Source organism: Manis pentadactyla, chromosome 7, assembly GCF_030020395.1.
Source record: "Manis pentadactyla isolate mManPen7 chromosome 7, mManPen7.hap1, whole genome shotgun sequence".
NCBI lineage: Eukaryota > Metazoa > Chordata > Mammalia > Pholidota > Manidae > Manis > Manis pentadactyla.
Window position 1 is genome coordinate 22,232,955 of NC_080025.1, and position 72,089 is coordinate 22,305,043.

Here is a 72,089-nt window from a genome sequence, read left to right on the forward strand (position 1 = left end):
TGAACAGGCACATGAAAATATACTCCACATCGCTAATCATCAGGGAAATGCAAATTAAAACTGCAATGAGATATCACTTCACACCAGTTAGGATAGCCAACATCGAAAAGACCAGGAACAACAAATGTTGGCAAGGATGCAGAGAAAGGGGAACCCTACTATACTGTTCATGGGAACTGTAAACTAGTTCAAACATTGTGGAAAGCAGTATGGAGGTTCCTCAGAACTAAAAATAGAAATACCATTTGACCCAGGAATTCCACTCCTAGCAATTTACCCAAAGAAAACAAGATCCCAGATTCAAAAACAAACATGCACCCCTATGTTTATCGCAGCACTATTTACAATAACCAAGATACAGAAGCAACCTAAGTGTCCATCAGTAGATGAATGGATAAAGAAGAGGTGGTACAAAAATACAATGGAATATTATTCAGCCATTAGGAGAAATCAAGTCCTACCATTTGCAACAACATGGATGGAGCTAGAGGGTATTATGCTCAGTGAAATAAGCCAGGCAGAGAAAGACAAGTACCAAATGATTTCCCTGATTTGTGGAGTATAACAACAAAGCAAAACTGAAGGAACAAAACAGCAGCAGACTTACAGACTCCAAGAAGGGACTAGTGGTTACCAAAGGTGAGGGGTGGGGGAGGGCGGGTGGGGAAGCAGGGAGAAGGGGATTGAGGCACATTGTGATTGGCACACATGGTGTGTGTGGGGGTCATGGAGAAGACACGTAGTGACTCTATGGCATCTTCGTACGCTGATGGACAGTGACTGCAATGGGGTGTGTGGGGGGGACTTGATAATATGGTTGAATGTAGTAACGACAATGTTGATCATGTGAATCCTTCATAAGAGTGTATATCAATGATATGTTAAAAAAAAAAGAACGACTTGCTGCCAGATTTAAAATCAGATTTGAGAGAATCTCTTAAGAACTGGTGGAGGTTTATGACCAATATGAGGGGATAAGGAACTGCAAAAAGATATTCTTTTAAAATTGAACTGTACAAAATGCTCTGAATAGCTGCACTGACGGCAAACCCAAGTTTTTAGTCCTCTGCTGTCCTCTTGTGGTCATATGTGGGAACGACCGTTCAAGATTTGGCTTGCAGCATCCGTGTGACATATAATTTGGGAAAAACCCGTGAGAACGGTGGAAGCATAAAAGCTATTGGGGTATTATGACCAATAGGAGGGAGCCAGGAACTGTAAAAATATATTATTTTCAAGGAATTAAAATACATAAAACGATCTCTGAACAGCTGCACTTAGTACCAGCAAACCTGCAGTTTTTGGTGCTCTGCTGCCCTCCTGTGGACATATCTGGAAATGACAGTTCTAGATAGGGCTTGCCGCTCCAGTGTGAAATTGAGTTTGAGAAAAACCTGACTTGAGAATTAGTGAAGGCTTAACAGCTAGTGGGGCTGATGACATCCAAGTAGTCAGGAACTGTCTCTCTTTATCATTTTTAAGTAATATTTTAAAATATGCCTTCTGTGCGGCTGTACCAAGTGGCTGCAAACCTGGTTTCTGCTACTTTGCTGTCCTCCTTTGGATATGGGAGGAAATGACAGTTCAACATTTGTCTTGAAACCCCAGTGTGAAGTGGGATTTTTTGAGACACATCCCCTAAAAACTGGTGGAGGTTTAAAGGCTGCTGGAGGCTTATGACCACACCAGGTAGTCAGGAACTGTGTGTGCATATTATTTTGAAGTGTATACCTGCCGTCTGACCAGCTGTCCCAGTCTCCTAAGAACTGGTGGAGGCTTAAAGGCAGCTGGAGGCTCATGATCAGTCATAGGGAGTCAGGAATGTATATATATGTATGTACTTTTAAAAAATAATAAAAGCATATAATCTACCCTCTGACCAGTTGTACCAAATAGCTACAAACCTGAAGTTTTTGGGTCCTCTGCTGCCCTCCTGTGGACATAGGAGGAAATGAATGTTAAAGATGTGGCTTGCAGCCCAAGGGTGAAATTGGATTGGGGAAAAATCTGCCCTAAGAACTCATGGATGCTTAAAGGCTAGTGGAAGCTTATGACTAATACCAGGTAGTCAGGAACTGTAAAGACATTATTTAAAAATAATTTAAAAATATAAAATACCCTCTGAGCAGCTGCACTAAATGACTGCACACCCTAAGTTTTTGGTCCTCTGCTGCCCTCTTGTAGACACAGCAGCATATGACAGTTCAAGATTTGGCTTGCAGCCCAAGGGGGAAATCTAATTTGGGAGAAACCTCACCTTAGGACTCTTGGATGCTTAAAGGCTGGTGGAAGCTTGTGACCAATACCAGGTAGTCCGGAACTGTATATATATATATATATATATTTATTTATTTATTTATTTATTTATTTATTTATTTATTTATTTATTTATTTATTTATTTTTAATATATATTTATTTTTAAATAATTGAAAAAGATATCTGCCCTCTGACCGGCTGTACCAAGTGGCTGCAAACCTGAAGTTTTTGGTCTTTTGCTGCCCTCCTGTGGACATAATGGGGAATGGCATTTCAATATATAGAGAGCAGCCCAAGTTGAAATATCTGAAATTTCTCCTAAGAACCGGTGGAGATTTATGACCAATTAGAACGAGTCAGGAACTAAAAAATAATATTATTTCTTAATAATTAAAATATATAAAATGCCCTCTGACCGGCTGCACTAAGTGGCTGCAAACCTGCAATTTCTGGTCCTCTGCTGCCTTCCTGTGAACATAAGAGGAAATGACAATTCAAGTTTGGATTCCAGCCCCAGTGTAAAATCTGATTTGGGAGAAACTTCCCCCAAGAACTGGTGGAGGTTTAAATGCTGGTGGAGGATTTGACCAATGAGAAGGATTCAGGAACTGTAACAATATATTATTTCTTAACAAATGAATAAAATGTCCCCTGGGCACCGCAAACCTGAAGTTTTGGGTCCTCTGCTCCCCTCCTGTGGACACAGCAGGGAATGACGGTTCATGATTGGATTGCAGTCCCAGTGGGAAATTTAATTTGGGAGAAACCAGCCCTAAGAACTGGTGGAAGATTATGACCAATATGGAAGAATCAGGAACTGTAAAAATATATTATTTCTTTTCTTTTTTTTCCTCATTATCAGCTTATATTGTGATGTATTATTTCTAAATAATAAAAAATACATAATCTGGGAGCCTGTCCTTTGCTCAAATTTTCTTTGGTAGTTACACTTCCCTACTAGAAGTTAAAATTAAATTATCAAGTTATTCAATTTGAATATGTCTAGGGAGTTTATCTCAGGCACATCCGGATTGCAGAAATAAGGCTGTGGCTATAGGACATGTAGATAGTAATAAGCTTACTAGATTAGAACAAAGGAGCTGATAGTTCTACTGTGTTCTGGGCTGGTCAGAGATCCTGTCAATCCCTCTAAAAGCCTGAGTTATTTTGGTCTTTTGAACTTAATTTCTATTGCTCATGGGTCTGACAGGGAATTTATTCATTTTAATTAGAATCAACATCCCTAATGAAAGCCTCACTCTGTCCTTTAAATAAATGTGTCCCTTAACAGTAATAAAAACTTGAGGTCCCAATCAAGAGATCTTGCTTACCTCTCTTATAGGTCTGCTTGAAACACTGGGACCAGTTCTAGTTGCCATCATTAGAGATGCCAATCCTGGCAAGAATGGGGAGGAATCTTGAGACATGACAAATGCAGGCTCTTGGAGACAATCAGTGCATTAGGATGAAAGTAAGAGGACACAGGAGAGGCATGAGAGCCGGCTTCAATCCATGGGAAGGGCCATCATGGACCTTGGGAAAGATGGACCAAGAGAAAGAACACAGTCACTCCTGACTGTGCTCGGAGCTTTGTGTTTCATATCTAACTAGGTGTCCATAACAATCCCCTGGAAGTAGACAGACTATTGCAAGAAACTAAGTGGGGAGGCAGCACAGGGACTTGCCCACATGGCCTACCTGCTGTGTGCTACAGCTGGGCCAGGGCTCCTAGGCTAGAAGACCGTCTGGCCTCATCTCACTACCACTGGAACATAATTTCATGACGCATGTGTAATATTAGAGCTTTCTAGATTTACAGCCCATAAAATGGTGTGGGAGTTATGTAGTAATTTCTGACCATCAGACATATCCAAGCAAAGGCTTAATGACTATTGTTGAAGATAATGAAAAGGTGATTTATTTATGCCTTGAGGGACTCATCTATGAAGGCACCTTCCAGCTTTGAGATTCTGGGCTTCTGTGCTTTGGGTAGGATATACAATTTAGGTATAAAATGGTATTTCCCCCTGTATTTTCCATTTCCTCTTCCATCCCATGCCCCTCTCTCCTTCAGGTGGGTATTCCGTTCTGGGAACATTCCTTTTTAAAGGAAGGGCTGTGGAGGTTGGCAGGCTGGCAGTTGGGCAGTTGGGATAAGAGAAAGTCCATACTCTTCTCTCTGGTTGTTAAGCCTAGTTTTTGACTAAGTTTTTTTCACTAAGTTTTTTGACTAGTTTACTAAGGAGATTGTTACACAACTCTGAGGCCAACCTGGAAATATTAGAGAAGGAAGCGATCGCATCCCCTCTCCTGCAGTCCCTCCAGTTCCTTGGTGCCCTGGATGGGGCAAATTCCAAACCCCTGGATGTAGAATTTAGGGCTGGGATTGATTTAAGATGAATACTCTGCTATCCCATCAGAATGGGAACTTGATACAGAAATCAGGTTGACTTTGGAACAATAAAGTTATATTTCTTACACACCTGGACTTGTGAGTAGAGACCTGTTTTGACCTTGGGAGGTGGAGGTGTCCCCTCTGAGCAGCTGGCGAGCAGTGGCGCCCTGAGCAGCAGCAAATATGGTTCTTGGTCCTCTGCTGCCCTCGTGTGGACATAGTGGGAAATAACAGTGCAAGATTTCACCTGCCCCAAGAATACTGTACTTGGGACTTGGGGGAAAACTGCCTGAGGAACCCGAGGAGGCTTATGACCAATAGGAGGGAGTCAGGACCTGTTTCCGTGGGGTTCCAGGAGAGAGGTGCGGAACTCATACAAGCTGCCAATGACTTCAGGAGCCTCTCTTTTTGTTCATGATGTTTATTTTTCCTGGAGACACCTGGATCCAGAAAGCGAGCCATCATCGGAAGACCCCCAGGCAGGCACCTCTGCGGTTTCTGGCCACGATTGGCAGCCATGGGCACAGTGCCAACTCCCCCACACCTCCTCCTCCTGTGCCTGGAGTAACAAGTCTGTGGGTTTCTCTGATTTTGCAGCTTTTCACACTCTCTGTTCACCGTCTGTCTCTACGCCACCATCTCGACACACATCTCCCCGTCACCCTCAGCTCTGCCCACACAGGCAGGACAGAGATGGCCCTTCTGTTTGGATGAATGGGAGAGGGGACACTGGGCACAAAGCAGGGAAGGGGGCTGCCAATCACTAGGAGCGCCTGGCTGGAACCAATGGCTTCTGAATCCCCGGGCTGGCTTCTGTCGACGGCCTAGTGGCTTTCTTCCCTGGTCAGCTCCCTCCTGGGCACCCACCACACTGCCCAAACTCGCCCCCAAGGCCTCTCGCTCTGCTGCCCACTGGACAGGATGTGTCATCTGGGCCCCCTGCTGCCTGCCCCCTGCGCCTCGTCCCCAGCGGAGAGCCAGGGCCCCGCGCACCTGGCCTGACCTCCCAGGCCCTCCCCTCACGCCTCCAGACCCTGCCGCAGCCTGCGGTCCAGGGCCAGGAGCTGCCTCAGGAACCCCCGGTTGGGGATGATGCCTCGGTGGTCCTTGACCTTCTTGATGGCCTCCACCAGGGTGAGGTGGTGGTACAACATGAGGTAGGCCAGTACCAGGGTGGCAGACCGGCTCACTCCCACAGCACAGTGCACCAGGATCCTCCCTGTGGGCACAGATGCAAGAGGCAGCGTGGGCGTGTCTGTGGTGGGCTGCAGGAGGGCTCAGGGACAGGCGAGGAGCAAGAAGGGCGAGCGAGGCGCATGGAGACAGGGCGGGGGGTGGACTAGTGGTGGTGACAGTGTGGCTCCCCGGCAAGTGGGCGAGGGCTGGACAGAATGAGGCAGAGAACACGCAGCGGCTCAGTGCCCATAAACCCGAAGAGGGCACAGAGGGAGAGGCTCATCACTGATGTAAAACCCAGCCTCGGGCCCGTAGGGACTTGGCTGATATCTGCTAAGTGCATCCAACAGGCCCTTCCCTGGCCTCCCACCCTTCTAGTTTGCTCTTTCTAGCAACCATTTTGAAGGGGTATTTAATATATTCCTCATTTATACAGGTAGATATATTGTTCTGATCACTAAAGGTAAAAATAATTGGAAACCACAGAGATAGGTAAAGAAGCAAACTGCCTCTCCACATTCCGGGTTATTTCCTCCTCATCTTAGAATGTATTGCCCTTTAAAAACAGGGATTGAGGGGTACAAACTTGCAATGATAAATAAGTCTAAGGGGTGAAAAGCACAGCACAGGGCATACATCCGCAACATCGTCATCACTGCGGTGACAGCCCCTAACTGCACTTCTGCAGTGAGCATTCCGTAATGGATGCAGTAGTTGAGTTGCTATGTTGTAGACCTGAACTTGATATAAAAAATGGCTCGGAGAGTATTTTTCTTCCTTTAACCCTGTGTCCTGGCGTTGTGTCATGTCCCTGAGACCTGTGTCCAGGCGGGGGCCTCCGTGCCTCCCCTCCTCCCCGCCTTCCCTCCTACCTCCTGGCTGGCGCAGCGCCCGGTGGATGAAGTCTGCGGCCACCTGGAAGTGGGTGCTCATGTCGAAGGCCGGCGAGTCGTGGGCCTCGACCCCCAGGTAGCGGATGCCCAGCGCCTCGTAGGCGTCGGGCGGGCCCCGCCACCGGCTGTGAGAGGCGTTGAGGACGTGGGTGATCCCCAGGCGGCGGAGCTCCCGCCGGTTGTTCGCTATGTCCCTGCGCGGAGGAGAGGTTACTGGGCGGCGGCGGCGGGCTGCGTGGCAGGAGCCCTCGTGGGTGGCCCGTCTGCTGCCGGGAGCTAATGCCGCTGGTGCCACGGTCCTTCCTGAGAATCCAGAGGGAGCGCCAGGGCGGGCCGGGCCCCGTGGGGGTTGAGAGTACTGGGGGGTTTTGCCCAGGAAGAGACTAAGGAGCTGGGTGAACAGCAGCCCTGATAAAATCCCGAGAGCCTGCCCCGGGGCAGCGGATCTTATTTGACCTGCCCCAGGGGCTTGTGGGATTGGCACCGCGTGCAGGGCGCTCCACGCAAACAGTGGGGTCTAGCTGGAGGATGACTGGAGCACCCTGGCGGAGAGTCGCTGTCCTGTCGCCGGGTGCTCTAGCCGAGAGGAGAGGTCACATCCCAGCTGGGACGGCAGAGGGGATTCAGACATCAGGTGGGCTGCTGGCCCAGCCACCTCTACTACCCCTGTCACCCTGAGACCGCATGCTGCTGACCTTGCTCCCCTCTGTAGCTGCCCTGGTGCCTTACACTGTCTTGGACGCCCCAAATCATCTTATGTTTTGCCAGTTTCGCCATGCTCGCCTTTGACGCCACCCTGTGTCATGATGTCACCTTCAGGCGTTCACCCGGCCCACCGCCCTGGGCTTAGTGGGAGATGCCTCTTGGGTCACATGGTCACATCTCCAGGCAAGTGCCCTGTCCAGTGCAAACCCCTCAAGTAGAAAGGTCACTGAACTTGAGCCTCCAGGTCCTGGCTCTGCTATTTATGACCTGTGTGACCTTGGGTCAGTCACGGCTTCTCTAAGCTTCAGTTTCCTCATCTGTGACCTGGGGATGGCGGTACCTACCTCACAAGACTGTTGTGAAGAGAGAAATCACATGTGAAAACTCCTCACCAACTTCGAAGCCCTTGAGAGAGGGGGGTGGGTACTCCTCCCCCGATGGCCTTGCCTCCAAGGCCCCCATCCTGCAAACCTCTGCACATACCATGGCTTTGCCTGGTCATCCTTTGGCTGACTACCCACTGGTCCTGGATCCCAGTGCCCGCCTTTGCCCAGAGCCATATGCCAGCAGACAGAAGGTCAGAGAAGTCTCTGTTATGTCTAGCACATAGCTCTGGCACTCGTAATAAATTTTGCTAAATGAATGAACCTACTGAACAGCGTCTTTCTGTTCAGAACTGGGTGTTATCAATAACTCTGCTCAAACTCTCCCAAACTCTCCAGCCTCCACTCTGCCCATGGACCCCGCCCCTCAATCCTCAACCTGGAGGAGCAACATAACTCAGTGCCTCTCTCTGCCACTTTTCCTTTCTCATGTGCATGCACGTGCACACACACACACACACACACACACACACACACACACACACACTCTCTCTCAGCTGTGGCCCCAGGTACCTACTGGTCTCCGAGGTAGAGGCCTGGCCAGACCTCATCGGCATGGTTACAAGCCGTCTTGCCCGTGTACAGGAGCCTCTCCAACTCGAAGACATTGAGGAAAGGGTGTTGAATGGGTGGCATCTCCTCCAGGGCTCTCCTAGTGCGAACAGGAGACCTGGAGCTGCTCCGGGAGAAGCGGGCCATGAAAGTCAGGGAGGCCCAGAGCCAGTTCCCAGGACACATCTTAGGGGCGGCAGGACCCCTGGCTGCCCTGAGGGCGGCTCCGTCTCTAGGCAGCTGCTGGAAGAGGAAGGGATGTGAGACACACCTGAGCGAGGCCAGAGCTACTGCTTCCCTTTCTGCCAACTGGGCTGGGCCCCTGGGGGCAGGAGACTCTCAAGGGAGGGCTGGGAAAGGGGGCCCTGTCACGGCCTCCAGTCTCTCCTTCAAGCTGCCGTAGCTCCTCTCCCTGCTCTTGGGCTCTGCCACTCAACGAGGTGGGAGAGTCACATGTCCTTGTTTACGAGGAGAGGGAGCCGCCCAGCTGCTGGCTTCTGCTCCCTCACTCCCCAGCACGAGTGCATAAACACACACACACCCATCTGGTATTTGGGGGGCAATGCCTACTGCTGCAGCTCTTGCCAGCCTGCATCTGGGTCTCAGCTGCCCGGGGCTATGTGCAGAGAGGTCAGGGAGCTGGGGCCAGGCTGGGGGTGGCTTTGGACCCATCAGAGAGCATGAGCAGTAAGACAGCAGCAGCTGGGGCCGTGACATATGCCCAGCCCGCCTCTTCAGCGCAGAAAGATGGACTGCTTTAACCCATTCGGGCCCACTGCTGCCTCAGAGAGAAGCCTGCTAGGGAAGTGTGTGTTGGGGGATGGGTTGAGTCGGGAATAGTAATAAAGAGGAAGTGTGTTTAAAAAATACTTGCAGAACTCATGAGCTAATGGAAGAGGATGCCAACCTGTGTGCACAAAGGGCCGACAATCCTCCTTTGGTCAGCACACAGAAATCACTGATTAAAACCCATCTCTAAGGTGAGCATTTCTGAGTTGAAGCAGGGCTGGAGTATTGTGTCTGCGTGTGAGGGAGAGGCGGAGGGTCTGGGGGCTGGAAAGGGGAGGAGAGGGCAGGATGGGGATCCTGCTAGGCCCAGGGGCTCAGAGCCTGCGGTTAGAGTCATGCTGTTGGAGCCAAGGGACCCTACACAGCACATGCGGTCAGCAGTGAGGCGGTTAGCTGTGGGCCTCTGTGGACAGCGGGCCCTTTGGAGGGTGCAACAAGGTGCTGAGCTGCAGAGCTGGGGGGGGCTAGTCCTGGGACCTTCAAACAGCACACTGTGGCAGGACTCCCCCACATACACATGCACACACACACACACACACACAGTCACTCCCGGCCTGCACATCTGAGAAGGTGGGCTGGCCCAGGAAACCCCCGCCCACTCCTGTCCCTGTTCTGCCCATGGGCCTCACCTGAAAGCCCAGCAGTGAGAGGCCATCTTTGTCCTGCCCACACTCTGCCCTCACCCTCATGCTCTGCACCCCCACCCCACACTATCCCCCCACACCCTGTGCTCCCCACCCCACCCTCTGTATCCCACCCCACACTGTGCACCCCCACCCCACACTATCCCCCCAGACTCTGCGCTACCCACCCCACACTCCCCCCCAGACCCTGCACTCCCTACCCCACACTCTGAGGCAGGGCCCAGCTCCCCATTTCCCCCAGGCCAGGGGAGACCAGGCACTTACAGGGCTCAGGAGCAGAGGCTTAGGATCAGGACTGGTTAGCGGAGACTGGGTCTTGGGGTGTTTAGGGAGAGATGTTTCCTCCAGGTCTGGGTCGGAAGCAGCACGGGAACAGCGCCACAGCCACCCCCACCTCCACCCCCAGCGCCATGCCCCTGTCTCCTCAGGCCCCGAGACCTCGTCCCTCTGTTCCCCGCGGCCCTTGCTGGAAGTAGATCCTGCTGCGGGCGACGCCGGGTGGCACCAGGCAGCGGGCTGGCGGGCAGGCGCGGGAGAGGCGCGGAGGACTCCCGCCGCTCGGGCGGAGCGGCCACCCGGTGCCCGGCACCCCCCGGGGCGCTCCAGGGCCCGGAGCGGCCGGGTCCCCCGCGCTGCGCGGCTGTAACAGGTCCGCGGCGGTGGCCCGGCCCCTGCTGCCCAGCGGCGCGCGCAGCGCAGGCAGCCCGGGGGGCCCAGCGGCTCGGCGGCCGCCCCGCAGCCCCGGCCCCGCAGCCCCGCAGCTCCCCGCGCCGCCGCCCCCGCGCCGCCGCCCCTCACCTGCGCGCGGCCTCAGGCGTCCCTGCCGGTGGCAGGTGCGGGCAGCCCCGCCGCCATGAGCGTTTCCCGCGCCGCCGCCAGGCCGGCTGACGGATCAGCATCTATTTTTAAGCCATGACACGCACGTCGAAGCAGGGCTCCTAACGGAGTGTGTGTGTGTATGCGGTGTGTGTGTGTGTGTGGTGTGTGTGGTGTGTGTGTGTGTGTGTGTGTGTGTGTGTGTGTGTGTGTGTGTGTGTGCGCTCCGGTGACACACAGGGACGCAGCTCACAGCCGGCGGCCCGCGCGGACACGCAGCGGGGCTCGGCCGTGCGCAGACACACGCCCGCGGGCACGGGCACTTTCGGAGCCACGCCAGTTACAGATGACATTATACACATCGTCCCAGACGGTGCCTTAAACGCCTGGGGTTCCTTCCCAGAGAGCGTTAATTAACTACATAGACACAGGACGCACGCACACTCGTGTGTTTCTCTTTCCCAGCACCACCAATGCCATACATAATGGTTGGCAACCTAGTTAGTATTTCCCACAGTCCATGTGTTGTTTCCCATACCTTAACTCCTTTTATACTCACTACAAGCGTCTGAGGTAGGTAGCATTATTGTCCCCATTTTCCGGGGGAGACTAAGGCACAGAGGAGCTGAGTGATTTGCGCAGGTCCTGGGCTGAGCTGAGCTTCAGCTGGCAGTCTGGCCCCCAAGTTCATGTTCTTAACTGCTCTCTAAACCAGGGACCCAGGCAATGGGTTTCTAGAAAGCTCTTTCCACCAGCTCAGCTCACAGTGAACGCCACTTTCCCGGGACTCTGGAAGAAATTCGTGTGGGTACCCCTTCACCTCTGCTGACTTGTAAGTGATGCTTCCCTTCACTTGCTTTTCTGCTGTAGTCACCTCGACAGCGCCAAGACTGCAAACACTTTGAAGGCGAACACTGCGTGGCTGTCCCAAGTGCCTAGCAAATTGTGTGATGGGGAGGTGGGAAGAAATGAATGTTACTGGACCATGCTGTTGAGAACCAGGCCCACTTGCACTCCAGGGCATCTGTCTGGCAGGAGGAAGGCAGGAAAGAGATAAGGTCAGGCTGGACCTGGTTTAGGATGCGAAGCTGTTATCAACTGTTAATTGGCTTCATTCCCAGCGGGGGTGGTAGATCAGGCTTTGATCTGTGGGTCAGAGAAGGTACTGGCCATAGTGATACAATCCCCAGGTCAGTTCTGTGCTGAAAAGGAGGGCCATCACAGGCTGCCACCCGAGATCAGTTTTCCTCCTCCTGGCCTTTTCCTCTCTGGAGAAGCAAACTCAATTCCTTTTCTTTCTGCCTCCTTGGTGTGGCAGTTTACATGAAGAAAGAAAAGCCTCATCATTGAAAATAAAGTCTAGACCTGGGAAATTTGCAATTTCAATTTGTAGTTCCAGGAAAATTCAGGTAAAAAAAACTGTCACAAGTCAAATGGTGAAGGAGCACCTATTATCAGACTAACCTCATTTTAAGTGACAGAGTCTTTTAGGGTTGGTTGGTTGAGATGATGTTGTAGATGGACTTGAACTCAATCTTTATTTAGCAAGACTTCTGTTACAGTCCTGGATTCCACTCTTCTCAAAAAAGCTGGGTAAATAGTCTTTAAAGCATACTGTGGACAAACTGGGCAGAAATCTATGGGTAACCTTACGAGTTGTCAGTGGATCCATATGTTCATGAGGACCATTATTTACCAGGGCTTAGTTTAGTGGCTTTATGTTTTTCTTTGTAACTAGGAGGTCTGTTATATTTCCAGGTGACACCAAACTTAGCCAGGATGGAGAGGGGAAAGGAGAATGGACGGAAGAGCAGGAAGAAGGTAAGACAGGATGGGGGAGCCAGGAAAGGGGAAAGGCAAGTAGCATGTACTGAAGTGGATTACCTGGCAAGTCTGGCGTTCGCGTTTATCAGCTCATTTAATCCCACCCAGTTTTTTAGGGAGGTGTTATTTTCATGGAATACAGGAGGCAACTGACAGTTGGCCAGATGAGTTAACTCACCTGCAGCTAGTAAGTGGTGGAGCATAGGTCCAAACCCAGGGTTATCTGATTCCAAACTTGTGTATTTCAAGATGAGTCTGGAGAGTCACTTCCTCTATAATAAGGCCGTTCCAGATCTACTTTTATTCGTCCATTCCCTTCTTTGTGCTTGCATAGACTTCTGTCAAAGGACCTATAAGCTGTATTTCACTTCACTTTTTGGTCAATTTACTGAATTCTCTGTTCCCAATGCTAGAAGTCATGAATGGATCGCTACACTGGGGTCAACAGAGATGGAAAAGTAAGGCTACTTGAAAGCTGGAAACAGATTTCCTAGTGGTCTCAAAAGCCTGCCCCCACCCCATATTTAAATAAATAGAGTGGGAGGAGAAGTAGAGTGGGGGAAAAACCAAAGAAAGAACAATAAATACCTGTTCAAGGGTAATTCTAACTGCTGCCATTAATTATGGGCTGTGCACCGTGCTAAGTGCCTTACGGTGTATCAACTAATTCTATCCCATTAAGTAGGTCCTATTAATTCCATGTTACAGGTGAGGAAACAGGTTTAGAGTGGTGGTAAATCCACACTATAGCAGCTGAATAGCTAATAAGTGGGATTTCAGCATGAATTTAAACCTAGGACCGTTTTGGAGTAAAACCTGTACCTCAAACCACTGTGGCAATTATACCTAAAGAAAAATTGGAGTAATAGTTACAATTTATCAGGCCCTACTGGGGGCCAGACATTCGGTAGAAATTAGACGAGTTTCTCGTGGGAATGGGAAGGAAGACATTCTCAAGTCCAGGGTCCTTGTGCCTTAGGCTCCCAGTGGCAGATATGTCAGGGGGCGGTGTGCATGCTGGAGGTGGGACAGTCGGCCTTTCTATGGGCGTGGGGGGGCCCCTCCTGCTGTGCTGTGATCCTTCCCCTAAATAGAGGAATGCCAATGGACAGGAACCCACTCCCTCCCAACCACGCCCAAAGGACCATGGCGCCCTTCTTTCCTGAACTGGCCCATTCTGACTTCTGCTACATGTCTAAACAGCGTTTTCACCTAAAGGGTCAAGAGACAGAGGACGAAGAGTTGTGACGTTAGCGATGGGAGGGTGGTGAGGGGAGGTGGGCAGAGAACGACTCTGATGCCCTTTGAGGTGCCCAGGATGGGTACATCTTCCACCCTCCAGCCCTTGCACTTTGACTTCTTCCTGGGCCCTTAGTTAGCATCTCCTGCTGAAGGTCCTCCACTAGTGATCTGGGTGCCTGGCCTCTCGGATGGCAGCTGGGTGTGAGTGGGGGTTTCCCTGTCTGGGCTCTTGCTGGCTCTGAATTGGGTGGAGTGAGAATCTGGTTTTTGCTTCAGTTCTACTATCTCCCTTCTCTGCCTCTCTGCCAATGCATTCTGAAGCCACAGTCCCCTGGATTTACCTAAGGGGGAACACATCTTACCACTGTGATTATTAATTTTCTTCTGAGAACCGCACATTCTCAGAAGGAGCAGGTATTATCAGCCTGACTTGGTAATGAAAATAAACTCTAGAGTTTAGTACTCCTATAGCAGAAATAAACCAGGTTCATTATTTGCAAATAAAACAGGATGCAAAAGGAATATGCAGTAAATCTCACTATTATCAAAAAAGGAAGAAAGAAAGAAAACAGCACATTTGAAAAAGACTGAAAAGAAATATGCCAAATATCAAAAGAGATAAACCCTCCTCAGAATGGGATTACAGATAATTTTTATCTTGTACTTTAAAATATCCACTTTTTCCAAATTTTCTACCAACAGTATGAATTAATTTTAAATGTCAGGTCTGTAAAAATTGGTTAATATTTCCTTAGTGGCTTCATATGTCACAATTTTAGTAAATGTCCTACACATACCTGAAGAGAATATTCAATCTCTGCTTTGGGGGTACAAATGTCTATCTTTATTTCCCTACTATATACAGTTTTAAAATATCCTAGGTCCTTAAATTTTAAATCTTGATTGACCAGCTTTTGAGAAAGCGATAAAAATCTCTTACGTTTGTGGGTTTTAAAATTTCTTCCTCTAATTCTGTTTATTTTTGTTTGGGATAGTACCAGGCTGTGTCGTTAAGATACATAAATTATTTTTTGAAAAAAATTATTATTTAAAACCTTTTTTAGTCACTAGGCAGTGTAAGACTCTTTAAAGTTTCTCTCTTTGGTATACATATATATACTTCATTCTATTTTAAGTATAACTCAAACTGTTCATAGCTAGGTTTAGAAAAGAGTATTTTAATAGTGATTCTCTTTTTATATTTATTGTGCTTACTGGTGTATTGAAAATAATCTCTGCTACCTTTTTAAAAAATTTATCATGCTTTCTCTTTTTTATTTTCTCCTTTTCTCTTTTTGGTTGGATGTATCTAGTGTTCTTTATTCTCTTTATTGAGCTCTGTTGATTTGAAAGTTCAATGGAGTCTAAATTTGATTGGTACTTTTACCCTCTCCCTGAATGAGACAAGGGTTTTTATTTTATTTCTCTCCAAAATATTTTCTCTCCCATCTTCTTTATTATTATTATCCAGTACTGTGAAGCCAGCTTTCCAAAAATTTGTTTTAAACATCATGAGTCACATAAACACACATAGTTTAAAGAATCGATGCATTCTGCAATTCTTGTAAAAAAAAATAACAATCTTCTGCCTGTAGTTCTCCATCTGTGTCTCCCTCCCTCCCCACATGTGCCATTCCCTGGAACCAAACATATAGAACAGATATTTCCCTAATTTTGTATCTCTCAGTAATATCTTTATGACTGCTATCTCTTGATTTTTCACTTTTAGGCATTATCTATTTATTTCTCACTATAAACACTGAGAATTTGCTTCACTTTTATTCCATCCACCACAAAATATATGTAAACATCTGCTCTTGATGCATTTTTCTTATATGCTATATCATAGCTTTGTTATGTAAGTAGTCCGTGTTTAAGATATGAAAACTATACGATTGTTATTCACGGTCAAACTATGCTGTTTGCCATGATTACTTTTCTTTTGTTACCCAGCTTTCTTTTTTCCCTTCTGTTACTAATCATTTTTGTTTCTTCTGTTGCTTAATTTTCAATGGGCATCTCCCTAATTCAGCCCTGTGCTTTTCCACCATGGCCTAAATCTCTCAGTAAACATAATCAATTTTTTCTCAGTGTCATTTTTTTTCTGTCAGTCCTTTTCTGGAGCCTTCTGACTTATCCCCATCGGGAGTGGTTGCTGTCTGTACTATGTGGAGCTGTTATCCTGGAATTCCCCTCAGTCAGATACCCTCTGGTTTAGCTCTTCTGGAAACAGGCCTTCAATCTTGTGCTGGAGTAGGGAAGGAGCAGTTGCCTGGCTGTGCAGTGCTAGCACATCTGGGGATTTTAACTTAACCAAACTTCCAATCAAGTCTGTGTTTTGGTCCACCTTCACACTTACATCCAGGGTACCTAGTATTGCCAGTCGCCTGGCCGTTTGGGTGTTCTGTGGTGTAACTCGGATTGATCACCGATATTTCTCAACTGATTTGCCTTCTGCTTCTCAGCATCCAACATTTTGTTGCTACTGAAATATTTCCTGTTCTTTTCATTCTGGAAGGTTTTATATATATATATTTTCCTACTCTTTCGACTGTCATTTTGTGGGGTTTTGGAAAGAAGCAGAATTAAACACTTGTTTTTAATATGCTATCTTTAACTGGGACTGCCAGCTGGTTTTTGAAAACACACAAAAAATGATTGGTATTCTAATTTTTTTTCCACATTCAATATTTATTTAGACTTACCAGCATATTTTAACAATTCTTTTGCATACTCTTGCTTCTTTTCCCTGTTCATCCCTTCTAGGTTCCTTTATTTTTTATTTAGTGGTTCTTTGAGTAAGGAACTATTAGTAGTAAATTTCTAAGTGCTTGACTGTCAAAAAATGTCTAATTTGCCTTGACTTGTAAATGGTATTTTGCCTGATTTTAGAAATTCAGGTTCCCTGTTCTGTCACCTCAGCACATCAAAGATATTACTTCGTTGCCTTCCAGCATTTAGTTTTGCTGATGAGAAGTCTTTTTCTCAGGGCTTTTGCCTTTACTTTGTTGTAATTTGCCTCTTTGTTGGCTTTAGAATTTTCTCTTTGTCCTTGTAGGACACTGGCTTCCCAAACAGTATCTGAATAAGCTCTTGGCCACACAAAACTGAGATCATTGCTAGAGTAAGGGAGGAAGGGATATCTGAGAAGGAACTATAAGACCTGATGTACTGATATTTTTGAAGTCTGTTTTAAGGTGGGTTTTCTAGTGCAGGAACTTGATTGATAGAGTTTAGGATTTGTGGAAACAGCAAGGTGAGGATTTGGGGATGAGGTAGTTAAAGAGCCTTGGAATATAAACTGTATGTTGATACTTTCTTGAGTTGCTGGGTTTTTTGATAAGTTCCAAGTGAACTATAAAGGTATTTGCAACTTTCCTGTTCTTGGACAAGAGTCACCCAGGGTAGCAAAATTCTGCTTAACAAAGACAATGGAATAGTGAACTCATGCTCATGCGGACACTGAACTATATGGGGTAGATGGTTTTGGTTTTCATTGTCCTCCCTTGCAGCCATTTTGAAGCCAGAGCTAGAAGAGACGAAGCTATGAGTATCTGCATATGTGATCAGTCCAGATCGTCACTGCTATTTGAAGCATCCCAATCAAGTATCGAGTTTCTGAGAATGGTTGGTTCAACCCCCACCATTCTGAAGGTTTGTTTTTAAGCGTACGCATAAGATTTTCCTGCTTTTTTTGTTGGATGATTATTTGTTGAATTATTTGTTGGGATGGCTGTTGGGCTGCAGCATTTGAGGCTCTGGGGACCAAGCTTCTGAACCCCACAACACAGGCTAAGAGGAAGGTCATGTTCTGAGTCTGGAGGCCCACTTCTCACCAAGAGCCAAGAGGTCACCTCCCTAATATGGTCTCCCCAAATCAGACTTGCTATTATTAGCCAAATTATCTAATCTACTAATTTGTTTGTTTCTTAGACATTAGTAACATTTAAGATTCTAGAGAGGTCTGCAGGCATGTAAGTATGCCATTCTTCCCCTAAAAGTACCTGTCCCCCCACAAGAGGCCATTATCCCCTTGAAGGCAGCTCCATTCTGCACCATGTTTTTTTTCATTTCATGAGCCTCTCAGGCGAGAAGTCCCATGGCTGTGGTGGATTATTTAACTCATCTGCTGTGCTCTAGGATTTGCCTTACTTTTTGTGCCTTTTGTAAAACATGAAGTGAAGAGACTTAGGGAGGAAAGAAAGCAATCTAGTAGTTCCCCTTGAGTGGGTAACGTGGGGGAAGAAAGATACCTTTTCCCTCCACCCTTCTAAAGTTCTCAGTTGGGGCCCCTGGAATAATAGATTAACAAGAGAAAAGCATACCAATGTATTAATATGAGATTTATGTGATATGGGAGCCTTTATAAGGCAATGAAGACCCAAAGAAATGGTTAAACCTGAGTGTTTTTTTATGCTAGGTTTGATGAAGAGTGGAGAATCATGGCAAAAGCATGTGAGAATAAAAAAGGGTCTGAGTTAAGAGTAGCGACCTTGGGAAAAGAGCAGGGCCTGTTTGACCCAAGACAGTTTGTCCACAAACTTTGAGAAGAAACCTTCTAAATAATTCAGTGTCCAAGGCTAGTCTGATGAACGAGTTTATTTTGGGGTCTATGCCTATCCTTTCCCTGCGAGCTTTCCTCTAATAGATGCACAAACAAAATAAAAACAGAAACAAATACTAGTGTTGCAAGTACCAAAGCAGATTTCCACCAAAATAAAAGTTATTTTTCTTTTTTCAAATTTAATCATATGACCAAAAGATTCCTTAACAGGGTCTCTTACTCTCAGGAGACAAAATAAACTCAGCATTTGGGGAGCCTGACAAAATGAAATCAGGGTTCTACCCAGTGTGAGACCTACTTACCCCACCATTGTGGCCAGAAGGTTCTCCAGTGGGAGGCTCCAGGGACATGTTTTCAAGCCCAGGGTCTTGGACCTTCGTGGAAAAGACATCTTGGTCTTGGTGAGTTCTCAGTGCAGCCTCAAGGCAGTCCAAGGCCAGGCATGTAAATATCACCAAAGACAACCTGTAGATAAGACAACCCCAGATTTATTGCTTAACTGCAGTAAGATAATGCTACCTGGACAGAGTCTGATAGAGCCTCTCATGGGGAAGGAGAAGGTCAGATTAATGGAGATTTTGAAGCCTGGTTCAAGGCAGGTCTTTAATTTTGGGACCTTGATTAGGATAGGGCGAGTGACATAGTTTAGGATTTGTGGAAACAGCAAGGCAAGGATTCTGAAATGAGGAGTTCAAAGAGCTTGGGGTATAAACTGTATGTTGATACTTTCTAGAATTGTCAGGTCTTTTGATAAATTCCGGATGAACAATTACTTGCAACTTTTCCCTTTGTGGACAAGAGTCACCTGGGATAGTAAAGTCATGCTAATGAAGAAAATGGAAAGTAAAGTCATGTTAACATAGTGAGCTGGGTAGGAGCACATGATTTAGGTTCTCTGTGACCAAGCTACCTGGAAGCAGATTATTTTAGTTTTCATTCTTGATATTCTGTTGTTTTATGAAGAAATATTTAGATATGATCTGATACAGGCCTGAGTGTCTCCAAGATGGGGGTGCTGGCTTCCCCTAGAGCAAGTGCTGTGTGGGCGTGGGTGGGTGAGCTAGAGAGATGGAGAGAGAGGGAGGGAGGGAAAGAGAAAGAGAGGGAGGGAGGGAGGGGGGGAGAGAGATACCATTAGTCCTGTTGTATTGTATTTATTTTGAAAATAGGCACTAAGTCCAGCCCACCCTGAATGGAGGGGATTAATTTGCTTCTCGTGAAGGGAGGAGCATTCAAAGGATTGGTGGACATGGTTTCAAAACCACCACTTTCAGGGAAGTCTGGCTTCTGTCTTCATCCCCACCTTCATTGTGCCTTCCTCCTACTATATGTAATGAGTTAAAAAATTGGTGTATTTTTCCATTGTTTAGGATAAGACAAAATATTTATTTCCCCCATCTTTTGTTTTGATGAATGGCAGCTCGCTATTTGTATTTTCTCCAAAATATATTTTTTTCCCCTTAAGCTTAACAATGCATCCTGGAGATCATTTATTTGCAGTATAGAAAATACTCCTTATTCTACTGTGTGTTAGTACTCTAGCATATACCACCAATACTCCATTGATGAACACATGGTTTGTTTCTAATTTCTTGCTACTATTAATAGTACTGTAATGAATTTCTTCTGATATTATTAAAAATTCTGGATAGTGGGAAAAGTTAACATTTCTGAAAAGCTAACATTTCTGGAAAGCTAACATTCTACAACCTCAAATTGTGGAATGTTAGCTTAGTTCAGTTAATGTAAACATGAATGTGGTTTATTTGTAATTTCCTGCATTTATAATAAACAAACAGATAAAATTTCCTGGTTATATATATATATCTTAAATATTATAAATAAATATGAATATATTATTTATACATTTATCATAAATGGTTTTATATAATATTTCTATAACAATCATATATTTATATATAATACACATTTATATATAAATCTATATAATCAAATATTTATTATTATATATTTACAAAGTATATTTGTATGTATTTAAAGTTAAGTTGTGGACCCCAACATACTTTCACCCCAAATACTTCAGCATATATCTCTTAAAAATAAACACGTTCTCATGTATAACCACAATGTCAGTATGACGCTTAAGGAAACTGATGATAATTCTTTAACATATTTTAATAATCTTAACTTTCTCCAATTGGGGAGAGATTTTTATAGCTTATTGTTTTACTCAATGACACAGCCAAGGGTTATGAATTGCATTCGGTTGTTAAGCCTTCTGAATTTAGAATATAATGCTTCCACCATTTCCCCCCATTACATTGGCTTATTAGACATATCAGATCAGTTGTCTTAATATACTAGACTTGTCCCACATACTAGACTTGTTTGACTGCTTCATTATAATGTCATTCAAACTTTTCTTTTACCCCTATATTCCCTGTAAACTTACAATTATGTCAAAAGCTGTGATTGGTCTTAAACATTTTTGGCAAGAACACTTCATAAATGGTGTTGTGTGTTTCCTATTATAGCACATTAGAGATGGCTATAGACTTTTAAAATGTAATTTATGTTTTGCATATTTATGTTTCTGAGCTGGGTAGGAACGGTAAGATTTCAGTGCTCAAATCATCATTTATAGTTGCAACACAGTTATATTTTAAAAGAGAAAAGGTAGTCTGGCAATACAAATATTGAGTGAATGAGTAAATACAAATTGAGAAGGTGTGCCTGCTGCTAGGATGTGTGAAGGGAGCGTTGTCTAGAGAAACCAGTAAGAGGATCACTTTTCCCACCAATGGTCAAACCCCCATGGTGTTTAATTTAGCATTAATTCAGCATTTAATTCAAATCAGTCTAGTGTTTAATTCAGCATTAGCTTAGGCATGGGATAAAGACAGCCCTCACCTGTCAGTCTTCATCATTTATTTTAGCAACACAGATTCCAGAGATAGAAAATATGATCACTGAAAAAACCTTAAGGATCTGTAATTTGGCTGCAGAAGAGAAGATTTGGAGAGAAATTTTTTTGTCTTTTTCCTTTTTTTTTTTTAGTTTATCCAAGTATCTTCTATCCTTGATGAAGTCTGATGTGCTTCCCTATTAGAGGGCACAGGTAGATAAAAAGGGCTTCTAGCAGTGTTATAACTGTTACAAAATGTTCCTAGCAATAAATATTTCTCATGAATAAATAAATAGAATTGCTTCAAGCCAGGATTAATTTTTCTCAATCTGAACTGGTTTAAGAAAACTTCTATAGTACACTGGGTCAATGGTCTCAACAATATCTTTAGGGCTTTTCCATACTTTTGATTTCAGGTTCAAAATAGGGAACAAAAATTAACTTACCCAATTCTTAATTATCCATGAGGGGAGGCAAAGTTAAGAGTTATATAGAGTGAACAGTACTTATAAAGGCCACATTCTTTACCAGAGATCCTGATAAATTATATCCCATGAACTTATTGGGGGTATTTCTGTTCCCAGAGATGGGTCTGTGGTCTCTTTGTGAGAAATAATTCAGGATTGGACACAAAAAGCCACTGAGCATGATTGTGAAGGGGTATGTGGGGGGGACTTGGTGAAAGGGGGAGCCTAGTAAACATAATGTTCTTCATGTAATTGTAGATTAATGATACCAAAAAAAAAAAAAGCCACTGAGCATTAAGAGTTCATTTGAAGAATAAAAGTTCAGAGAAAGACAAGAGAACATGCCTGAGAATTGGGGTATGGGCACACTCAGAGGGCATCACCTCAAGAGAACAATAGGGAGCCTTTTTTTTTTTTTGTTAACATCATTGTAATTTATTAGCTCTACAGAGCAAGTACTGTTCTTTGGAGTAATTTGGAAATAGTACAATAATGTGTGTGTGTGCGTGCGTGTGTGCATTCGTGCATGTGTGTGTGTGTGTGTGTGTGTGTGTGTGTGTGTGTGGTCAGAGGAAGCACAGGCAAAGAAAAGAATATGTGTGGCCATAATGTCAACACTAGATGTTTCTCAGAGTTATAACCCCATGAGAAGTGGGCAAAATGGGGTGGAGATGGGGGACATCCCCCCAGGGAAGTCAGCCATACCCCAGTAAGCTCCTCTGAGAACATACATGCCAGCAGAAATGGGACAGTGCAATAGGGAGCCTTTTTACACAAAGGCAGATGAATATTCACAAAGTGGGACAAGGTATCAATGGAAACAGGTGGAGTTTCTCTGGATTCGGGCTTGCTCCACCCTCACAACAGGCGAAGGGATTTTTGGCTCTATTTGATCCCCATCAGAACAGTCACAGCACAGGGCAGTGTGATTTTTAGTATGCTAATGACAGAGGGGTGATTTTTGCTATATTTATGAGTATATAATGTATTTTGGGGCTAAGTTTGGGCCAGCTTCTCCTCTATGCAGGAACCAGCTGGTTTGGGGCAGTCTGACATCGATAGTCTTACTCCACGTCCAGTGGGGACAGCTTGCCTGGAATGTGTAGAAGGTAAGCAAGCATCTGCCAGAAGTTCATCTCCCTCTCCCTCCTTATATGTAGCAATCCACCTACTTTAACACTTCTAGTTAGAGTTAGTGAAAGGTTGATTTAGGGTGTATGGGAATTCCCTGTACTGTTGTAAATTCCCCGTAAATGTGAAACTATTTGAACATGAAAAGTAAAAAATTAAGGCCCTGGCACCTAACATGAATGAAATAGATATATCAAGTATATTTCTATTGGGTACCACACATGTATTATTAATATTTTTTACTTAAATCCTTTCTTGGGATATAATTCCAACATGCCTGGTTTATCTTTCTGAATCTGTAGGAGATTAAAGAAAACAAATCAGAAATCCAGAGAGGTGATGTTTAGCAACCTAATATAGCAATGGGGGCTATAAGGAAGGGAAAAATCCAAGAACTAAAACAACGTAGAGACAAATAGTCTCCGGTATTTCAACATTTCAATTAATGTTGCACAGCACTACAAAATAATTGAATGAATGAGTTTATTAATGGATTCATATATGTAAGGCAATTAGAACAGAGCCTGGCATATAGAAAGCATTAAATAAATCTTAGTTATTATTATGTTTATCATGATATTCTTGTGTTGTTGATATCTCTTGTTACAAAGGGTAAGTTCATCATCTCTTTTATTCCCAGAAAGGCAAGAAGCTTTGCAATATATTGTGCTGGATGAGCTGTTGAAGAAGCTAATGAAAACTCAGTGCCCAGTGTCTCCCCCTCTCCCCAACTGGGTGTTATATACTTGCTATTATATACATGTGTGGCCTGCCAGGGGGCTTATCGCAGTGCACGGCAGCTATCTGGGTAGGGTGGGGGCTGTAGCTCCTATTCAAAGGCAGCTACATAGAGACTATCCCAAATAGCTGAAAAGTAATTGAGGGGAACAGGGGAGAGACAGGGGGATGAAGGGAGGCAGAAGGAGTGGGAATGGATGATAGGGAAGCAAGCAAGCCCTTGACTATCTAGAAAACTCAGCTGTTCACGAGTCATTTCCTTCAAGTTCAGCTGTCAGCCAGGACTTTCAGTGGTGGAATGAAGGCTTTGTATCTACTCAGGGAATTTCAGACCATAAAAAAAGAGTAAATAAAGGCACGTGACTGAGTATTGGCTCTAGGTCTTTTTTTACTGCTCGTGGCAAATCATTTAATCTCATCAAGCTTTAGTTCCTCACTGTAGACACTGTAGGAGTATCTCTGCCAAGCTCTTTTGACTTCAGAGGGCTGTTGTGAGGCTCAAAGATCACACACACACACACACACACACACACCTACGAAGTGCAATGCAAATTGACACACCTATGAAGTGCAATGCAAATTGAGGGTTTTTTTTAAGTTGAATGGAGGGGCTTAGGATGCCTTTCCCAGACTGCTCCAAAATCACCCTACAGTGCACTAGAGCATATTCACTAAGAGCATGGGCTTTGACATCAAATATCTAGATGTGAATCCTGGCTTTCTACCTGAGTGATCTGGACAAGCTACTTCAAATTCTTCATCTCAGCTTGTTCATCTATACCATGACTTGATCTGTTGTGAGGATTGAATGAGGTAAAGCATGTAAATCACTTACACAGCAAGTGTTCATGGTGAGCACTTGGCAAATAGCCATTATTATTACTCCATGTGTGTGAAGTGTGTTCTAACCCCTCCCCCATAAAGGCTGTACATTCATTCCTTTATTTTTCAAATATGTGTGCTTATAACATCATGCTTGAGGCTTCTCTTGTGTAAGGGGGCACAAAAGAAGCCAGAGGAGTATTAGGGATAACTTAAGGAGGTCATCTATGGTGACCACATTATCTGAACCAAGAATCAGAATGCATGCTCTGCCAAAAGTGTGGTTGTACATCAGGGGATCATGGGTCAGGGTATTTGCAACTGGGCTGCTGCAGAAAATCTGGGACTTGCAGGGGCAGATGAACTGGGAGAAAAGAGCAAAAAGAAGGGGCTTGAGGCAGGGAGAAGGAAAAGGATGTAGGCGGAATTCATCTCTCCAGTCACTGGAGGCTGCTCTGACTTTTCTCTTAAGTAGCTTTATGCAGCCAACATGCTTTGCTAGCCAAGGAATCCCACAGTGAACACCTAAGAGCCAAAATACGAGGGTGATAGGATCAAAGGTGGAAACTTTGGAAACAGAGCACTTCACCCCTGGCTGGAGAAGGACAAATCAGGAAGAAAGGATTTCCTTTGAGGGCAAAGCTTGTGGAAGTCTGGTGGGGCAGAAGGTGGGCTAAGCCACAAGGCACCATAACTCTACAGCTCAGATTTCCTCCTAATTAGAGAACATAATGGGACTGTAAATATTTCTGACTGAGAGGTGTCAAATTCACACTGAGGTGCAAATGACTAACATCAGGTTTTTTCCTGACAGCAAACTTTTCTGAGACAGAGGAAGGAAGTAAATCTATTTCCTCCTAAAAACTTGTTTCTAATTATAAACCTTTCCATTATGGGAAAAAGAAATGCAAAAGACTATAAAAGAAAATGTATTGCTTGTATTCCCACAACCCAAGGATAACTTTTGCTGATTTGGTAGATTTATTTTCCATTTTAAGATTTGCCACTATAGGTATAGAATAAATTTATAAGACTAAACAGTTAGAAACAATATTAATTTTTAAACTCTAGTATATTAAATATTCATTGTTTTGAATTTGGCAAATGCATAAAGGCACAATAAGGAAATTAAAAATCATTCCAAACCCCCAACACTCAGAGACAGACAGATCTGCTCTTTTGCTGTTTTGCCTCCCATTTTCCCCATGTGAATAGATACACGTTTTTATGAAAATTAGAATCATATTGTACATGCTATTTTGTAATCTGCTCTTTTCACTTAGGAGTATTTCATGACTCTTTCCCTATTTATTAAAATTTTTTTAAATGGGTATACATTATTTCACTGCGTGGAATGTATCATCATGTAACCAATTAGAAGGGGACATTTAGAAAATATGCAGGAAAAGAAGTTTTCTAGTACCTTAAGCATTTTGAAAACAACCATTTAAATTCATGCAATTATAAAGTTCTCGTATGTTTACAAAAAATTCAATAAGGTAGGTCAAACAGGAGACAGTAAAATAAAAACAAAACAAAGCAAAATAAAAATAGAAAATAAAGCAACACGAAAACAACACAATCACAAATTTTTACATAAAGTGTATAGTTTTCTATTAACTCAAATTAGTCTCTGCCCAGTGAACCCAAACTAATGAGAAGATTTTATATTAGTATTTATCTTACAAACACTCAAATGCAATGCAATACTCCAAGCCACATTGATTTATTTCTTCTCCCCACACCTCCTGGATTTCCTGTTTTACTAGGAATGCAACTCCCTTTTCTCCAATCCTGGCCGAATCCTGAAATCTGAAGTGATGTGAAAGATGAGTGGATGTTAGGTAGAAGAATGTTGGCAGCAGCGGGGTGACAGAGGCAGAGGGTCTGGGCAGAAGAAAAACATCTATAGAGGATTGGAGACAAGAGATAACAGGTACCTTCAGAACACTGCTCAGTCTTAAGGCAGAGTGGATCATCTTAAGGCAGTTTTAAGGCAGGAAGAAGACTGTGAAGGGAAAGGCAGAGGAGAACACTCGGTGAGTGAGTGGGTGCCCTGTATGCCAAGTACTTCGCTTGTGTTTTTGATCCCTCCTTGGAGTCTAAGTTCTACCTCTGCGCTTCTGTGCTTTCCCAGATCCCTCACTCAGAATGAATATCTGGTATTTTCAAGCCTCTCTAAGACATTTCCACAATCTGCCCTAAAGTAGAGGTTACGTTTGCGTGCATCTCATTCAGCATGTGAGGACGGAAGGGCAAGGGGCTTCCTCTAACCCCTTCCTTTCCCCCTCCCCTGCCACCTCCTGTCGTTCTCCCTTCTCACCCACGCATCTGCAATAGTTTTAGGAAAAGGTTGCCGTGCCCCCGTTCAAGCTCACTGCAATCTGATAGCAGAGGGATATGCCAAGTATTTTTCTTCACAAACAATTGCTCTTCATCTGTTTTATTTACTGTAATCACAGCTGTTATCAGCTCTTCCCCCAAGACATTCACATGCCACCACCACAAAACCCCAAATGTAAGTGCACACTAACAAATCCTGAGAACATGAGAAGTAAATGGCACCAAAGGGGAGATGATCTGAGGAAAGGCACTCTGAAAACAGCCTGGATTCAGGCTTCATTTCAATAAAGCACCACACTTAAAAGATTAATAACAGCCCACTTCCTTTCCTCAAGGAGCTAGCAATTGTCTTTGTACAAGAATCCCTCACTGGAAAAAGCTTCCAACTGCCGAGTATTTTCCCCATTCCATAAGATACAGTCCGGAGCAAGTTGCTATACTTTTTGTATATTATCTCCTTTAACAACCTAGGGAAGTCCTTCCTGGTCTGATTTCTGCCTTACATCCCTAACCTCTCACTAGCCCTACTGAGCATTCAATTTTCCGGCCAATCCCAAATCTGTTCTTGATTTTGAATGCTAAGTTGATCTAAATCTACCTAATCATTTCTTGTTTTTATACATAATCTAAAATAGAGTAAAATTCAGTGGCATTAATTACATTTGCCATACTGAGCAGCCAACACCAGTATCTATTTCCAGAAGTTTCTCATTACCTCAAACAGAAACTCTGTAACCATTAAGTGATAACTTTCCATTTCCCTTTCCCCCAGCATCTTGCAACCTCTATTCTACTTTGTTTCTATGAATTTGTCTATTTTAGGTACTTATATAATGGAATCATACAATATTTGTCCATTTGTGTCTGGCTTAGCATAATGTTTTCAAGGCTCATTTATGTTGTAACGTGTCAGAACTCCATTCCATTTTATGACTGAATAATAGCCCATTGTATGAATGCACTACATCTTATTTAGCCAGTCACCTGTTGATGGACATTAGTGTTGCTTCTGCCTTTTGGCTAACGTGGATATTGCTGCCATGCACATTGATGTACATGTTTCAGTTCTTTTGAGTATATACCTAGCAGTGGAATTGCTGGATCATATATTTCTATATCTAGTTTTTTGATGAACTGCCAAAGTGTTTTCCACAGCAGCTGTACGATTTTACATCCCCACCTGCAAAGCACAAATGTTCCAATTTCTCCACATCCTCACCAGCATTTGCTGTTGTCTGTTTTGTTTTTTTTTGATAATAGCCCCCTAATGGGTGTTGAGTAGTATCTTACTCTAACTGTGATTTGCCTGTCCCTAATGACTAGTGATTTGAGCATCTCATGCCTTAGGAGTCAAACATTTTCTTACTTGGTTTTCCAGACAACCATGGGTGTTACTATATGGAGGATATTGAGGCACTTTACACATTGTGACTTGATCAAAGTTTCCCCAAAGAGTTAGAGCTGGGATGGGAACTCAGGACTTTTGGGTCTAGTGCCCTTTCTTATTTTGTAAGTTGTTAAGCACCTTACAATATGAGGATATCTTAATGTTATTTTTACATGATAAGGTATAAGTCAAGGTTTTGGGCAAGGCTTTCTGTTTCAAGCATGAATATTTAGGGCTGAAGAAAAGCAGTAACCTTTTACCTATTATGAGTGGCCAGTTTTCCCAACCCTCCACTGAAGGGCATCAAGAACATAGGGGACTCACCACTGAGAAGCTGGGCCATTTATTGACCAGGAAGGTTCAGGAAAAATCTGTGCTTCTCACTCAGAAGTCATAGTTCCAGAGGGAAACGAGAAGGCAGAAGCTGGCCAAAGGAAAACATTCTTCCGTAATTTTGGACCCGGATTCAGTTTGCTTTTTCCTGGGCTTAGCTTCACATTCCTAGAGAGCAAAGTTCCTATTTAAACTTGGAAGGAAATGCAATTCACTTAGGCAAAATCTTTAATTCTTGTTTTTTTCAAAGGCCCAGTACATGCCGCCTGGTGGCAAGAATCTGGAAGCACGAGGTTGCATTCTTCCCTTTAACTTGACATTTGCTCAAAGTCCCTTGATTGCTGTCTTCCTGCAAGTGAAGTTATGCTAAAGTGGCAGGAGTCAGTGTTTATTTCCTGGCGACTACTTCGTGACATTGGATTTGGGGAAAGGAAGGAGTCATGTGTCTATGGAACTGTGGTTTCCCCTTGTCTTTTCAGTGGAACCGAGATCAAGGTCCCAGTTGTTTTGAACTTCTGGATCTGGCTCAGAGGGGGCCAAAGCCTACCACTGCTGCTGGGGAAGGCTGGGGGCGTGTTGGGACAGACACAGGATGCGAGCTAGGAGGTGACCACGGAGGGCTCATCAGGGGTCAGAGCACCTATAACTGGTCCTGACATCATGAACGTAGATCACTTTCAGAGCCCAGAGCTTTAGTGCGGCCCCAGCCATCACTGAAGTTTAAAACCCAGGGCAGGGCAGGCGTCCAGGCTGCGGCGACTGGGACCAGAACAGCTCCTGCAGCTACAGGACACACATGCCACTATCTTGCCTGCTTCCCCTGGCTTTGGGGAAGCTGGGAGATGCTGCCGCTTCAGAAGTTGGCATCCTAGAGTCCAAATGTACCAGAGGCAGTACAAATTCTCAGGACACTGTGTTGTCCACCTGGCAATCAGGTGAAATCATGCAACATTGGGTTGGATCTGCTTGGTCTTCTTCCAGGCAGTGTTTGTACAGTTCTCGGCTGATGGCTTTCTACCTATGAAACAGTTCGAAGCTGTAGAAAGATTTCTGGTGGTGAAGACGGGCCAGAGAGATTCCACTTGCCTCTTCCTTCACAAGCTTCTGTCTCAGCTTCCTTCGTTTTCTGTCCAACTCACCCAAGTGCTGGCTCAATCAGCTCCCAGCTGTCAGGGGAACATTCCAGCTTCTTATTTCCACGGAGGCTGCTGGAATTGAGCTGGATGCTGGGGAATGAGAACCTGATTTCCATATCCTGTCTCCGCAGCCTGCAATCCTGAAGGGCTGAGGGCTGAACATCCATGTGCTACCTAAAGGGCTTACGCTTGGCTGAGCCACGCCCGACCAGCACCTGATCCCTGTTGATTAACTCAAGGATTTGGAAATTAGTTACCTCAGCTACATTCCTTGACAGCTGCGTCTCAGTGAGGGTTCCACTGGGTAACTGGGAGATGGCGCGCTCTGGTCCATCCTGAGACCAAGAATCACAACAAAGCCCAGGTCATCACAAAACTGTAACTGAAACAATTCATGCATCCAAAATATAAACAGTATGTTTATGCTTTTAAATGACAGACTGAAAACTTTTTCAGAAGTTTGGGTCTTGCTAAGTGAGTTGCCTCTGTATATGGCGAGAATGTTGTCTTATTTTCTATAGTTAGTGGGTTAAAAATGAGTTCAGGGTTCCTCCTAGCCAAGCCCTCACTGGCAGCTCCCCTTCTTGGGTTCCTGCACTGTTTCTGACCCAGCAGGTATTACAAGTCAGGGGGAGCCTCTGGCAACCCCCTCTCCCACTTATGGAGAAGAACCTGCACATGTGGGGGCCTTTGTGGTAGGCTGGAAATGGTCCCCCCAAAGATATTCATATCCTAATCCACGGACCTGTGAATATAACCTTATCTGGATCTTAGCAGATATGATTAAATTAAGGATGATCCTGGATTATTTGTATGGGCCCTAAATGCCATCACGTGTATCTTCACAAGAGGGGACAGAGGCATGTGACACACAGAGGAGGAGAAGGCAGTGTGACCATGGGGACAGAGATCGGATGATGTGGCCACAAGTCAAAGAATGCTGGGGGCCACTGGCGGCAGGGACAGGCAAAGAACAGGTGTCCCCTAGAGTCCCTGGAAGGAGAACAGCCCTGTCAACACCTTGATTTGGGTGTACTGATACTAATTTTAGATTTGTGGCCTTCAGAACTGTGAAAGAATCAGTGTTGTTTTAAGCTACTCAATTTGTGGTAGTTTGTTACAACGGCCTAGGAAAATAATACAACCCTGAAGCTTAAGTTTTAGTAGCTTCACACCAAATCCAACTGTTTTTATGTTTTAGGGCTTTGGACTGAAGATGGGTGGAGTGACAGACCCAGGAGCACGGGCGAGCCCATCTTCAGAAGGGCATCTGGGGGAAGGGCAAAGGCCAGGGACTGCGGTCTCGTTGAGTGTGGCTGGTTTCCCCTGTGGTCATTTTTGTCCCTGCGCTGTTCACATTCATGCTTAGCAAGAATAAGGAAGGGCTAGTGTGTTTGTTTTGGTAGAAACTTTAAAGAAGGAGCTAGAAGAGAAGAGTGAGTTCTTTTACACAGTAAATCTTGGGAGAAATAGGGAATGGGGTCCTATGCAATCAAATCAAGCTGCCATTTTGAAGAGGAATTGGAAAAAATAAAGATTTAAGTCCTTGGGGCCCAGCACAAGAAAATGGGGAATCTGGAGGTGCTTACCCAGAGGTGGGCGCCATGAGCTCTGCCTCAGCAACACAGCACAACATACAGATGTAGTTTCTATTAGTGAAGATGGAAGAGGAGAGCTATTGGCCTGTAGCAGATTGCATATTTTTCCTGACTATTTTCTCTCTCCTTCCCTGTAAGAGGAGTATACATCTCTGCCTGTTGTCAAGAGATTTATGGTGCCTGTCCTGGGAGGAGTACACTTCTCCGCCTCACCCCTGTTAGGCTTCGCCCTATGATTTGACTTGGCCAATATGATTGGAAAGGGCTGTGTACTCAGTCCCAGGAGAAGCTTTAGGACCCACCAGAGTGTTTCTCCAACTCTTCTGCTTCTCTCCTTCAGCCAAGGGCTAAGTATGTCCCAGATGAGGACTATTCCTCTGACCTAGGCTCTAGAATATAAGGATGGACCCCCAGCTGACTTCCTTTGACAGGTAGTGAGAACAATCTCCGTGGTTCCCAGACTTCGAGTTTCCAGTCTTGGTCGTTGCCGCATAGCTCTATGATTAAGAGGAAGTGAGAAGGAACATGTCACTCATCACATCTCAGTTAACCTTATATATATATATATAACCTTATATATATAGGAATTAGTGTTGTGAATGATTTTCAGAAAATGAAGCACATGCAGGGACAGAGACAGTCAGCCATTTTCATCAGGGAGTTTCCTTGAAGAGTGAACTTATGAAGGTGTTAGCTGAGTGGAAAAGTGGGGGAAATTCCCAGGAGGGGGGGATACATGCCAGCAAAAGCAGAGAGATGCACAGCAGGATGGTCTCTACAAAAGCGTAGATGGAATTGTTTGGTTGTGTGGTGGTGTGAATTTCTTGCAAAGGGGTTTGGATTTCATCCCCGGATCTCTGGGGAGCTAAGGAAAGATTTTAAACAAGAGCAGTAGTTTCACATTTAGATTTTAGAATGGATGGAATGGATGACTTCTTATGCAACAGGATGTGCTCAGAACATTTATTGACTGGCAGAGAGGAAACAGTGAGATCTGCCACCTGCTAAGTGCCCCTAGCTGCAAGGTGTGCCAAGGTGTTCTAGGCTGACCACATCATTAAAGGCAGCAGTAGTGCATTTCAGTTTCAATATAATAGTATTTGAATATGTTTTGCCCTTTAAAAAGGGAACAACATGAGATCATCTGAATGTACTTTAAGTGAATGTCTTGTGATTCCCCACTTGGCAGGTGGGTTACCACTCAGTTCAGTGCCAGCAGCTACCATGGTGATCTTTATATATTTTCGATTTTTACTCTCAGTCAATTATTGCTTAATATATTCCAATCATGCACCATAGGTTGAAGAAAGGAAAGGTAAGAAACACTGAGTTGAAAACATAACAAGTTAGGAGTAGAAACTGGAAGTATTTCTGCAAATTCCCTTAAGGAGATCTTTATCATTGGTTTGAGTTATCTTCCGTGGATCAAATGTTTTAGTGACACACTAAATGTCTCTGGCTTAAAATATAGGTTAAAAAGAGAAAATATAGTGGTGTGCATATCCTATTTTTCCTCATTAAATGGGAGCAAATATTATCTATACCAAAAATCATTATTTGTAGAGAAATTCTTGCAAATATGACCTTCTCTCATCTTGTCAACTAGATATGGGCCATGCAAATACTAACCCCCTTCATATTGTAATGCAGAATGAATGAATTCAGAGGGTTAGGTAGTAAAGGCAGTCTCACCCCCCTCCCCAGCCCGCTAAAGCATATATAATATGAATTTTAAACCAGCCCCCCCCTGTGGGTATGGGTGTCACTTTCCAGGCTTTGCTGCCATGCAGCCCAGCTCAGTCTTTGAGTGAGGTTTTGTTAGTGGTGTTCTCCTAGTATTGTACTAGGATGTGGGTCTCAGTGAACATCACCGGGCCAGGAGCTTCGCTCCGCGGCGGGAGTAGAACCTGTGGTTATTCCCTCCTTAACCCGTGCTGTGCAGACCTGGCCTGAGGTTCTTCCACCTGTGGCTGTGGTTGAGTCTCTGGGCCTGGTGATGCTGAGAAAAGGTGTGGCGGGAGAAGGTAGGCGTCCTTCAGCTCTGCTTGGAGGCAGATAATACAGTGGTGTCTGTGCTCACCTTTAATGGGAACACAAAAGCTGTGGGCAGCATCATCCTGCTCCTTTCCTGAGCTGCCAAGTTGAGCCTTTGTAAGTAAGAGATGTGTGCATGTGTGTGTGTGTGTGTGAGGAGGCAGGGTAGTGGTAGGGCGTGGGAGACGGGCAACAGTTTATAAAGAAAATGAAAAGAATTAAAAGGACAGGAGAGACGCAGAAGGAAGTCAGAAAACAGTAAATCCTATCTAAGTGAACAAATGATAATTTACTTTAAGAAAGGGCAGCAGGCGGCTTCTGATATTGAACATTGTCTGACAATGAAAGGCGTAACCTTTCTGGAGAGCCTGGGTTTCACACAGGGAAGAGGGCGACGACGTACTGTTCTTTGCAGTGCCGGATAGGATGTGGCTTTTACTGAAATCAGAAAGGTCAAAGGAAAACAGGTGTTGGGAGCGGGCAGGGCTCTAGGGAGGTCGTTCCTGGTTCCCTGAAGCAGGGGCCTGCCTAGTGGCTGCGGACTGCTTGCAGCCACCGTGCTCGGGAGCAGGCTGCTCAGCACTGCGGCCAGTGCCCCACCCCACCCAGCCTCTGCCTGACGGAGGGCCAGCCAGCACACAGTTAGTCAGAAATATGCAGCACAAAAATCTATGGGGTTTCTGTGTGAAGGAGTTTGGGTAAATTACAAGTGTTGAGCTTAGACAATGAATTCCACTTGACCAAGAATCCACAGAGATATTTGTCTGTACAGAACCAGTCCATTAGACTAGGGCTCTGTGCCCTGGCCTCAGCAGTGGGCGAGGGGCATCATCTCCCAGTTAGTGTGCCGAGGGGACTTACTTCCTGGCTCTCTTTTGTAAGCAGTGAAATTCACCACTTGGAGTTCCTTTCTTTTTTTTTTTTTTTTATATTTTAAAATATAAAATATAACCATTTTATTTTATTTTATTTTATTTTTTGTGAGGGCATTCATCTCTCATATTTATTGATCAAATGGTTGTTAACAACAATAAAATTCTGTATAGGGGAGTCAATGCTCAATGCACAATCATTAATCCACCCTAAGGCTAATTTTCGTCAGTCTCCAATCTTCTGAGGCATAACAAACAAGTTCTTACATGGTGAACAGTACAAGGGCAGTCATCACAGAAACTTTCGGTTTTGCTCATGCATTATGAACTATAAACAGTCAGTTCAAATATGAATACTCATTTGATTTTTATACTTGATTTATATGTGGATACCACATTTCTCTCTTTATTATTATTATTTTTAATAAAATGCTGAAGTGGTAGGTAGATACAAGATAAAGGTAGAAAACACAGTTTAGTGTTGCAAGAGAGCAAATGTAGATGATCAGGTGTGTGCCTGTAGACTATGTGTTAATCCAAGCTAGACAAGGGCAATAAAACATCCACGTATGCAGAAGATTTCTCTCAGAATGGGGGGGGGTGAGGTTCTAAGCCTCACCTCTGTTGATCCCCAATTTCTCACCTGATGACCCCCCTGCGACTGTGCCTGTCTTAGGTTGTTCCTCCCTTGAGGAATCTTACCCGTCTCTGGCTAACCAGTCATCTTCCAGGGCCATACAGGAAAATGTAAAGTTGGTAAGTGAGAGAGAAGCCTTATTGTTTGAAATGGTTAGCTTTTTATTTCTTTGCATATTTATGCCCTGTAGCTTCTATGCCCAGCATTTGTCTTGAGGTATCATTACCACTTGGAAGAATTATGATACTTGGTAAATTTGATATGAGGCACGAATTCTATTTAAGGTTTGTAATTAGGAAGGAAGAATAAAAGCTATAGAAGTAGCAGGCAGAAGAAAACATGGGAAGATTGATTATTTCTTTAACATATCTTCTTGTAGAGTAACTTCAGAATGTATAGGTTTTAAGCTACTAGTTAAATTGCGCACACACATTAACATAATAGGAGTATAGTTACATAACCAAAGCATATCTGTAATTACCAGCCATCTCCAGTGAAACCAAGAAAACCAGTTAGGCACCTTAGGCATTTGTGAAAACTTATCTATGATATGGTGGATATTGTCCAACTGAACTTGAACAGTCTGAGAGAAATCAGACAAATTAAAACAACCCATTCCTGGGGAATGTTCACATCCCTTATGTTCTTTTAACAGTAAATAGTCTGTAGTTGTAAGATTTTGGAGTGCTACAATTTGCACTTCTCCTGATTCTTGATTGAGTTCCAACAGTATAGATCCAGTCAAATTTGTTGTTTTACTGTGTGCACAGGCCAGCTTAGATATCTCCTTCCTCATTCCCATGGCAAGTCCAGGAACTGGTGGGATGAGTGCATCTACAGCTGTAGCAGTGCGTGGATCTTTGTTGGGGTTTTTTGATGATCATCTTCTGGCATGAGTCTTCCAGAGAGTGCAGATGTTGGAAGTTCTTTTTCATATTGTATCTTAGTTCATTTTCGGGGTAGCCCAATTAGGCTTTGATCCTCTGTATAAACACAAACAGACCCTTTGCCTACACTTTTATATGCCCTTTATACTCTTGTGTAGAACTCATTGGAGGTTACCACACAGGAACTGCCCTTTTCTTTTTTTTTTTTTTGGTATCACTAATCTACAATTACATGACAAATATTATGTTTACTAGGCTCTCCCCTATACCAGGTCCCCCCTATAAACCCCTTTTCAGTCACTGTCCATCAGCATAGCAAAATGTTGTAGAATCCCTACTTGCCTTCTCTGTGTTGTACAGCCCTCCCTTTTCTCCTACCCCCCCATGCATGCTAATCTTAATACCCCCCTACTTCTCCTCCTCCCTTATCCCTCCCTACCCACCCATCCTCCCCAGTCCCTTTCCCTTTGGTACCTGTTAGTCCATTCTTGAGTTCTGTGATTCTGCTGCTGTTTTGTTCCTTCAGTTTTTCCTTTGTTCTTATATTGCACAGATAAGTGAAATCATTTGGTATTTCTCTTTCTCCGCCTGGCTTGTTTCACTGAGCATAATACCATCCAGCTCCATCCATGTTGCTGCAAATGGTTGGATTTGCCCTTTTCTTATGGCTGAGTAGTATTCCATTGTGTATATGTATCACATCTTCTTTATCCATTCATCTATCGATGGACATTTAGGTTGCTTCCAATTCTTGGCTATTGTAAATAGTGCTGCGATAAACATAGGGGTGCACTGATCTTTCTCATACTTGATTGCTGCATTCTTAGAGTAAATTCCTAGGAGTGCAATTCCTGGGTCAAATGGTAGGTCTGTTTTGAGCATTTTGATGTACCTCCATACTGCTTTCCACAATGGTTGAACTAACTTACATTCCCACCAGCAGTGTAGGAGGGTTCCCCTTTCTCCACAGCCTCGCCAACATTTGTTGTTGTTTGTCTTTTGGATGGCAGCCATCCTTACTGGTGTGAGGTGATACCTCATTGTAGTTTTAATTTGCATTTCTCTGATAATTAGCGATGTGGAGCATCTTTTCATGTGTCTATTGGCCATCTGTATTTCTTTTTTGGAGAACTGTCTGTTCAGTTCCTCTGCCCATTTTTTAATTGGGTTATTTGTTTTTTGTTTGTTGAGGTGTGTGAGCTCTTTATATATTCTGGACGTCAAGCCTTTATCGGATGTGTCATTTTCAAATATATTCTCCCATACTGTAGGGTTCCTTTTTGTTCTATTGATGGTGTCTTTTGCTGTACAGAAGCTTTTCAGCTTAATATAGTCCCACTTATTCATTTTTGCTGTTGTTTTCCTTGCCTGGGGAGATATGTTCAAGAAGAGGTCACTCATGTTTATGTCTAAGAGGTTTTTGCCTATGTTTTCTTCCACGAGTTTAGTGGTTTCATGACTTACATTCAGGTCTTTGATCCATTTTGAGTTTACTTTTGTATATGGGGTTAGACAATGGTCCAGTTTCATTCTTCTACATGTAGCTGTCCAGTTTTGCCAGCACCATCTGTTGAAGAGACTGTCATTTCGCCATTGTATGTCCATGGCTCCTTTATCAAATATTAATTGACCATATATGTCTGGGTTAATATCTGGATTGTCTAGTCTGTTCCATTGGTCTGTGGCTCTGCTCTTGTGCCAGTACCAAATTGTCTTGATTACTATGGCTTTATAGTAGAGCTTGAAGTTGGGGAGTGAGATCCCCCCTACTTTATTCTTCTTTCTCAGGATTGCTTTGGCTATTCGGGGTCTTTGGTGTTTCCATATGAATTTTTGAATTATTTGTTCCAGTTCATTGAAGAATGTTGCTGGTAGTTTCATAGGGATTGCATCAAATCTGTATATTGCTTTGGGCAGGATGGCCATTTTGACGATATTAATTCTTCCTAGCCACGAGCATGGGATGAGTTTCCATCAGTTAGTGTCCCCTTTAATTCCTCTTAAGAGTGACTTGTAGTTTTCAGAGTATAAGTCTTTCACTTCCTTGGTTAGGTTTATTCCTAGGTATTTTATTTTTTCTGATGCAATTGTGAATGGAGTTGTTTTCCTGATTTCTCTTTCTGTTGGTTCATTGTTAGTGTATAGGAAAGCCACAGATTTCTGTGTGTTGATTTTGTATCCTGCAACTTTGCTGTATTCCGATATCAGTTCTAGTAGTTTTGGGGTGGAGTCTTTAGGGTTTTTTTATGTACAGTATCATGTCATCTGCAAATAGTGACAGTTTAACTTCTTCTTTACCAATCTGGATTCCTTGTATTTCTTTGTTTTGTCTGATTGCCGTGGCTAGGACCTCCAGTACTATGTTAAATAACAGTGGGGAGAGTGGGCATCCCTGTCTAGTTCCCGATCTCAGAGGAAATGCTTTCAGCTCTCGCTGTTCAATATAATGTTGGCTGTGGGTTTATCATAGATGGCCTTTATTATGTTGAGGTACTTGCCCTCTATTCCCATTTTGCTCAGAGTTTTTATCATGAATGGATGTTGAACTTTGTCAAATGCTTTTTCAGCATCTATGGAGATGACCATGTGGTTTTTGTCTTTCTTTTTGTTGATGTGGTGGATGATGTTGATGGACTTTCGAATGTTGTACCATCCTTGCATCCCTGGGATGAATCCCACTTGGTCATGGTGTATGATCCTTTTGATGTATTTTTGAATTCGGTTTGCTAATATTTTGTTGAGTATTTTTGCATCTACGTTCATCAGGGATATTGGTCTGTAGTTTTCTTTTTTGGTGGGGTCTTTGCCTGGTTTTGGTATTAGGGTGATGTTAGCTTCATAGAATGAGTTTGGGAGTATCCCCTCCTCCTCTATTTTTTGGAAAACTTTTAGGAGAATGGGTATTTTGTCTTCCCTGTATGTCTGATAAAATTCCGAGGTAAATCCATCTGGCCCGGGGGTTTTGTTCTTTGGTAGTTTTTTGATTACCGCTTCAATTTTGTTGCTGATAATTGGTCTTTTTAGATTTTCTGTTTCTTTCTGGGTCAGTCTTGGAAGGTTGTATTTTTCTAGGAAGTTGTCCATTTCTCCTAGGTTTCCCAGCTTGTTAGCATATAGGTTTTCATAGTACTCTCTAATAATTCTTTGTATTTCTGTGGGGTCTGTCGTGATTTTTCCTTTCTTGTTTCTGATACTGTTGATTTGTGTTGACTCTCTTTTCCTCTTAATAAGTCTGGCTAGAGGTTTATCTATTTTGTTTATTTTCTCGAAGAACCAGCTCTTGGTTTCATTGATTTTTGCTATTATTTTATTCTTCTCAATTTTATTTATTTCTTCTCTGATCTTTATTATGTCCCTCCTTCTGCTGACCTTAGGCCTCATTTGTTCTTCTTTTTCCAATTTCAATAATTGTGACATTAGACCATTCATTTGGGATTGTTCTTCCTTTTTTAAATATGCTTGGATTGCTATATACTTTCCTCTTAAGACTGCTTTTGCTGTGTCCCACAGAAGTTGGGGCTTAGTGTTGTTGTTGTCGTTTGTTTCCATATATTGCTGGATCTCCATTTTGATTTGGTCATTGATCCATTGATTATTTAGGCGTGTGTTGTTAAGCCTCCATGTGTTTGTGAGCCTCTTTGCTTTCTTTGTACAGTTTATTTCTAGTTTTATGCCTTTGTGGTCTGAAAAGTTGGTTGGTAGGATTTCAATCTTTTGGAATTTTCTGAGGCTCTTTTTGTGGCCTAGTATGTGATCTATTCTGGAGAATGTTCCATGTGCACTTGAGAAGAATGTATATCCTGTTGCTTTTGGATGTAGAGTTCTATAGATGTCTATTAGGTCCATCTGCTTTACTGTGTTGTTCAGTGCTTCCGTGTCCTTACTTATTTTCTGCCCGGTGGATCTATCCTTTGGGGTGAGTGGTGTGTTGAAGTCTCCTAGAATGAATGCAATTCAGTCTATTTCCCCCTTTAGTTCTGTTAGTATTTGTTTCACATATGCTGGTGCTCCTGTGTTGGGTGCATATATATTTAGAATGGTTATATCCTCTTGTTGGACTGAGCCCTTTATCATTATGTAGTGTCCCTCTTTATCTCTTGTTATTTCTTTGTTTTGAAGTCTATTTTGTCTGATATTAGTACTGCAACCCCTGCTTTCTTCTCACTGTTGTTTGCTTGAAATATGTTTTTCCATCCCTTGACTTTTAGTCTGTGCATGTCTTTGGGTTTGAGGTGAGTTTCTTCTAAGCAGCATATAGATGGGTCTTGCTTTTTTATCCATTCTATTACTCTGTGTCTTTTGATTGGTGCATTCAGCCCATTAACATTTAGGGTGACTATTGAAAGATATATACTTATTGCCATTGCAGGCTTTAAATTCGTGGTTACCAAAGGTTCAAGGTTAGCCTCTTTAGTATCTTACTGTCTAACTTAGCTCGCTTATTGAGCTATTATATACACTGTCTGGAGATTCTTTTCTTCTCTCCCTTCTTATTCCTCCTCCTCGATTCTTCATATGTTGGGTGTTTTGTGCTTGCTCTTTCTAGGAGTGCTCCCTTCTAGAGCAGTCCCTGTAAGATGTCCTGTAGAGGTGGTTTGTGGAAAGCAAATTCTCTCAGCTTTTGTTTGTCTGGGAATTGTTTAATCCCACCGTCATATTTGAATGGTAGTCGTGCTGGATACAGTATCCTTGGTTCAAGGCCCTTCTCTTTCATTGTATTAAATGTATCATGCCATTCTCTTCTGGCCTGTAGGGTTTCTGTCGAGAAGTCTGATGTTAGGCTGATGGGTTTTCCTTTTTAGGTGACCTTTTTCTTCTCTAGCTGCCTTTAAAACTCTTTCTTTGTCCTTAATCTTTGCCATTTTAATTATTATGTGTCTTGGTGTTGTCCTCCTTGGATCCTTTCTGTTGGGGGTTCTGTGTATTTCCGTGGTCTGTTCGATTATTTCCTCCCCCCAGTTTGGGGAAGTTTTCAGCAATTATTTCTTCCAAGATACTTTCCATCCCTTTTCCTCTCTCTTCATCTTCTTTAACCCCTATAATACGGATATTGTTCCTTTTTGATTGGTCACACAGTTCTCTTAATATTGTTTCATTCCTGGAGTTCCTTTTATCTCTCTCTATGTCAGCTTCTATGCGTTCCTGCTCTCTGGTTTCAATTCCATCAATGGCCTCTTGCATCCTATCCATTCTGCTTATAAACCCTTCCAGAGTTTGTTTCATTTCTGCGATCTCCTTTCCGGCATCTGTGATCTCTCTCCGGACTTCATCCCATTTCTCTTGCATATTTCTTTGCATCTCTGTCAGCATGTTTATGATTCTTATTTTGAATTCTTTTTTGGGAAGACTGGTTAGGTCTGTCTCCTTCTCTGGTGTTGTCTCTGTGATCTTTGTCTGCCTGTAGCTTTGCCTTTTCATGGTGATAGGAATAGTTTGCAGAGCTGGGACGAGTGATGGCTGGAAGAACTTCCCTTTTTGTTGGTTTGTGGCCCTCCTCTCCTGGGAGAACAGCGACCTCTAGAGGCTTGTGCTGGCAGCTGCGCGCAGACAGGGTTTCTGCTTCCTGCCCGGCTGCTATGGAGTTTATCTCGGCTGTTGCTGTGGGCGTGGCCTGGCTCAGGCCTCTGCTCCAAAGTGGTGGAGTCGCGTTGGAGGGGGAGCGGCCTGGAGGCTATTTATCTCCGTAAGGGGCCTCCCTGCTCCCTGCAGCCCAGGGGTTAGGGTGCCCAGAGATCCCCGGATTCCCTACCTCTGGATTAAGTGTCCTGCCCTGCCCCTTTAAGACTTCCAAAAAGCACCCGCTGAAACAAAACAACGACCACAAGAAGGAAAAAAAAAAAAATTTTTAAATTAAAAAAAAAAAAAGGTGGCCACTCGTTTTTCTTTATTCTCTGGCTCCAGCCTCAAGCATCTCCTCACTGGTCTTGCTGCCGTGTTTCCCTAGTATTGGGGTCTCTATCCCTTTAAGACTTCCAAAAAGCGCTCGCCAAAACGAAACAGCAAAAAAAAACAAAAACAAAAAAAGTGGTCGCCCGCTTTTCTTATGTCCTCTGGCGCCCGGCCTCTGGTGCCCGCTCACTGTTCTTGCTGCCCTGTTTCCCTAGCATCCAGGGCCCCCTGGGCACGTACTGTGTCTGCGCTCTGGCCCGGATGGCTGGGGCTGGGTGTTCGGCAGTCCTGGGCTCCGTCTCCCTCCCGTTCTGCCTATTCTTCTCCCGCCGGGAGCTGGGGGGAGGGGCGCTCGGCTCCCGCCGGGCCGGGGCTTGTATCTTACCCCCTTTGCGAGGCGCTGGGTTCTCTCAGGTGCGGATGTGGTCTGGATATTGTCCTGTGTCCTCTGGTCTTTATTCTAGGAAGGGTTGTTTTTGTTATATTTTCATAGATATATGTGGTTTTGGGAGGAGATTTCCGCTGCTCTACTCACGCCGCCATCTTCCGCCGCTTCTGGAGTTCCTTTCTTGACAAGAAAGCTCGAGAATGGGAAAGCAGCAATCCAATTCCTTGCTGTTTCTTAAAAACAAGGCAGGTCTTTTAAGGGTATTAAGGTTGCCTCTTTAGGGTTGAACTATGTTCCCCCAAATCAAATATTGAAGTCCCAGTACTCAGAATGTGACCTTATTTGGACATGGGGTCACTGCAGATGTAATTACTTTAGATGCAGTCATACATACCAAGGTGGTTTCTTAATAAAAGGTGTCTTTAATATAAAATAAATTTGGACACGGACATGCTGCAGGGAGAATGCTACATGAAAGTGAAGGTGGTCATCCACAAGCAAGGAAAGAGACCTCCAACACATACTTCCTTAGTCCTCGGAGGAGCAACACCAGCTGACTCCTTGATTTCGGACTTCCGGGCTCCACGACTGTGAGCCGTGCTTCTGTTTAAGCCACCCAGCTTGTGGGATTTTGTAACACTAGCCCCAGCAAAGGAATACGCCAGCCACTCCGGTAACCTATCAGGGATAACATACATGAACGTTGCACAAGTAATTAAATTTCCAGAATCCAAAAAAGCCTTTACTCTCTTGGTGAGGGGCAGGTTGCCTTCAGAGTGTTTCTTGACTTTTGCCAGCAGTTTAAATTATATTCATAAAGCAACTATCTTTCCATTTTTCCCTTACAACTGATATTCTTCCTGATCTTTTTCTCCAACTTTTGCTAGAAGATTTTCCTTCTCATCCTTTCTGTGGTTCCTCTAGGGTTTCAATAATCAGTATGCTTCATCTCAGAAATGAACTCTATTCTACTGAGAGTAACTGTTGGAAGCAAAATGTACCTATACTATTTCCTGGATTAGTGAGAAATAGAACCAAGGTCAGTTAGTGATACCTGTCATGGGCAGGAATAGTTGTTCATAACAAATTTGCTCCTCCACATTTAGCCAAATGTTTGTATGATGCCACTAATATTATTTGACTAGACTGTGTATCTACAGTCTTTGAGTGACCAGAATTGGAAATTAAAATAGGAATTAGAAATTAAAAAATCTTCAGCTGATTTTTTAAATTTAAAAATAAACACCAGTAGTTCCTTTAAAAAAACATTTAATACTATCACAGTGGAAATATCATTTTCCTGGAGGTGGCACATGTGGGGTGCCCTGCACTTAAATCCAAACTCTAACTAATTAAAAGTTTAATTAACTTGATGCAGTTAGAATTCGTTGGAAAGAGGCTGGTTGTCTTGTGTCTTATGGCAAACGAAATGTATATTCATTAGTTAGCCTTACAGCATATTATTAACTGGAACTGATTAATTGTGTTACTAGTGTTGTTACATATTTTTACTATTACTAGAAATAAAAATGCAACATATAAAAAATTATTACATAAAATTAAATAAATTTTTATTTTTTGCATGGGAGTTCACAGAATAGACGTCAAACTCAAAAGAAGTGGTTAGATGTGGATGGAGGCCTATATATCAATTTTAACAAAGGAAAAGGGCTTTGGGTTTTGGGGTGTGATAAATCCAGGGGAAGTAGATAGGAAAGATGTGAGGGAAACTAATGGAAGATAAAGATAATTTTAGTAAGGTTTGTTCATGCAGAATCATCTCCATCTCTAGTGACAAGAGCTGCTCTCCTCTTCCTGGTATGGGAGAAAGAGACACGGTCACAGGGAAATGTATCCCCTGCTTTAAGGCAGAGGAAGGGAGGGCAGAGAACTCTTCCCACATCTGTTGATTCTCAGTTGCATTTAGCTCAAAATAATCCTTATGCCAAAGTGGCATATTTTGGGGTGGCATATCCAATCCCCTTCAAAGTCTTTAAATAAAGCTCTTTGTTATTACTTAATGAACATTTGTCCTTACTTGGTCCCACAGACACATTGAGGAGAACTTTTCTTAAGCTGTCCCACATTTACTGCACCAAAGTCTCTCCTAGGTCTATTTGTGAATAGCATCATTATCCACCCTGCCTTAGCTAGGATTTAGACTGAATAACAGAAAACACTAAACAACAGTGGGTTGAAATAGATGTTAGCCTCTCACACAAAAGAAGTTCAGAGCTTAGCCCATCAAGGCTGGTATGGTAGCTCCTTGGCAATCACATATCCAGGCTACTTCCATCTTTCTGCCTCAGTATTATAGAACATAGTATCTGATTTCAGAGTTAACTCATGGTCCAGTGCAGCTGCCAGAGATCCTGCCATTGTGTGGGATTCTAGGCAGCAGGAAGGAGGAAATGAGGAAGGTCAGTTAAGGCTATATGGAAGGCTGAAATATGTGAACATTAATGATGAAATGTTGCCACCCTGGATAAAATTGAAGTTATGTTGCCATACATGAAAGGGAGAATGGACAATATGTAGCCAATCAGCAACCACCACTCCTCTATAGCCAGGATTGCCAGAGTCAGAAACCTGGAGTTATCTTTAGTTCCTATTTCTTATTCTTTACATACAACCCATCTTCAGCTTCTATAGACAAATCTTTTTTCATTTTCACTTCCTTTAGTTCATAATTTCCTCACTTTAAGCTGCTGCTGCTGCTATTGATAATAACAATAACTAATATTTATTGAAGTCTTACCATGTATCACTATGCAAGGTGCTTTTTTATGTGCATTTTCTCATTTTATCCTCACAACTCAATTTGGTGGATACTATTATATCAGTAGGCCTGATTATAAAGCAGAGGCTTATGAAATTAGGAAAATGAAAGAGCAGTGAACACACTCTTTTGTAACTGCCTATTTTTCTCTCTGTTTTTCCCAGTCATCTCGAAGCTCCTTGAGGGAATGGCCCATGTCACGGCTGTCTTCACATCACTGGGGCCCAACAGAGTGCCTGGCTCTTAGTAAAGGTGTGCTGAATTATTTAATGCATATCTAGAATAAAGTAGATTCTAAATAAATATCTGTTTCTCTGTGATAAAATGATGCTTACATCAACATTCCTGAAATGTAAAAAAATTGTAGCAGAGAATGGGCACAATGCCATGTCTTTATCATACAACAAATACAACCCTTAGGTCTCTGGTGCACTTGAGTGGGAAGAGATGGCCTTATCTGCCATTCAAAGCATATGGATTTTGAAATTGGATGAAATGGTGTTTTAATTCTATCTCTGACACTTATAACCTTGGGAAAATTGTTTAACCTCTTTTAATTCTGGGATCCTGATCAGTAAAAATAGAGTTAAAAATGGCTACCTTTCAGGTTGTTGTTAAGAAGTAAGATAAAATATAGCATGATAGGTCTGGTTTAGTATTTGCACATGGAAGAAAACCAGAAAATGAAACTGTGTTTAATTCTGCCTCCCCACATCTCTTTCTTTCTATCTCTGCTAGATTCCTCTTTCTTGCCTTTTTTCCATTCCAGAGAGATGTCATGTCAACGGATTAAAGAACTCTGGATATAAAGATGGACTTCAAAATATGTTATTTTTATTATTTCTTTCTTTTTTTTAAAATTGAAGTACATACCACAAAATGCACAAATCTTAGTGTACAGCTTAATGAATTTTGACACATCTGTACACTCATGTAATAAAGATGGAAGTTTTGATCTCAGCCCTGCCCCTGGCTATGTTTATTTATTTTTTTATTGTGTAAGCTGTTTTCATTTTATTCCTCGAGTTACATTACTTTGTTTCACTCCCAGCCCCTACTATGGTGCTCTGCACAGTCTGTTCAGCAACATTTATTCATTCCGGAAGTACCAGTTGGGCCCGGTGGTGTCTAGTTCAAAAACTGCTGCTGGAAGGAGGATTTCCATGATGGGAGGGAGCACGGGTCCCCGGGTGGGGGAGGCTGCAGCTGCTGACCTGGTCGAGCTGGACGGCTCGGAGCCATCTGCTCTGCTAGCACTTGATTGGTTGGGCATAGAAAGGAATGAAAACCAATCAAAAGAGATGACCTTTTGTGGAATTAAGCAATTTGCGAGCAGCTGCAGAGATCCTGGGACCCCCCCCCCCCCCCCCCCCCCCCCCGCCCAGTAAGAGCAAGCAGATTTGCCTGGCTTTTATGTTGGACTCGTATCAAACTCGTTAATGTCAATAAGAAAGAAATTGAGCTTGTCTTTTTTGTGAGCCTAATGAAGAAGCCTTCGCTGGTTGCACTAAATTTCTCCCATTGACTTCCGTCTCTTTGCCTTTTTTGTTTCCTTTTATTTAATGGCCTTCTTGGCAATGGAGCTCACAATTTTCAATCAAGGGAAGGGAGATGGAGAAGAGGAAGAGAAGTTTGAAAAGCAAGAAAAACTTTAAAGTGAGTGTTAAGTCCTTTCTCCAGGGTGATGTGCTCAGATTGCCCCAAATCCAAGTCTGGGAAACGTCTGCCCTGGAGCGGTGGGTGGGGTGGCTCGGGTGGAGTACCGTTATGCTGTGGGTTACAATTCACCCCAAGGGAGGCCGGGGTCTGCTGCTCCGCTCTACAGAACCACTTCTCAATGTGATATTTCTCTTCTGGAAAGATTGGCGAGTCAGGCCTCTGACTTACGTTTAAATGGGTAAGTTGAAGGCCAAGTTTCTCCAGATTTGAACTTGGGAGAATCTAAGCACATCACTTTGGAGGAGGCTAAACACACACTTTAGAGTTTTCCTTGGTTTTTAAACCAAGTTGGTGTTTAGAAGCAAAAGACTTTATATACACACAGGATATATATAAAGCAACATGGATAGAATTTAAAACCAGGTGCTGAGGGAATAAAGGAAGAAGCCCAATGAGACATAGAACACGGTACTTTATAATTGCACACCACACACACACACAGTCAGGTAACAACAGTATATTTTTTTGCTACATTACATTCAGACAGAAAGATATATATTAAGCTCTTTAGAATGTTTTCTATGTGGGCGATGGAAGTCAAAGTAAAAAGGAGCCTTTTTATAGAAAATTATGATTGTATGCTTGGAGAGTATGATTAAATCAACTCTCGGCATCTCAGTCTAAAATAAAAAAAAAATACTTATTTTTATCCTTCCAAATGTTCAGACAGCACATTCTCAGTGCTCAATAAGTACCCCTTGATTTATCTAGTGTTTTGGGATGAATAATATCTTTTCATTCGTTTGAGGATGAAAGGGAATATTACCAAAGCAGTAATATAGGCCATGAGGAAAACAAAATTATAAAAATAAAAATTGAAAAATATAAAGAATTTAAACTCTATTTTAGAAACAAAACTTTTAGAACACTAAAGATTTGTTCAAAAGGGATTGTGGCAGGGAAAAGCCTAAAAAAAAAAATTTTTTTTTAGAAGCAAGGCATGCCAAGCCACTAATGAACTAACGACACAGGGAGGTCACAGAAACTGAGGCAGTTGTCACAAGGTAGGTGGTTGAAATAAGCCTTCTGTGACAAAAATAGTTTACGACCTTAGTGATCTTACAGTTTACTACAGAAAACATTTTAACAAATATTCCCTGTAACAAATGGTTATAGTGTCAGAATTATAAGTCCACAGTTCTTGGGGCTGTTAAAACAAATATTTCAGTATTGCAGGAAAGTTTTTTGCCATTCTTAGTAAACATTCTTAGGTAGAAACTCAACTTGATGCTGACAAGACACAGACTGAGTCTACATTTAAAATAAGTTTCATGATATGTTGTATGTGAATGTTCGCTCTGTTTTTCCTCAAATCTAACAAGATGGAATATCTAGTTGAATACTTAGTCTTTTCAAAGCTCTCATTCAACAGTCTTCCAATTCTTTTCAAGGATTCTCATTATGCTGCTAATTAGGATTTGTAGCCTTTGGCTTCAGTGACATTTTCTAGCAAGGCTGAATTAAAAAATATGGAGGAACGCTGAAGGAGAATTAGTAGGCTCTGATTTCTCTGGTGGGCACTATGAGTCAACCATTTACCATGAGTGTGAGCTATGATTCTGAGATTTTACATTTTAGCCTGATGGGGAAATAGGTTATTACACCAAAGCTAAGTGTTTTGAAGTTAAGGATTTCCATTCCTTTTTCTCTGTGTTCTGCACATGAAATGTAGATTATATATATTGCCATATACATATTGAAATAGATTCTGTTCTCATTGAACTCAGCAGAAAAGCCAAAGATAATGTGAATAGCAAGTAAATAATGTTACAGATTATTGCCCAGATCCACACCTTGGATTTTACATTCATCTTGTTCATGCTGTTTTTGTCTGAAATATTTCCGTATGCAGAGTGGTGCTTTCTTCTGGAGTACTAGAGACTCCACGGTTAAATCTCAGAGCACACAGTTTTATTTTACATAACCCACCTTATAAGAATCCTAGCCTTATCTAGTCCAAGTGGGTGAGCAAATGGTTACTTGGTGGGGGAAAAACTAAGCATGAATATGCCAAAGAATATCTATCTCTGAGCTTAGGAAAGCAAATTTTGAAATTACATACCATAATATGATTTTTGATGAGAAACCATTTGGTGACTTCTGCCATAGCTAAAAGGAAAAATCTTCTGGCAAGGGGTCCTTCTACAAGGTTTTCCTATTAAAGTCGGGATCTCTTTTGTTATGGGGGTTGCTTCTGCTGGATGGAATAAGTGTTTCAAAAGGGGCATTGTGGACATACAGGGACAACTTCCTGCATTCAGCAGGAGAAAAAGAGAAAGCCAGGGAGCATTAACCCAGGATGATGAAGGCACTCACCTGATGTTTCATGCCCAGATGATTTCTGTTTCCCCTCAAGTCTGCGCATTTTGCTATGGGAGCCACTATGCAGGTGTAAGGTGGCTATAGTTTTAGGAAAGACCTGGACCAGGTATTGCTTCTCCTCTCTTGTGTGAATGGTGTCTAGGGACACTTAGGATGGTTATGTTTATAGGTGTTTTCTCCCCTTGGGGGAGTCCTTGCATGTACAGATGTGTGGTTGTATGTATATATATATAGGTATACAGTATAAAGAGGTGTGCGTGTGTTTAGGAAACCACAAATACAGATAGAACAGCTGGCTGATATCTATATTTTGTGATTTAAAGGCTGATACTGAAAGTTTCCTGTCATCTGACCCATCTACATCCCCCACTGGCTCTGTCAATATTCATGGCACCTTAAATTCTGTCAGTTATTCAGGCTTTTAATTAAGTGATGGGCTGACAGACGCCTCTTTCAGCATGCAAACATTTGAGAGTAGTTAGTCTATTAAATAATTAGCCACAGTAAGTTGGCTCTCTGTGTATGTGATTTGCCAGAAACAACTATATCATTCAGGAGCGGAAAACTGGAATAGCAGGTTTTGAAAGGGTGGTGGCTGGTGGCTGGGGAGGAATTTGGAAAGGTCTCTAGTCTGAGAGGTTCCAGGTTTTGTAGATACTTCACTGAGTATCTCAGAAGAATAACTTGGACAACCAAGGCTCATTGAAAGGTGGTGGGCATGGAAATCAGGAGGGAAGGGAAATACATCTCCAAAAGATGAACAGAATGCTAAAGATCAACTTTGCTATGCCATACATTTTCCGAAATCCATCTCCATCTCTCTTTTGCTTAATTGTACTGAGGTCAGAGCATGTACATTGCAGGTGCAATAGAAGGTCTCTTTATAGATGTTTATATTCAACTAAATATTTTTAATGTCTGTATGTTCTTAAAAAATAGTCTCCCAGTCAGTCTGCCAAAGTGTGTGAATACATCAAACTTGAGAAAAGATATGTGATGTGTGCATATTTATGTTCCCAGAGGAGAAGGAGGTTTGCTGTGTGTGTATTATCTTGCTCCTTTGCCTACAAGCTGTCCCAAGACAGCAGGTCACGGGGCTCATTGTTATAACTTCTGACACAACAGTGTTCTAACATTAAGTAATTCATCTGCAGTAACTGAAATTTAAGAAGACAGCTATGTTGCTGTATAATGGGGCAAGCTAGTTAAACAGCGTGAGTAAAGGGGTGAGTGAGTTTCGATAGATAGAAGAGTAACCTACTTGAATAATGTGCTGAGCTGCTGGGGTCATACAACTATTTATCTAAACCGAAGAGGACCAATTTGTTATGACATCGATTTGTTTTTCCTTTCCTCTGAGGGAAGCGATTTTACTTCCATACAGCAGATGGCAGCATTGCGGGCCACAATCACTGCTCAGCCACGGTTGGCTGAGTTTGTGTGATGAATCCGCCACGGCAGAGACGCTTGTTTGCATTACAGGAGACTGCAGCTCTTTGGAATTTCATTAAGAAGAGAAAGACCACTCTTACTGCTGTTACAATCATTTTACATTTGCAGTATGTCTCCAGAACAGACAAATAAGGTAGTAGTGTTATAAGTTCCTGGGTGGCTATCTTAAAATCAGACGTAAGAGTTAAACTCCTACCCACAGTGAAAATAAATTTACTTCTTTTAATTTTATTTACAAAATAATATTAGTGACTACATCTTGGAGAGATTACGGTCTGAAAATATTCATTGTGTTGGCTAATGCCACAACTCTGAGTTTTCAGCTGGTGAAATTATATTGTTTTATATATTTTCTTCTTGATTCTGTTTCTTGAATAATGCCTTCATATTAAACAATAATAATTGGCAAGTTTCTACCATGTTCTGAGTTTTATGCAGACCATGTAAATTCTTAGATTATGAGCTCCTTCAGAATAGCCACTGTGTCTTAATATATGGCATATTCATAATACCCATAAAATATGTATAAAAGTAATGAAATTTAATATTTATTGAGCATTTGTTATGTGTCAGCTACTGTTACAAATGCTTTGCATATATTAACACATTTAACTATCATCATAATGCTCTAGGGAATATACTGTTATTATCTTTATTTTATAGATGAGGGAATTGAGGTACAGAGCAATTAAGAAACTTGTAGAAAAATTTCAGGATATGGTAATCTGTGTTACTTTTTGGTTTCTGAATGGTTTTAGTTTAGTATCCCTCAGAATGCTAAGGTGTGAGTTTCTTAAAAGTTGATGCCAGGCAACATTTAACTTATTTTTAAAAATTGTATTTGTCATTTATACAAATATTGTGTGATTACACTTTTATGAGTTATCTAGAGTAGCCAAATTCATAGAAATAGAAAGTAGAGTGGTGGTTGCCAGGGGCTGTGGGGAGGGAGAAATGGAGAGTTGTTTAATGGATAAAGAATTTTAATTTTGTAAGACAAGAAATTTCTGGAGATCTGTTGCACATCAATGAGGATATTCTTAACACTATTGGACTTAACTATAAAAATTGTTAAGATGATAAATTTTGTGTTATTTTTTTTACCACAAGTAAAAATTAAGAAAGAAACTTGTTCAAGAGAAACAAGCAAAACAAATCATATTTTCTCATTATGTAGTGAATTCCATTTGTAGTTAATTAAAATTTCATTTGAAGCTCTTAAAACATTAAAATCATAGTTGTTGGACTAGGAAGCAAAGTAGCATGTTTGCTTATATTTTAAAAAATGTTTCTAACAGTGAACTCAAAAAAAAAATCCATTTAAAAAGCCAAAATCTCTTGGTAAGAAGAGTTAATAAATTTTTTTTATGGTGGTAGAAAATATGTAACATTAAATGTACTATTTTAACCATTTTTAAGTGTACATCCAGTACTTTTAAGTATATTCACATTGTAGTGCAACAAATATCTAGAGCTTTCTCATTTTGCAGCCCTGAAACTCTATACCCACTAACCACTAATTCCCTCTGCCCTGCCACCACAGTCTTATGCAACTACCTTTCTATTTTCTGTTTCTCTGATTTTGACCACTTTAGATACTTCATATGGATGGAATCATACAGTATGTGTCCTTTAGTGACTGGTTTATTTTGAATAGCCCAATGTCCTCTAAGTTCATTCATACTATAGCATGTGACAGGATTCCCTTCTTTTTAAGGGCTTTATAATATTCCACTATATGCATATACTCCATTTTCTTTATCCATTCATCTATCTGTCAATCAGTATTTGAGTTGCTTGTACCTCTTGGTTATTGTGTATAATGCTGAGATGAACATAGGTGTGTAGATCTTTTTGAGATCCTGCTTTGGATTCTTTTGGATATATACCCAGAAATGGGACTGCTAGACTATGGTAATTTTATTTTTAATTTTTAAAGGAACCTCTACATGGCTTTCTGTAATAGCTGTACCATTTCCCTTTACATTCCCCCCAAAAATGTACAAGGTTTCCAGTGTTTCTGCATCCTTGCCAACACTTGTTATTTTCTGTTCTTTTGATAGTGATCAAACTAATGGCTCTGAGGTGGTTTGTATTCATATTTCTATTTCTCTTATGATTAGTGATGTTGAATATATCTTTTCATGTGCTTTTTGGCTGTTTTTAGGTCTTCTTTGGAGAATTCTTTGCCCATTTTTTAAATTGGGTTACTTTTGTTGTTGTCGTTGAATTGTGTAAATATCTTCTATATTATGGATATTAACCCCATCAGATACATGATTTACAAATATTTTCTTCAATTCTGTAAGTTGCCTTTTTATTCTTTTGATTATTTCTTTTGATATACAGAAGTGTTTAAGTTTGATGTAGTCCTATTTGTCTAACTTTTGTTGCCTGTGCTTTTGTTGTTATATTCAAGACACCATGGCCAAATCCAACATCTTGAGGATTCCCCCTCAATGTTTTCTTCTTGTTTTATAGTTTTAGCTCTTATGTTTAGGTCTTTAATCCATTTTGAAGTAATTTTTGTATATGGGGTAAGGTAGGGGCCCAATTTTATTCATCTGGGTGTGGATATCTGTTGGTAGCCATACCTGCCGCACCCAAAAATGGCGCCCAGCTTGAGAAAAAGTTGTAGGCAAAACAAAGACTACTTCTGGATAATCCCGCCACTTCCTGGCCGCATACCACATGCTAATTAGACCTTCACCTGCTAACCAATTGGCGTATCGTAGCAGCTATGCTAATGAAGCATCACAGGCAGCGCGCAATCAGCTTGGAGCATGAGAACTATATAGCTAGCCCAGTCTTTCCCTTTGGGTCCTTCCCCTGATGATTGTATCACAAAAGAGCTGAAGATTAAAGCTTTCTGCAGAAGAATCCTGCTGTTGTTGCGTGCTGTTCTTGCCGGCGAGGACGGGGCGTGCGACAAGTGGTGCCGAAACCCGGGAACCAGAACATCACCGGCACAGGGAGGACCCTTCAGACATCTGGAGAGGATTCAGAACTGCAGGACAGAAGAAAGCCCGGAGAGGTAAGTTCCGAGAGACGTGCTTTTAAGGGTGGTGGCTGATGGTTCTCTGTAAATAAAGAGGCACCATGGGAAACGCACCATCGTTAGTCTCAGCATTACAGGCAGTTCTCAAAGAGCGAAATTTGAAGGTCTCCACCAAAGTTTTAGGATCATTTGTAAAAGAAGTAGACCGTGTTGCCCCCTGGTTTATCTGTTCAGGGTCCCTCTCCATCCCGAGCTGGGACAAGTTAGGGAAAGATCTTGATAGAGAGGAAGAAGAGGGACACTTGAGAGGAGGCACTAGACCACTATGGAAACTGATTAGAGCTTGCCTGCAGGATGAAAAGTGTGAAAAGGTGATAAAAGCAGGTCAGAGAGCCTTGTCAGACATCCAAGAAAGTATGTCAGAAACGGAACGGGAGACAGAGCTAGCTCGCGGCCGAAAAGGGGCCGCTAAAACGAAAGTTAAAAAGCCCCAGAATGAGGGAGAGAGCCCGTCCAGGGCAAAAGCGAAAGAGCCCCGAGAAGCAGGTGACGACCGCCTCGGAGAAAATAGCAAATACCCCTGGAAAGAGTTGAGGGAACTCCAACTTTCCAATAGGGAATCAGAATATGAATTAATGTCCTCGGAACAGGAGGAAGAGACCAGAGTCTCTAGAACTGCTAAGTGCAAAGGTACAGAGGCCAGCAATACGGAGACGCAAACTAAAGGGAAAATGAAAGTGAGACGCTCCTCATCGCCCTTAGCCCCGCCGCCCTATGCGAGCGGCGCACATTCCTTCTGTGCTCTGGAGGATTTAAGGGCAATTAGACAGATGTTCCCCGTAATCGAAGACAATGGAGCACGTGCCCATCAGCCCCTAACCTATAAAGAAGTCAAAGACCTAGCAGAGGCCGTTCGGACCTATGGAGTCAGTGCTAATTACACCCTAGCACAAATTGAGAGGCTGGCAGAAACAGCTATGACGCCCTCGGACTGGCAGTACGTAGCAAAAGCCTGTCTTTCTAGCATGGGGCAGTATATAGAATGGAAAGCATTGTGGCATGATCTTAGCCTGACACAAGCACGCACCAATGCTGCTGAGGGACAGCCCGTGTGGAATTTTGACATGTTAACAGGTCAAGGACAGTGGGTTGCTAACCAGACCGCCTTCCCCGTACAAGTGTATGCGCAGATAAATGCGTGCGCAGCCAAAGCGTGGAAGGCTCTCACTAACAAAGGGGAGGTTTCAGGCAATTTGACGAAGATTATTCAAGGGCCAAGCGAGCCATTCTCAGACTTTGTTGCTCGCATGATGGAAGCTGCAGGCCGAGTGTTTGGAGATCAAGAACAGGCCATGCCCCTCATTCAACAACTAGTGTTTGAACAGTGCACCAGAGAATGCAGACAGGCAATTACCCCCTGGAAGCAGAAAGGATTGACTGCTTGGTTGAAAGCTTGCAGGGAGGTAGGAGGGCCCCTCACCAATGCAGGCCTAGCTGCCGCTATATTGCAGAGTCATAGACAAGCTAAGAACCTTAATAGGAATGTTAAGTGTTTTCAATGTGGGAAATTAGGACATATAAGGAGAGAATGTAGAAGCCCAACTTTAGAGCACACAACCCAAAAGACCCCTGGATTGTGCCCTAAGTGCAAAAAAGGCAGACATTGGGCCAATGAATGCCGATCTGTTAAAGACATAGAAGGGAAACCCTTAGAGTCGCCAAAAAACTCCCAGAGGGGCCCCCGCCGCCAGGGCCCGCAAATATATGGGGCAACCAGTACACAAGTATCATTTGGGAGCAACCAAGCCCCCCGAGGAGAGCCACTCCAGGTTCCGCGGGATTGGACATCCGTGCCACCACCAGAATAGTGTTAACTCCACAGATGGGAGTTCAACCCATCCCCTCAGACTTTAAAGGCCCCTTACCACCAGATACAGTAGGGTTGCTCTTGGGGCGCTCTTCTGCTACCTTGAAAGGCCTTGTAGTCCACCCCGGGGTTATTGATCAAGACTATGAAGGACAGGTAAAAATCATGTGTTCAGCCCCCAGAGGAATCTACCCTATATCCCCAGGAGACCGCATAGCCCAACTCTTAGTGTTGCCTAGTCTCCATGCCAATTATCCAGCTACCACCACGGAGAGAGGAGAAAAGGGCTTTGGTTCCTCTAATTATAACTCAGCCTTTATAGTATTAGATTTAGCAGACAGACCAAAATTGACCCTTAAAATAGAGGGAAAAAGTTTTGAAGGAATCCTAGACACTGGAGCAGATAAAAGTATTATCTCTGCAACCTGGTGGCCCTCCAAATGGCCTATAACACAGTCCTCACACTCTTTACAAGGTTTAGGATATGAGTCTAGTCCTACCATTAGTGCCAAACCATTGAGATGGCAGGCGCCTGAAGGGCAAAAAGGTACAGTTACCCCTTATGTGCTCCCACTACCAGTCAATTTGTGGGGGAGAGATGTTATGCAGGGCCTAGGCCTTAAACTTATTAATGAATACTCCACCCCTGCCCAAGGCATGATGATGGATATGGGATATATTCCTGGTAAAGGACTAGGGAAACACCAACAGGGACGCACAGAGCCTATCCTTCCCAAAGTAAAAAATGACCGTCATGGCCTGGGTTTTTCGTAGGGGCCATTGAAGACGCCATGCCCATACCTTGGCTTACAGAGGAGGCCATATGGGTTCCTCAGTGGCCCCTATCCTCTGAGAAATTAGAAGCAGCTCACCATTTAGTACAAGAACAGCTCCAATTAGGACATTTAGAACCCTCTGTATCTCCATGGAATACGCCCATATTTATAATCAGAAAAAGGTCAGGATCATGGAGATTGCTTCATGACTTGAGAGCAGTAAATGCTCAAATGAGGCTATTTGGACCTGTCCAGCGAGGACTGCCACTTCTCTCTGCTCTACCCAAAGAATGGAAAGTAATCATAATAGACATCAAAGATTGTTTCTTCTCCATACACCTAAACACCAAAGATAGAGAAAGGTTTGCTTTCACCCTGCCAGCTATTAACCATGAGCAACCAGACGCCAGATTTCAGTGGAAAGTCCTCCCTCAAGGGATGGCAAATAGCCCCACCATATGTCAACTGTATGTTCAGCAAGCGCTAGCACCAATTCGCGAAAACTACCCCAAACTGAAAATCATTCACTATATGGATGATATCCTTCTCTGCTCCCCACAATCAGCAGAAGTAGAAGAGGCCTATGTAAAGCTCACTAAATCCCTAGAGACTTGGGGACTGAATATAGCCAGTGAGAAAGTCCAAAAATCTAGTGTTAGCAAATTCCTAGGAGCCACCATTTATACAGATGTAATTTGCCCCCAAAAGCTTGAGATAAGACATGATCAGCTGCGAACTTTGAATGATTTCCAGAAACTCCTAGGAGACATTAATTGGTTGCGGCCATTTTTAAAGATACCTACCACTGACTTGAAACCACTGTTTAAAATCCTAGAAGGAGACTCACAACTAACATCTCCGCGCTCCCTTACACCTGAGGCAGTGCAGGCTATCCATAAGGTAGAACAGGCCTTAATGACAGCACAATTGAATAGGATACAATTAAATGAACCCTTTGAATTATGCATCCTTTCCTACTCCGGGACTGCCAACTGCAGTCTTGTGGCAACGAGGGCCACTGCTCTGGATCCATCCCCAAGCCTCTCAGGCTAGAACGATAGAATACTACCCAGCTGCCATAGCCAATCTCGCTCTGAGGGGAGTAAAAAACTCATTTACATATTTTGGGAAAGCTCCAGCAACAATCATAACCCCTTACAATATGGAGCAGATACAAACATTATGTGCTATGAATGATGATTGGGCCATACTTGCTTATAGCTTCTCAGGAACCTTTGATAATCATTTCCCAAAACATCCCCTCATCAATTTTGCTAGAAATCATCCCCTGGTGTTCCCTCGAGTCACTAGCTTAACCCCGTTGCCACATGGAAAGACAGTCTACACAGATGGGTCCAAGACAGGTACAGGTGCCTATGTCCATGATGGCGAAGTTGTAACAAAAAACTATACACCCAATACTCCACAGATAGTAGAATGCCATATAGTTTTGGAAGTACTACAAACCTTTCATGAGCCTTTAAATATTGTGTCAGACTCTAGTTATGTTGTTAATGCAGTTAATTCCCTAGAAGTAGCAGGACTGATCAAAGCATCTAGTTCAGTAGCTACCCTGTTCAAACAAATACAATCACAATTACTCCTTAGACGCTCTCCTTTATATATGACTCACATTAGAGCACATTCAGGCCTTCCCGGGCCTATGACCCAAGGCAACCACTTAGCAGATCTTGCAACTAGAAGCATAGCTTTCCCTCTGCTAGACCCTGTCGCCACAGCTTCAAAGTTCCACTCACAATTTCATGTCACTGCTGAAACATTGCGCAAGCGGTTTAGCATAACCAGAGCCGAAGCTAGGAACATTGTTCTTAGCTGCCAACACTGCTGCAGTTTTCTTCCCACACCTCATGTTGGGATCAATCCTAGAGGTATTAAGCCTTTACAGGTTTGGCAAATGGACGTAACACATATTTCTTCCTTTGGGAAGCTGAAATATGTACATGTATCTGTAGATACTTGTTCGGGAGTCATATTTGCCTCCCCATTGTCTGGAGAGAAAGTTTCCCATGTCATTCACCACTGTCTTGAGGCTTGGAGCGCATGGGGGTTACCCCAAATCCTCAAAACGGACAATGGTCCCGCCTATACTTCTGCCAAATTTGCTCAATTTTGTCATCACATGGGAATTAAACATATCACTGGTCTTCCTTACAACCCACAGGGTCAAGGGATCGTGGAGCGCGCGAACCGCACTCTCAAATCCTATCTAATTAAACAAAAAGGGGGAATTGAGGACATACCCCCCACACCCAAAACAGCTATAGCCCTAGCACTCTTCACACTCAATTTTTTGAACCTGGATGCTCAAGGCCATACAGCGGCGGACCGCCATAATCAGTTGCCAAAAGACCCACAAAAACTGGTAAAATGGAAGGATGTATTATCTAACCAATGGAAAGGCCCGGATCCAATTATAATAAGATCCAGGGGAGCTGTATGTGTTTTCCCCCAGGGTGAAGAAAACCCCTTCTGGATCCCAGAGCGCCTGACAAGGAAGGTCCTGGACAAAGGAGATGACCTCTCTGTGCCTACTGATCCTGCTCTCGTCGCTGGGAACCCCGATTCAGGGAGTACTGAGATGGGGAATATTGTCTGCCTTCCCTAAGCCTATGCCAGTCCGCTACAATGCAGCAGTGTTTCCACGTTTTTTCACTACTAGCTCGAACATTAACTTGCCATATTTAGCCCTAGACACAGTGACAGCGCCTTTGGGAGAAAACCGGACCTTTGCTACCAAAGGGACGTTATGTTTCACCACTGGTGTGAATTGTACAAACTGCATTCCCCTCACACGGAAAACATATGGCTGGTATGATCCCCATGACCGGTATTCTGACGCCTCCTCTTCCAGAACTGCATTCATTTATGCCGACCTTACCCTTGAAGTTATTTGGATCAATGGTACTTTTGTCCAGCCCCATACTCTTAACATGACCCGTTGCTATAATACAGCCAAGTCCTGTGGCCAGTCTGAAAAGACGACCCAGTCACCGTATTGCCATAGACCCTACCAGCCCAGATATGCCCCCCAGTGTTTGGGAGACTATGAAAGAGAACCATGGCCCTGGACGGAGTGTCAGTCCCGAGTAACTACGTGGGTTGACGAAGCACAGTACTTCTCTTTATCGCCAGATATGTCTAGAGAAACCCTGTGGAGAACCCAGGGAGAGTCTAGCATCTCACAGGACATATCGCTTAACCCATTCCATAAATGGATGCTATGTGGAGCTAACGGGTCATGCACTGACCTTTCTCCCCTTAGTTTTCTCCTGGGAGGGAACAGTAGCGTAGGGAATGTCTCCCTCCTCACAAAGTTGGCAGGAAACATAGCCCCATATAGCGCTAGCATGGTTCAGCGTTACGTTGGAGCAATGAGCATGGGCAACCTCTGCGCTTACCGCCTCTATCAAATTATTAATAACACTGTCTCTCAGACTATCCCGCCTACCCCTGTTTGTCTCCATCCCCCATTCCTGTTTATCCTGTCCAATTATAGTTTTGATCTGTGTTCCAATTCCACCTGCTTTTTATCACAATGTTGGGATGCACGTAAGTATACCAATGCCTTAGTAGCCCGCATTCCTCGTTGGGTCCCTGTCCCAGTTGATGCTCCTGACTCCATGACCTTGTTCCGCGAAAAACGCGACTTTGGCATCACTGCCGTCATAGTAACCATCATGTCTGTGGCTGCAGTGGCTGCCACTGCAGCCGCCATTGCCTTGGACACCTCTATAAAAACAGCTACGGAACTCAATGATCTTGCAGAATCAGTGACCTCTGCCCTTGAACGGCAATCCACGCTTGATGGCAAGCTAAAGGGGGGAATAATGGTCCTCAATCAGCGAGTTGACCTTGTAGAAGAACAAATCGATGTGCTGTGGCAATTAGCCCAATTAGGTTGTGAGCAAAAATTTCGTGCTCTCTGCATTACCAGCGTTCAATATGAAAACTTTACGCGAGCAGCTAATCTGTCCCGAGGCCTATCTCGGTATCTTTCAGGAAACTGGTCCCAAGATTTTGAAGGAGCACTAGAAGAGCTACGGCGAGAGATAATCCACATCAACTCCACCAGAATAGACATCTCTGTGGCAGAAGGACTCTCTTCCTGGTTCCACAGAGCTCTCTCCCATGTTAAAGAGTGGGCGGGCATTGCTGGGATGGGTGTATTCATGCTTGGAGGTCTCATGCTCCTACTCTGGTTGTTGTGCAAGCTCAAAGCCCAACAACGGCGAGATAAGGTGGTAATTGCTCAAGCCTTGATGGCAGTAGAAATGGGTGCCTCTCCCCAAGTATGGCTCAACATACTCAAGAAAGAAGCGCAACTTTAGGTTAAGGTAGCCCTTGCACCCTGAGCCCTTGTGGCATTGCACCAGGTTAGGGTACCTGTTCGCTTACCCGAAGCTTCTCATACGAAATTCGGTGCAAGAGGGTCATTGCACAGGCCCAGACCCTTTGTACCGGGCGGTCCCAACGTCAGCTAGAGGGTGCGAGGCACTGCACTGCAAGAGGTCATGGGCCCCTCTGTGAGACATGCCTGATTGCATAAGGGTCAGTGTCCGCATACCCTTCTCCACCAATAGGACATCAAATGTTTCTGGAGATCAGGCCTCTATCTCCACCTCAGCTGACAAGTTCCGCCCTGAGTTTCAACAAAACAAAAAAGGGGGAGATGTTGGTAGCCATACCTGCCGCACCCAAAAATGGCGCCCAGCTTGAGAAAAAGTTGTAGGCAAAACAAAGACTACTTCTGGATAATCCCGCCACTTCCTGGCCACATACCACATGCTAATTAGACCTTCACCTGCTAACCAATTGGCGTATCGTAGCAGCTATGCTAATGAAGCATCACAGGCAGCGCGCAATCAGCTTGGAGCATGAGAACTATATAGCTAGCCCAGTCTTTCCCTTTGGGTCCTTCCCCTGATGATTGTATCACAAAAGAGCTGAAGATTAAAGCTTTCTGCAGAAGAATCCTGCTGTTGTTGCGTGCTGTTCTTGCCGGCGAGGACGGGGCGTGCGACAGATATCCAGTTTTCTGAGCACCATCTGTTGAAGAGGTTTCCTGTTGAGTGTCTTGGCACTTTTGTTGAAAATCATTTGGCCATATCTATAGAGGTTTATTTCTGGACTCTCTGTTTTATCGTACCAGTCTATATGTCTGTCTTTATGCCATTACTATCATCTTTACTACTGTAGCATTGTAGTATGTTTTGAAATCAGGAAGTAGGAAGCCTCCAAGTTCTGTTCTTCTTTTTCAAGAATGTTTTGACTATTCAGGGTCCCTTGAAATTCCTTATGAATTTTCAGATGGTTCTATCTCTGAAAAAAAAAAAAGCCATTGGGATTTTGAAAGGGATTGCATTGAATCTGTAGGTTGCTTTGGGTAGTATGGACATTAATAAACAGTTCTTCAAAGAAGAGGAAAAGTCTCATTATAGGCACAGTGTGGTGATTTATTAAGAACCCCTAGTTTATAAAATTTTGCCGTAAATATGGTACAGTTGGAAGAGTCTTAGGCTTTGAAATAGAAGATTTGCATTTAAACAATGACTTTGCTCTGTGACCTCATGCAAATTATTCCATATCTCTGAGCCCTGGTTCTGTCATCTTTAATAATAATAATAACAGTAATCCTTTATATCTCCTAGATTTATTGAAATAATTGAATGAATTAATGGCAAGTGAGCACTCAGGAATATTAATGATTATAATTACAAAATGATGATCAATACTAGTAATGCCTTACATTTATATGGCAAATTTTATAGAAAATCTGTACTTTATGTCAGAGTAGACTGTCTTAGCTTGTGAAGCCCTGGAAGGCAAGAAGTAGTTTTTGTTTAGTTGTTGTGTGTGTCATACAGAAAATCAAACAACAAATATATGGGCAATTTTTTGGTGGTGCTGACAATCAATGATAGTTGAGCTAGGCATGGATTATTTCCAAACAGCAAAAGATAGTTTTCACTTACGATATAGATATATCCGTAGTCTGACTCTCTTTAGTAAGCCAACCCAAATGCATATCAGAGATAATCCCTTATTATAGGTGTGGACTTTTAAAAAAGTAGACCTTCTTTTTTTCTTTTCTCATTGTTTTAATTCATCCCACTACCTAGACTGCTAACATTCTAGGACACATTTTCTTCCTGTTTTTTTAATGCATAATTTTTATAGCTAAGCTCACATTATGTAATTTTGCATCCCACTTTTTATGTTTAAAAACCTATTCTAGGCATTTTCCTATGTCTTTGACTCTCCGTAAAATCATATTAATGGCTGCACAATATTGTGTCATTTGGATTTATACTAACTAATTTAACCAATTGCCTAAAGTTGGACTTTCAATAATGTTCAACTTTCAGTATTAATACTAACATTTTGTTGCCTTCACTCTGGAACTACTGATCCAGACCCAATTTTGTTCCTCTGGTGGGAGAACACAAGCCAGACTCGCTGGTCTAAGCACTATGGTTCCTGTGAGAAATTGTAGGAAATGCCAAGGAGGATGTTGAGGTCTCTCTGAGATTTAACAATGTCTCCATGGGCTCTAAAATACCATACTGGTCCCCAAGCTTCTCTTGTGAAGGTGGGAGCAGCATGTGGTATTCCTATTTCCCCTTTTTAAAACTATCACTGGTCTGTTATTGCAGTAACATCTTAACAAATGAAAATCCTCCTCTGAGTCAATAGTAATTATAGGAATTTATCACAATTGCCAATCAAGGTGTTCTGAAGAGACTCATCTTTCTTGTTAAATTAGCTTTCACCGCATGCAAACAGTGAGTTATCTTTAGGAAATCAATTGCAGGGAAATTATAGCTTTCATGGAGTGATATAACCTTGCCAACCTCCTTATCATACATAATTCCTCTACCAAGAAATTTAGCTGGGCTCATATGACTTATTTTGGGGGATCATACTTAAATGCAGGAAATGAAGAAAAGTCAAGTTCAAAAGGCCTAGGAAGGAGTTAGAGGAAAGGACCTTGGGAACATCTCAAGACACTTGCAGTCAATTAAACCATCACCCCAGAAGTGGTCAGTAAACTGGGGTTGGTCACTGAAGAAGTCTTTAGCCATGGATTTGGTGGGAGCAGTTGGTCACTCCTGGAAGATGTTACTAGCTGCTCTTTACATACCTACACTAGGAGACGCCTTCATTGGAAGATAATGTAGGTAACTATTGAGCTCTTTAAAGAAGCAGTAGTATAGGAGGTTTTTCTGGAAAGTCTTGGTGATAGGGAGTGAACAGGCATCATTTCTTGCAGCATAGGAGAAAGTCCATTTTAGCATTTAATCTCTACTACAGGTTCCCCTATCAAATATATGACTCATTGATGCTAGAACAAGGTAGTAATTAATATTTAATTAACCCAGAATTATTAGGGGATTACCATGTGATTTTTAAGTGAACTTGACTAAGCAATTTTTATATTTATTGGCTGTGCCCAGTGCATGTTTTTTTCCTGGGACATTTGTGAACTCACTACACGATGCCAGCAGTCTCGAACATCAGACCAAGTCCTAGGCTCTCACGTTAACATGACCCACCCAGGCATGGCATGTGTACAAAATAGGTGTGTTTTGGGAGGTTATCAGAAGGCAGAAGGACTTCTTTTAAGCTATGTGTCAGTACTGTGTTAGACACTTCTATAAGTTATCGTATTTAATTTCACCTTAACACTTTGTGCTCAGACTATCATATTCCAAACCGCAGCCCTTGCCTGAGGTCGTGAAGCTAGGGAACAGTAGAGGAGGGATTTGAACCCAGCCAGTGGACTCAAAAGTCTGCATTCAATGTCACTGTCCTTACTATGTTTTCTAACAAGGGCCCCAATGGCTAAGTGTTAACAATCATACATGAAGGCACAATATCTCTGTTATCACAGTCTGCTGGATATTGCCTTTCTGGGGAACATCTGAGACAATTTCTTTCTATGGAAGGTTGGTCTCTCTTTGGTAGATGGATCAGTACAGGTTCTGGGGAAGAGCAGGTTGCAAGGATTTTCTATTCCTATTTTAGGGTTGTCTTCTATTCCTATTTTTGCAACAAACATTTGTGTGATTTTGGTAAGTCATTCACCTTTCTAGCCTCAGTTGCTTCTTTTTCTTTTTAAAAGAAAGAATTGCATCAGATGAAGACCCCTTCCAGAAACTGGATTTTTAATTCTACAGAAATAATCACTTTAGGCAAATTCTTGAGTTATCATATAGTCTGAGGACTCTATAACCTAGTTCTAAAATTGTGAATTCAGAAAGACAGCCTGATTAGGACCCATGATGACAATTTCAAAGGGTTACTAAGGCTGGGGGATGGCACTAGGCAAGGAAGATGAATGGAAAAGGATCTGAACCGCATAGTCAGGGAGGAAGAAGTAGAGGCTGGCATTTTTCAGGGAAATTATAAGGGAACGCTACTGAATATCTCAAAAATGAAATACTTGTTGACTATGGGACCTAAAAGTGAAATCTGGTCTGAAGGTTAAATGAAGCATAGGGTAGTTTGCTGGCATATAAAGAACTTTTGCAATAAAATAAAATAAAATGCTAGGCTTCTCTACCTGGATAGTTGATGTATACTTTTTAGGCAGATTTCTATTCAGATCCAGGACACACATACACAAGAAGGATGACTTTCTGTTTTTGCTCAGGTAGGGCCACTGCTAGTGAGGAAGAGTAGGGAAATGGGACAAGGGTCATGCCATCATAAAATCTACTAAGCTGTGCAAAAGACCCAGCTTGTTCTTTAACTTAATCTATATGTTGTTCTTCCTCTTCTTCCAGCCCCTTCATCAATTAACTTTGTAACCAGAATGAGAGACCTCTGAAGTGTAAGTGAACTAGGTGGATAAAGAATGCCAAGATCTGGGTCAACACAGTCACCTAGATAACACTATTCTTAAGACAAAGCTTCAGAGGAATTATGAATCACCTGTGTACATCATGCCTTATGCTGACTCCTACCCAAAAGGCCCTAAAAACCCCAAACCCTAAATCCTTAAGTGTATCTCCTCTCTGAGGTCGCCCGCACCCCTGAGTGTGTACTGTGTTATATTAAATAAACTTTCTTGCTGCATAAGTCTTTTGCACTTGTCTCTGAACTCTTTTCCATGATAAAAATGAGAACTCTCCAACCTCCACCTCTGGTGGTAAATGTCTTTGTCACTTTGTTATTTCATTCAGATTCTAGTCTTAACACAATCCTTTTCTCTTTCCCTGTTTTATTTCAGACAGATTAGGGAAGTGGGAGTTTTCAGAACATAAACTCATTCTATCCAGTGCTCCATGGCTCCCCCAAATTCTGGGGTGTAGGGATATAATTCCCATGCTGTGCAGATCAAGCAGACACTGGATGCCAGGTGGCCATGGCTTCAGGGTTTGGCAAGGGATTTGCCCAGTGCTGAGCAGGAGTTCAATGAACTCCCCTTTTCTCCCTCTGTTCTTCCTTGCTCTCTACTGCCTGCATGGCTGCTGATACTCACTTCTGCTCTTGCTTTAATGAATTCCTGCCTCACAGGCACTTGCTTGACCTGATTGAGAATTCTTTCCTGATCAGTCAAGACCTCTCCCGATCCAGGTTGAGGTTTCACCTGGTGTACAGGGGGAGACCTCCCCAGACACAGCTGCTTGACACTATTAGCACACATAGGGCTTTGTGTGAATTAGAAAGAAACCCCCAGCAGGGCAGGCACAGCCCCCTTGGCAGTCCCCTCACAAACTTAGCAGATCCTGTGCTTATGAGGAAGGTGCTGCTTCCAGGCAGCTGTCCCTGTACCAGGGATGTGGTGGGTGAGCAGGCCTTGTGCTGGAGGTCAGCTCCGCTCTCCTGTTTAGCCTGGTGCAAAAACAACTGGTGTGACCAGCGCCTCTGCCTTGGGAATAGGGGTCCTGATGCTGGAAAAACCAAAGGCTTTGGCTGAGGGAGCAGCCTGGGTAGCTACAGAGTTAAGTTTTCTCCATCTGTGAGAGTGGCCTTCTATCTGCAAAGCAAAATTGAGACATCTCTCTGATTCTGTTTCTCCTGTTTATAGGCTGCGGCTTCTGATGTATGTCAGGGGTGATAATACTTGTTTGGTTCTCCAGGTTGATAGACTGGAGAGAGAGTGTGAGGGCATAAAATCAACCTGCCATTCCTAGTTTCTCTGCCTGATCTAGTTATGAGCTTAGCAGCTAAAATAGTTTAAGGCTCAGTCCTGTCCGGAGAAGCTGTTGGGGGAACCCTGCTGTGGGAAATCATGCCCTGCCCCTAATTCAGCCTGTATCTGAGGTGATCGAAACCAGGGTTGCAAGCATGTGGAGTCAGTACCTTTTCTTTCAGAACGGGAAGGGTGAGGGCTTTGGAAACTGGAGCCTTTGAATCAGAGCCCAAGGCCAAACACAATTTGATGGCTCTTCCAGTGCCCTCAGTGTCCCTGGGAGCCCTGAGTCACAAATCTATAGAAGGCGGCAGCTCTTTACCCTGAAGGGGCCTTGGAGCATTCTCCAGTTGTTCTGTGCACGCCTCTGTCATTGCTAGAAGCGAAGGCTACCCTCTGGGCCCCTAGGGCTTAAGGGTACAGGGCCTTCAAGCATCTCGGAAAGCTGATGGGAGCAGGGTCAGTGGGTAAGTAGTCAGCAAAGAAACCAGCTGAGAAATGTTTAAAAAGAGAATAAATACCTTTTTTCTTATCCTTATCTGTTAGCACAAAACAACAAAAAATGAAAATTTAAATAAGGGAAGCCGTGACCCATGGGCCCCCCATTTGTGCACAGCAACTATTTCACTTCTGAATATTGATTTCCAGTTCTTGTGCTTGAATCTGCATATTTACACTGTTATAAATCAGAGCTGCAATTCATACTACATTAGGTAAGGGGAGCTGAATGCTAAATGCCTTCCCATATTTCTTCTTCCTATCTTCCTGTTCCTCAATTTTAAGAGCTGGATAATGTTCATATATTAAAATAAGAACATCCCTTCCAAAACTTTTCCCTTTAGGCTTTATTCCTCCTCTGCCCTTACATCTTTACTTCATCCTGCATTGACAGGAAGGAGTGCTTATCATGTTTAGACTTTAGAAAATATCCTGGGCCAGCCAATACTGATCTACTGTAATCATAAAGTTTCTGCCTGCTGCAATGATACTTTCTGTTGCTTGTTAGCAGTGAATTTATGTCAGAGAATCCTTCTGTAGTTTATAAAACCCTTTCAGACATGTTATCTCATGAGATCCTCATCACAAGTGTATGTAGGTCTTTCCTCACTTTTATAGATGAGCAAAGAGAACCACATAAAGGTAAGTGACTCCAGGACTTAAAGTCCGACTTCCTACTCATTATCCAGTGAACTCCTATTCACCCATCAGGACCCAGTTCACCCATCATGACTCCTCAGTAACTTTTGTTGTCAGTGCCCTCCTAAATCCCATTCTTATAGAATAAGCATTTTCCTTCATCACTTTTTTAATTGTGGTAAAATACACATAGCCTAAAATTGACCATCTTAACCATTTTTAAGACTACAGTTCAGTGACATTAAGTACTTTCACACCACTGTGCAACTACCATCCCTTTCCAGAACTTTTTCATCATCCCAGATGGAATCTCTGTGCTTATAAAACACTAAACTCCCCTTTCCTCCTGTCCCTTCAGCCACTGGTTAACTCCATTATTCTTTCTGACGATGAATTTGCCTAAGTATCTCATAGAAGTGGAATCATACACTATTTGTCCTCTTGTGTCTAGTTTATTTTACTTAGCATAATATCTTCAAAGTTCATCTGTGTTGTACCATGTATCAGAATTTCCTTCCTTTTTAAGGCTGAATAATAATCAAGTTTGTGTGTGTACACATGTGTGTATCCATTTGGTTTCTCCATTGATCTTTTGATGGAGACTTGTGTTGTTTCTACCTTTTGGCTATTACAAATAATGCTATTATGAACCTTGGTGTACAAATATCGGTTTGCGTTTCCTACTTAAAAGTTTTTGAAAATGGAAATGTTAGATCCTAGAAGTAGAATTGCTGGATCGTGTGATAAATATGTTAAACTTTTTGAGGGATCCTACCAACTATTTTGCATAGTAGCTGCACCATTTTACATTCCTACCAGCAATGCCTAAGAGTTCCAATTTTTCCTTACCAAGAATTGTTTTTCATAATAGCCATCCTAATGGGTACCTTCATTGCCTTTTAAACATCTATTGAAAATGCCTCTACTGCCTATTCCATCCCCTGCACCATCTATGTGGTTTACGTGCCTAAATCCTGCATCAGACTGTGAGGTGTTTGGAGAGAGGAGCTGTGTATCTTTTCATACATGTTGTCCTAGTACAGTGCCTGGCAGAGCATAGGTGCTAAGAAAATGCTTGCTGAGTTGAATTCTGACTGCTCACTTTCTCCTCATTTTGACTTACTTGCCATTTCTTTTTCAAAAACACCCTTTCATTATTTTGGCATTTGAGGGAGAGACAAAGATTTTAAAATAAGGGTCTTTGTCCCCTGAGGAGTCCCTGTAGGATAAAGAACCATGCTGGGCATCATTTGTCCTCTCCACTTCATCACAGCCACCAAAGGTCTCACAATTTCACAGTACCTTCCCAGGTTTTTATTTAAGGAAATGCTTGAGAGTGCCTCTTGTGTGATAGACCACGGTTTGCTGCTAAGGACTGAAGCTGAACAAGACACAGTACCTGTGCTTGGTAAGTTCCTGGGTTATTGGCAGGATCCCAAACACACCAAACACACCAGAGCTGCATGGGAAGGGCATTGTATTCTGTAGCATGTCAAGACCAAGGGAGATGGAACTGACGGTGGGGGGAGTTGGGCTGTTCTAGCAGAGGAGTTAATATCTGATTCGCCTCTTGAAGTATGAGTAGAGAGAGAAGGGTGGGGTGGTCCCAGCATGAAGTATCAGTCTGTACAAAGTTGTGGGCGGGGGGAGGTGAAGTCTGGGATACTGGGCAAGATAATTGGCCAAAGGGAAATCACTGAAGAATTTTAAACAAGAAAGTGAAAGATGGGTTGGAGGGGACTGAGGCAGGAGGCAAGGAGACCTACTGGGAAGGTCATACATCCTCTCAGAGAGAGAAGATGGGGTCTGAGCCATGTCACTGACAGTGGGGATAGAAGGCAGCAAGGGGTGCTACAGGTATTTCTCGGGTTGGAATGACTATTGGTAGGTAGTGGCCAATTGGATATAGAGGATGAGAAAGAGGAAAGGAAGATAGATGACTGCAAAATTTCTACATGGAGCGATTCCTCCCTTTTCCAATGTTGTAAGAGTATTTTATGCTGAACACTGTGTGATGAATCTTTTACCAGACTTTTGGGTGTGGCTCAAAATACCAAAAGTATGCATAGCATTTATTTACTTATAGTTCTTTAGGGGATAATGTTTGCATGTTTTTGACTCTTTTTCATTGTCACATCATCATAGATCAATATCAATTTTAGGGGCCTATTTATTATGTGCCAGGTGCTTTACACATATTTATCTTGCCCAAATTCCCACATGGTATCTATTATTATTCCCACATAGTCGATATGTTTGTTATACCCCAGACAGATGCCAAAGATGTTACGTTGTTTTCTCTAACTCAAATCCATATGACTTTGGGTACCCCTACCCAGCCGGAATGGCAGGAAATTCAGTCTGTCATTGTTGAGATTATTTTACCAGTGCCTCCCTCGGGACAGTAGAAAGGTCTTAAGGGTCTTACCTCAAACAGAAGCTTTGGAGGAAGCCCTTTGGTTTCCTCTCTCCATGCTGATCACAGATCATTTGCTCATTTCTCACATCCACATGGGATTTTGAAGGCATCCTTGTTCAGACTGGGCCCAAAGTTGCATAGGGTCCAGCCTCCCTGTGAACCATCCAGCCATCCCCTTTTAAGTACTGAATCCTCCTTGGGATCCTGCCAGGTTAGGTTTTTGGAAAACAGCCAAGAAGTGAAGCTGTGTTCAGCCATCAGAAATTTCCCCCAAAAGGGAGGCCTGGATACCTTCTTAGAATGGGGAAGGTTAAAATGCAACAACAACAAAAGAAAAAAAACAAGAAGTAAGTCAATAAGACATTTTGCCACACCCCTTTCAGAGGGGAGGATTAGTTAATCAGGTAATTGGCCAAAATCACGGTGGTAGGCAGAATAATGACTCTGCAAAGATGTCCATGTCTTAATTCCTGGAAATTGTGAATATGTTGCTTTACATGGCACAAGGGAATCTGCAGATGTGCTTAAAGGGAGAATGATTCTGGGTTATTTGAGTGGGTCCAGTCTAATCACATGAATCCTCAGAATGGAAGAGGAATGCAGAAGGTGGGGCAGATCTGTATGAACTCAACTCCATGTTGCTGGCTTTGAAGATGGGGAAAGGACTAGAAGTCAAAACATGTAGTGGTCTCCAGAAATTGTGAGCAGCTCTTAGCCACAGCCAACAAGAAAAACGGGATCTTGGTCCTACAACCGCAAGGAACTGAACTCTGCCAACAACTGGAATGAGCAAGGAATTCTTACTTCTGGAAGGGAACACAGTTTTGCCAACACGTTGATTTTAACCCAGTGAGTCTAGGGATGACCTACAGAACTGTAAGATAAGAAATTTGTGTTGTTTAAACTGCTGAGCTTGTAATAGTTTGTTATGGCAGCAAAAGAAAGCTAATGTAGTCACAAAGCTAGTAAAAGCCAAGATTGCACCTGAGGTCATATTCTAAAGCCCATGTGCCCTCCATTATATTATATTCCATCATTTTGAAATGTTCCCAGTCCAGCACTTTCCTACACAAAGTTAAATTAGACAATAGAAGATGTAGACATTTTTTCCTTTGGAAATTATCTTATTGTTGTAAAAACAATAGATCTTATTCAAAGAGAGTCAAACAATACATAAAAATGCACAAAGAAAGTAAAAGCTTCCAGAAATTCCATAACCTAAAATCAGCACTAACATCATTTTCACAAACATCCTTCCTGAAAATTTGCTTTGCATGTATGTATGGTAAATATTTATATCTTTTTATATGTTTCTGTAATTGCTTTTTTGACTGGACAATTTTTCATAGACATCTTTGTGTCAGTAAATATAGATCAACACCATTATTTTAGGTGACTGAATAATATTCTATTGCATGGATGTTTCATAATTTACTTAAGCAATTCTTATAAATGGACACTTATGCTGTTTGCAATATTTAGCTTTATAAAACAATATTGTGATTAATGCCTTTTTGTCTTATCTTACTCATTTAAATATTCCATAAAGGTAATTCTTGGCAGTGAAGATTTTCATAGTATGAATAAATTGCATTTTTATATATTTTGAAAAAATTCCCTTTAGGATGGTTTCATAACTTACATTCTCAACTACAATGCATAAGCAAGTCAATATTTTTATAAACTCATTAACACTAGGCTTTATTAATCTTCTTAATCTTTGTCTACCTGATAAACAAATAAATAAGTAAATCATTCTTTTGGCTTTGGCTTTTGAGCTACTATCAAAATTAAATATGGTTTAAAAAAATATTTTCTGGTCACTTATATTTCTTCCTTTGTGGGCTGCCTGTGAGAAACTGATATGGCAAAGCTAAAAGTATAGACTTTCAACAGACAGAATTGGTTCTGAAACACTGTTTCATCATCTGCTATTTGTACCATCTTGAGCAAGTTACTTAAATCATTTCAGCCTTAGTTTTTTCACCTGTCAAATGGGTATAACAATTTTTTAACCTTCTAAAGTTTCTGAGAGGGTTAAAGGAGATAATTTGGATAAAGCTAGTTTGGAATGTAGTAAAGTGTTTCATAAATATTAGTTATTATTAATGAGATCTTTGCTTATTTTTTCTGATTTGCAAGAGCTTATATGCACTTCAATTATTAAGCCTATTTATCCTTTGACATAGATGTTGCAAAAATGTTTTGTTTGAATATATTTTGAACTGATAGCAAAAGGAGGAGAAAACATACTGGTATAGTCACTTACCTGGTTGGGGGTTGCCATACCATCATCACTCAAGCTGTAACCCAAACATAACCTGCTGGTCTTGCTCACAGACCCCCTTCATTAGCATGATATTAGAAGCTCTAAATTCCCAAGCTTTACGGGAGGAGGAGTCCCTCTCTCATATATAAGGCCATAGGGGCTTTCTGGTTGACATTTACATCTCCAACTAGTGTACATCCCCTGGGGGTGCACATCCCCTGGGGGCGGGGCTCATTGCTATGCTGAATCCTCTCCTTAAGGCTCTACTGAGCGCAGGGGCCGCCGGGGTTAGGGGAGGGGCCGGTGCTCTGCCCGCTGCCCTCGCTGAGAGTTTTCCTGAATCATTAGTTTCTTCCCGATTGACTCAGGGCCCAGCCGACAGCCGCTGACAGAGGAGTGAGTCGTTGATTCATGTTAACAGCTA

The 72,089-nt window shown here is 42.9% G+C and overlaps 1 protein-coding gene and 1 long non-coding RNA gene across 9 annotated transcripts; one reads left to right on the forward strand and one right to left on the reverse strand.

Moving 5' to 3' along the window:
• Nucleotides 1-5,057: 5,057 nt before the first annotated feature.
• Nucleotides 5,058-10,750, reverse strand: DUSP26 (dual specificity phosphatase 26). 8 transcript variants are annotated; one of them, XM_036894197.2, is made up of 6 exons: nt 10,593-10,726; nt 8,633-8,786; nt 8,327-8,485; nt 6,701-6,915; nt 5,686-5,871; nt 5,058-5,354 (listed from the first exon to the last, which is right to left on the reverse strand). In XM_036894197.2, exons 3-6 carry the CDS (start codon nt 8,443-8,445, stop codon nt 5,317-5,319), a joined length of 558 nt encoding a protein of 185 aa, XP_036750092.1. In that variant the 5' UTR covers nt 8,446-8,485; nt 8,633-8,786; nt 10,593-10,726; the 3' UTR covers nt 5,058-5,316. The 8 variants fall into 8 exon arrangements, with proteins under 8 accessions (XP_036750092.1, XP_036750089.1, XP_036750085.1 ...); XM_036894194.2 differs by lacking the exon at nt 8,633-8,786 and having other exon boundaries at nt 5,765-5,871; nt 10,593-10,748; XM_036894190.2 differs by lacking the exon at nt 8,633-8,786 and having other exon boundaries at nt 10,593-10,748.
• LOC118916894 (uncharacterized) lies at nt 8,793-45,464 on the forward strand. Its single transcript, XR_005026581.2, has 4 exons — nt 8,793-9,341; nt 12,369-12,431; nt 44,712-44,799; nt 45,286-45,464. It is a non-coding gene; the product is annotated as an uncharacterized LOC118916894 (long non-coding RNA).
• The last annotated feature ends 26,625 nt before the right edge of the window (nt 45,465-72,089 follow it).

Coding starts and splice junctions, on each gene's coding strand:
- DUSP26 (XM_036894190.2), bottom strand. CDS start 10,693: ATGCTGATCCGTCAGCCGGCCTGGCGGCGGCGCGGGAAACGCTCATGG. Junction 8,486..10,592: donor ACGCCTGAGGCCGCGCGCAG/GTGAGGGGCGGC, acceptor CTCCCGGAGCAG/CTCCAGGTCTCCTGTTCGCA. Junction 5,355..5,685: donor GGACCGCAGGCTGCGGCAGG/GTCTGGAGGCGT, acceptor TCATCCAAACAG/AAGGGCCATCTCTGTCCTGC.